This window comes from Antechinus flavipes, chromosome 1 (assembly GCF_016432865.1).
Source record: "Antechinus flavipes isolate AdamAnt ecotype Samford, QLD, Australia chromosome 1, AdamAnt_v2, whole genome shotgun sequence".
Taxonomy (NCBI): Eukaryota; Metazoa; Chordata; class Mammalia; order Dasyuromorphia; family Dasyuridae; genus Antechinus; species Antechinus flavipes.
The window spans coordinates 673,120,479-673,184,118 of NC_067398.1; the positions used below are offsets into that span (position 1 = coordinate 673,120,479).

Sequence of the window (63,640 nt, forward strand, 5' to 3'; positions counted from 1 at the left end):
CTTAATCTTGCCTAGGGCAATACAATCCTGCAGTCAATGTTTTGGGGGGTGTGGAAACAATATATCTGCTGTATCTGTGAACTCCAGATAATGTAATTTACCTTATATTATAAATGAAGGGCAAATTTGATGTCCTTATATATGCTCATAGTTAATTATTCTTGCAACATAAGAAAATTGATAATATTTTAGCTCTAAACTGTGATCAGATTATTTTCTATTTGAAGCAAATTCTCATTGGATTGTAATTTGATGTCATTTTGAGTTTGTTTTCAGGTGTGATTGTCTAAATTGCTCTTAAACCACTATACTATACATGTTCCCTGTGCTGCCCAATGGGAGCACAGCCTGAAAACTGATTGCTACAGGTGGATATCTGTCTCTCAAAAAAAGTTCAGGGGATAATCTTGTGTAGGCAAAGGTAAGCTCCTTTTGATCCAGTTTCCCATTGTGCATTTAGGGTTAACAGGAAATTTTCCCACCTGGTTAATTCTGAGCCTGGCTATGATACCTTGTGAATAATGTAGTATTGGGCTGCACAATCAGCTGTTATATATGAGTCATGCTGAATCACACAGAGCTAAGAGAGTTGTCCCCCTGTTTTAGCTTATGTCAGATAAGTCTGTGTGCTTGAAAGGACAGTCTTCATACCATCATAAGCATATCATTCTCTTTTTCTTTCATAACAAATTTGTATTATCTGGGGAAGTAAACAGCAGAAGTCTGTCATTATAATAGTAAGCCTATTAATTTATTGATACTAAAATATCTTTTTTATTATAATAAGATATAAATATGAAAAATCTTACAACTTTTTATCCAAACTTATGGTCAACTCCATATCCTAAGCATCAAAGTTCTAAGCTTGCTCTATCCTTGATGATTGTTAGGTATATCTTCATGTAATAGAATTAGAGTCTTGAAATATTTCATCCTTTTAGAATGATATGAAGAGAATGTATATTCTCAAAGAAAGAAAAAAGGCAAAGATTCAAGTGTTTTAAGAAAACAAAATAAAAATATTTATTTGGGTAGTAACTTTTAAGAAAGCAATGAGATTAAAGTGTCAGAAACCGAAAGGTGTGTGTGTGTGTGTGTGTGTGTGTGTGTGTGTGTGTGTGTGATTGGCTTCTTAGTGTATAATATGGGAAAATACAAACTTTGAGGATGTTTTACTAAAAAATTCTAAAAATTGGATTAAGGATTTTATACACAGAACTGCATTAATACTTGTAAAGACATTTTAAGTCATCATTTCTGCATTTTGAAGTCTCCATCTGATAACATTGACAAAAAGGTTCACTTTCCAAGTTAGGTTCTTGTGGATCCTTCTTCAGTCTGTTGGTGCCATATCAGAGACAAGATTTGGGTAAAGGTAGAAGGTGCAATTGCTTTGTAAATATTGAATATATTGAAAATATTCTTCTTATAGTCCTTTGGTTATTAGGACTAGTTCCATAAGATCTGAATGGATTTTTTTCCCCAAATGAACTAGGTCAATCTGATTAGAGTTTGTCAGAGTTTACTAAATGACACTGACTCTTATCACTGGATTTTAGCAACATTAGCTAGAAGATCTCCAGGAATGAGTGAGACGAGACCTGAAGAAAGTTGAGGAAATACCTCCAAAGGTCTGCCCTGAACCATAAGCAGCTGGCTGGGAGATACCCAGGAAGAGCTTGTTAGACCCTTGAGCATCATAGATGTTGCCAAAAGACTTGACACTCCTCAGTCTACTGCTATTTTAGGTTCCTTTATTCAGCTATTACATAACTTTTTTATATTAGTCTCATGAATATGATGGACCTGTTCTCTCTTCTGTAAGCTGCTTTTCACTTTTGCTGGGACTGATACCAGTGCAGACTCCAAGGCCCTTTGCCCATAGTGGTTTGCCCTCAGTGTTTAGGCAGAGTTCCATTGTGTGGTCTCCAGCTGCCTTTCTTGTCAAGAATCTGACTCATAATGAAAGAAACTGTGAGAAAGGGTAGGAGGTGGGGAATGGGCTCGCTACCATTTGAATACCCATAGAGGGACTCTACTGCACTGCCCCAGTCTAAGGGCTCCAGATATGTTTTGGGGTACAGAATTTTCATTGATTAAAGTATCTGTTTGTAGGTTTTCTCTCACATGTTCTCATGGGATTATATTGCTGTTTATGTCTACAGTGCTGATCCCCAAGCCAACTTCCACATTTATAGTCTTGGATAAAGCAACGAAAGAGAGAGAATTCATATGGACTCGGTGGCGGTGCTGCCCCATGGGTGGGGAATCACTGAATTTGTGCCGAGTCAGTGCAAGTCACCCCAATGTTTTCATTCCTGCTTGTCTTCCAGAATCTGTGCCAATCTATAAGAAAATGCAACACTTCTCCTTTGTAGCACCTGCTAGCTGGCCCCCTGCCACCTGGCTTCCATCCCATCTTCTCATCTCGGCTCATTTTCCTATGCTGTGGCAATAAGGGAGGAACTGTGATGTTAGAATGTCCCCTTTTAGAAATATGCACATCTCAGGATTGTCTTTCCCTTATTACAAATCTAAAAGCAGCACTGGGTTGAATTCATCACAGGCCATCAACCAGCTTTTCCCTTGGGGGCTACAATAAACTCCTTTAAATCTTTTCTTCCTGGGTTTGCTTCATTATTGAAGGCAAGACCCAAAGAATTTCTTTTCTTTTCTTTTTTTTTTTTTTTTTTTTTGCGGGGGGGAGATGACTAAATAAATTGTGGGATATTACCAGACTACAAGAAGCTACAAATAATATGAATGCAGAGAATCATGGAGTATTATATGAACTAATACAAAGTGAAGTAAACAGACCCAGAAAAACAATGGCTACCCCAATGTAAAAAGAAAGAACAAGCAGAAAACAATTGACACTCAATATAGTGAAATTACAAATAGTTTCATCCCAAAGAAGAGTGGGCAACTCTTTCTCCAAACTCCTTTGCATTAGTCAGAATCTCCAGGTACAGAATTGTCCGTATAATATCTGACTTTTTCAATGTGTTAATTAATATTGTTAAAAAAAATTTTTTTTTCTCTTCTTCCTCTTTTTTTTTTTCCTTTCCTTTTGAAAATTCTTTGTTAGAAAGGATGGTTCTCTGGGAGAGAAAGAAAGAAATCTAGGTGATATTAAAACAAAAGGCACCAATAAAAATCTTTTTAAAAAAATTATTAAAAGGATTATCAGTTTAGCAGCTGGGTGAAGGATAAATTGGATGAAGGAGAGATTAGAAGCAAGATGACTTTAAGAGGCTAGTACAAGAGTCAAGGTGAGAAATAATAATGAACTAGAAAATATCACTGGTTTGAGAACTGTTTTGGGGAAACTGTGGATGGACAGTATGGGAATAATTTAGGCTATACACCTCAATAAGTATATATATATATATATATGTTTTATATATATGTTTTGTTTGGTGCCCCAATTAAAAATAGGAGCTTTTTGAGGAAGAATGGGCTTTAGGGAAAAGAAAATGAGTTCTAGTTGGGATAGGCTGAGTCTGAGAATCTGTTAGGATGAGATATCCAGCTGGCAAAGGAAAATATAGGCCTGAAGCTACAGAGAAAGTTTAGGGCTGGCTGAATAAATAAAACTGAAGAGATTACCTAAAAAGAGACTAGAGAGAAAATGGTTTGGAAAGATAGGAAACCAACCGAGGGGTGGGGATGGGGAGGGAGAATCAGAACTAAGGAGTAAGGTCAAGCAGAGCCCAAGAGGACTAGCACTCAGTAAACTTAAGAAATTAATTGTTCATCTATCAGTTCAAAGTAGGGTATCTACCAATTAACCAATCCACTAGTATTTATTAGCAAATACTTGGGACTTTCAGCTGGGAGTCTAAATGCAGGAAATACAAATCCCAAAGGGACACACTCCCTGCCCTCAAGGAAATGGCATTCCAATGAGAAGGGGCGGTAGTTTAAAGGGGAGTGGGCTGAGCAAGTGTTTTGGTCTGAGAGGTCTATAGTCTGGGAAATCAGAGATTCTACTGATGGAATAGTAGTAGTAGTCTATTTAATTATTGCTTTTTCAACAAGAGCAGAAATAGAAGATAATTTGGGCCTTAACTAGGACTTAAGAGGAAGTAGAGGTGAAGGAGTACTTGGCAGGTTTTGAAGAACAGTCAGTGCAAAGGTACTGAAGACAGTTTGGCTACCTGTCATAGTAGTGTGTATAATAAATCTGGAAAGTTATGAAAGATTTTAAACTCCAAACTGAGGATTTTATATATTTATCCTACAACAGCTAGGCAGTGCAGTTGGTAGAATATAGGGGATAGAATTAGAAAGACCTAAATTCAAATCAAGCTTCAAACACTTACTGGCTGTGTGACTCTGGGTAATTCACTTTGCCTTTGCTTCAGTTTCCTCATTTGTAAAAATGAGCTGGGAAAAGAAATGGAAAATCACTCCAGTATTTTTGGGCCAAGAAAAGCCCAAATGAAGTCACAAAGAGCTGAACAATCACAAGTAATAGGGAATCAGGATGGTTTAAATTTTGACACCCCCCCCTTTTTTTTTTTTTTTTGCTGAGGCAATTGGGGTTAAGTGACTTGCCCAGGGTCACACAGCTAGGAAGTGTTAAGCTTCTGAGACCAGATCTGAACTCAGGGCTGGTGCTCTATCCATTACACCAACTAGCTGCCCCGTGACTTCCCCATCTATACAAAATTGTGTGCCAACCATTTGTCCTTGGGTTAGGAGAGTCTATGACTTCCAACTTCCTGCAATAGTGTGGGTACCTCCCACTTAACCCCAGCAAAAGGATCCCTTTCGTCTCTTTCTCATTCTGCAGAGAAAGTAGCAGTGATGAAAAAGGAAGCAGAGGGTGCAAAAATAATCATGCAATTTAATTATAGACCATCTAGAATAATTAGCTTAGCTGCAGGAGCTCCACTACACAGGACATCCTCCTCCAGTGACCTGCTGGACAGAATGAGCAGATGTTCACTAGAAAAACTCAGTTGTGTCAGTCTTAATGTTCTCATCTTAAGTGAAACCAGGAGATCGAAGAGGCTTGCAGTTAAATAAATGGAAGAGAGGCTCCAGTTCTATTTTAAGAGCCAAGTGGAGGAGCTGGAGGAGTTGATTTTTATCATTTGTCCCAAGGCAATACGATGCATCATTACAGTGCTAATAATAAGTATTTGCAAAAGGACCACGATGAAAATGGTTTATACTCCAACAACTGTTGCAAAGGATGAAGAGAAAGAGAAACTCTGCAAAGATCTCAAGTGATATGGTGACATCTATGGGGAGGGGTGAGGTGAGGAGGGCAATTATGTGACCCAATAGGAGAAAACTCAGTTCAAATTCAGGCTCAAGACACTTAGTAGCTGTGTGACTCTTTTTAAAGGCAGGGATGGCTAAGGTTGGAAAATATTAACCAGGACAGGGGTTTGCTTCTTCATGCCTATTTAGTAGAAACCAGGAACACCTGGTGGGCCAGTGAATAGAGTGCTGGGCCTAAAGTTAGGAAGACTGAGTTTAAATCCAACCTCAGACAATATGTAGAAGTGTGACTCTGGGCAAGTCATTTAACCTTGTGTACCTCAGTTTACTCATTTGTAGAATGAGCTGGAGAAAGAAATGTCAATTTCTGCTCCAGTTTCTCTGTCAAGAAAACTGTGCATGGGATCAGGTAGGGTCAGCCATGACTGAATTGGTAGTGTGATACATTAAAAAGAGCATGAGACATGATTAAGCATCAAATAACATCACAAAAACAACAAAAAAAGGAAACTGATTATAGCTTAACATATAGGAAATAAGGCATTACTTAAAGGAGTCAATCCTGAACAATCAGAATAGGGTAAATATAAAAATCAATGTAAAGATAAAATAAAATTTAAAAAAAGATATATTATGTAGAAACAAGACAATTCCAACTAACTTAAAATCTTGATGACAAGAATTGGGAAATTGAAGTTGGAAAGGGAAATGACGTTAATTATGTGTACTGTCACTTAACTCCTAGCAAAGAAGGAATGGATTTAAATACAGAATAAAAAAAATTTTTTTGGACATGGCCAGTGTGGGACTGTTTTGATGAACTATGCATACTTGTTATGTTTTATTTTTTATTTTTTGATTATTTAATGGAAGAAGGAAGGTAGTGGAAGAGAAAGCATAACAAATAGTGTGTCAAAATAAGTATATACTTTTAAAAAGATATAGAGCACATAGTATCCTTCTGTATTTGTTGACTATAAAAATACATTTGATTTTATAGAACAAAATGCAATCTTAAGGATTCCCCAACAACAAAATATCTCCTTTGCATATGTCAAAATTCTACAAGAGAAAAGAACCATTATTAATAGCAAGCAATTATATGGAGACTTAAACTTGCCACAGATATTTATCACTATCTTAGAGGAAATCCAGCACAAAGTCCAAAATAAGAAGGGATTTCCTATAAATCAGGGACTCTTAACCTTATATGTCCTGGGCTGTTGTGGAGAGTCTGTCTTATGGATTTCTTTTCATAATAAGGCTGCTCTTTATATTCATAATTGAAGGATATGCTAAATTTCAGTTAGTGAAAATGAAGATATCACTATGACATATTTAACATGTAAAGGACTGCTTGCCATCTGGGAAAGGGGGTGGAGGAAGGGAGGGGAAAAATCGGAACAGAAGTGAGTGCAAGGGATAATGTTGTAAAAAATTACCCTGGTATGGGTTCTGTCATTAAAAAGTTATTTAAAAAAAAAAAAAAGAAAATGAAGATATCATTCTCCCCAACCAAGTTCATGGACTCCCTGAAATCTATCTGGACTCAAGAACCAGAATCAGATCAAACAATGTGTGGTTCACAATACTACCCAGGGCAACTCAAAATGTAATTGGGAAACATTTAAACACCCAGATTCATATAGCTAGTAAGTATCTGAGATCATATTTGAACTCAGTTCTTCCTGACTCCAGGCCTAGTGTTCTAGCCACTGAGCCATCTACCTCCTAATAATCCTGGGAGGTAGGTACTATTATTATTCCCAGTTTACAGATGGGGAAACTGAGGAAGACAGCACTTAAATAACTTGTCCAGGTTCATACAGCTGGTATCTGAGGTCATATTTGAACTTCAGGCCTAGGGCTCTATCTGCTGAGCTGCCTCCTCGCCTCTCCATTTAGTTATATATACAATAGAGGTCCCTATTTCTATTTGAGTTTGATACTACTGTTTGTACTGATGATAAGACGGAAGACATTCTGGCCTAGTGCAGAGCTTCCTGGAGAAGATCCAAAAGCCTGACAGCTTGATCTGTCTACATGGAGAAAACAAATGGATGGAGAACGCCCCTGCCAGAGATTATGGTGGGCAGAGCAGCTTAAAACTTCACACAGTACGTATATAGCTTATCACACTAAGACTTTTGGGACATCCTGTTACCTTGGACAGACACTGGGAACGGACCTTGAACTGGGCTCAGGAATAAACACAGAAGAAAGCCTGGATAACCTTGGGGAAAGTTATTCTCTTGGAAATAGAGGTCCACCAAAGACCTGCCACATCTCCCCTTGGCTTTCCTTTTTAACATCACTGCCTTTTTGGTGCGGTGTGGAACCCGCTGGTCTCCAAAGAACTGAAAGTGAGCCTCTCGGGACCATTACCAGGCTGCGGCACATTACAGGGAATTAAGAGGAATAGATGTGTATGCCGGTGTCATCAACAAAAATGCACAAATGAAAAAGGTGGGTTGGTCACGAAGGGGATAAAGCCCGTGTGCCTCACTAGTGTCCCAGGGAGGTCAGGAGGAGAGGAGGCCCCAGCATACCGGGTGGTCCCCTGGTGCCAGTTAGGAGGCCCAGCTAAATGGCCCAGTGGTAAAGGAGTGGGTCTGCAGCCCCCAAGATCCCAGTTCGGCCTAGCACGTTTACCTGTGTTCATCTAGCTAAGTCCCTCCCCCGTGTGCGTTGTTGGGGCATTAAACGAGACCTTTGTAGGGCTTAGCACAGAGCTCGGCTCCCAGGAGGTGCTCGATAATTGTTTATTCTCTCTCCCCTCCCGGCTGGGTCCGGATCTGCTCTGGGACAACGACGACCCCGACCCCACGAGTGAAGGGTCTGATTCCTTACGTTTCTGCAGCCACGAGGGACCCCGCCCCCATGCCCAGATTTCTCTCCCAAGTAAGGCAGGACGAAGCAATTCCTAATCCCCCCTGCTGTGAGGCGGCATCTGCATTTCCTAGTTAATTTCCTTGCCTAAAGGGTGTCTGTTTCCACTTCCCACTTTCCCCGTAGGGGGAGGGAATCTGGGTCTCCCCATCCTCCTGGATGCTCTTCACAACCTTTCCAGCGTGGGCGCGGAGATTTTCGTCCATCGTCATCCTTGCTGCTCCTCCTGGTCTCTAGGCTGCATTCGAGGGGCGCTCTGTCCTCCTCCCCACCCCCCACAGCTCCCCGGTTTCCCGACTTCCTCCAAGCTCGTGTTCAAGCTTCCCCTTGGGCAGGGGATAACAGTAATGATGAGAATAGCTAACATTCATATAAGCGGCTGCGGGGTGGGAGTGCTTCACAACTGTGCCCAATGCTCGGGACAGCGGACCACCTGGCTGTCCCATAACACCTGCGGGTCTCCCCCGTTTTAGAACGGAGGCTTCTTGAAGACAGGGAGGAAGGAAGAGAAGGGGGAGATGAAGAATGGAAAAGAAAGAGGATAGGAGAGAGGAAAATGGGGAAGGGGACAGGAGACGGAGGGAAGAAGGAAATGGGGGAGAAGGAAGGAAGGCGGGAGGGAAAGAGGGAGGGGGAGGGGAGCCAAGAAGAAAGAACAGGAGGAGGAAAAAAGGAGAGGACAGAGGAGGAGAGAGATAGGAAGGGAAGGAGAACAGGAGGAGGGGGGAGATAGGAAGGGGAAAGGGAGCAAAGGAGGAAAGAAAAGAAGAAGGGAGAGGGGAGATAGGGAGGAGAGGAAAGGAGGTCTGGAGGGCCTAGGGTAAGGAGGGCAGGAGGAGGAGGGAAGCAGGGAGGAGAGAGAAGGGAGGGGGAAGGGAAGGAGGGCAGGAAGGCAGGGAGAGGAGGGAAGTAAGGAAGAGAGAGACAGGAGTGGGAGGGGGATGGGAAGGAGGGCAGGAGGGCTGGGGGGGAGAGGGAAGAAGAAGGCAGGAAGGCCGGAGAAAGGAAGCGAGGAGAGAGAAAGGAGGGGGAGGGGCAGGAGGGCAGGAGGGCCGGGGCGGAGGGGGGGGAGGGGGGAGGAGAGAAGCGAGTTGGAAGGAGGGAGGGGGAGGGGAAGCGGAGGGTTCGGGCGGCGCTCGGCGGCCATGTTGGGCACCCGCCGCGGGGCCGGGCCGCCTGGGCGCGTGTGAGTGGCCGACAAGCGGCCCCGCCAGCCCTCCGCCCCGGCCGGCTGGCCTCCCTCCCCGGGCCGCCCCGCTCTGCCGCCTCCCTCGGGCGGGAGGCCCCGAGCCCGCCCTCGCCACTGCCGGGCCGGGTCCGGGCGGCCTCCTGGGGCCGCGACAGGTGAGTGAGCATGGCGGGGCCGCTCGAGGGGGCGCCCGCCCGCGCCCCGTGCCAAGGCCGCGACCATCCATTTACTCGTCCGCCCAAGCTCAGGTCGGGCCACGCCGCCGAACCGGGGCGCGCCGCGGACGGGCGAAACTTGGGCTAGGCCGCGCATCCCCGGCCTCGCCTTACCCCGCAGGCCGCGCCGCTGGGCTCGGAGCTGCCCGTGACCAAATCCCGCCCCTCCGCCGAAGAACGCACTTCCCATTGGTCTGCGGGTTGGCGAGGGGAGGGCGGGATTGGTGGCTGGGCCTTGGAGGCGGGCGGGATGGACGGAGAGGCAAACCCAAAGTTTCTGGCGAGCTGAGCTTTGGATGCAATCATTTAGGCCAGCCGGGGAAACTGAGGCTCAGAAAAAAAAGGGGCTTGGCCAAGGTAAACGAGAGAACCACCATTCGAATGCAGGCCTTCTGACCGACAGTGTAGTGCTCTATCTGCTCCTGCCTGGTGCTGCACCCCCATGCATTCCTTCTTAGGGCATTTATTAAGCACCTTCTGTAGACAGAGCTTTGTGCTAGCTTGCTTGACGAAGTTTGTGTAACACCGGACTGCTATCCCCATAAATCTCACAGCCTGATAGTAAAATAAGACCAATTACAGGGTAATTACAGGGTACAGTGCTGGGGGGGAGGGGGAAGAGAGGACAGCAGCCTGGTGGCCAGCAGATAAGAATGCCAGGCCTGATGTCAAGCCTGGCCCCAGACATTTATGGGCTGTATGATCCTGGGCAAGTCACTTCACCCTGTCTGCCTCAGTTTCCTCCTCTGTAAAATGAGCTGGAGAAGGAATTGCTCACCAGGATCTCTGCTAAGAAAACCCCAAATAGGGTCAAGAAGACCTGAGCAACGATATGATCTTTTAAAATAATTTTATTATTTTTAAATGTTTTTAATAACATAAGAAAATTGGAGATAGGTGACATGATTTCCCAGACCCTAGGAGGCCCTGCTGCTCTTCCAAAGAGCTTGCACTGAGGAATGAGCCTCCCAGGCCTCCCACCAGGAAGTGTTAGTGATTCTCTGGAGTTTGTTGTCAAGTGTTCAAGGCTGACAAATCATTTGTTTTCTGGAGCTTGCTTTTGTGATCCATCAAATCAGGATTGGTCTAGCTAATCCTTGAGGGCTCCTCTAGCCCCGAGCTAGAAATGGAAGTTGCTTTGGGACCATCCCATCCAGCCTGGAGGGGCAGAGCCAGGGGTGGTCTGCCTCAGACCTAGGGCTTTCCTTATGCAGGGGTGGTCCTGCTGTTTTTTCCACTTTCTACCCCTTTTTGCACCTGTTACAGAGAGGCCGCATTGAGTAGTGGAGTTAAGGTCTCCAAGCCTGAAAGATCCGGCCTCGTGTCTCACTTCCGAGGGAGACGGCCCCCAAGCAAGTTCCATCCCGTTCTCCTCAGTCACCAAGCACTTTCCAGTCTGCTGTGATGGAGTTTGTGTATCTGGAAAGTGACACTACAGGAGGATACCAGAACTATTTGTTGCACCGGACCATTCTTACACTTTAGTCAGTCTGTCACTAAACTCACTGAGCCGCTACCAGGGGCCCAACCATGTGCTAGGCCCTGGGAGGGGAGTCAGGTCCCTATTTGCCTTTGTTTTCAGTGGGAAAGGGAAGGAAGGAAGCATTTATTGAGTGCCTACTATGTGCTGGGCACTGCTTTGATCCTCACCCCAACTCGGTGAGGTAAATACATTATGATCTCCATTTTACAGCTGAGGAAACTTAGGTGAGCTCTTAGGTGGTCAGACAGCTGATAAATATAGAAGGCAAGATTTGAATCCAGGTTTCTTCAGATTCCCCAGTGCAGACACATTGTACTCTTCAAGCTCTAGCGGAGGTCAGCCCAGCAGGCGCCCTTTGCCAAGGGTCAGACAAGGGAAGAGCTTTGGAACCTCAGCGGAGAGGGTCAGACAGTGCCCGGAGAAGTTGGGGGGGAGCTGGAGCTTTCAGTCAGGGTGGATTTGGGTGGCTGGGGAGGAAGGATGGCATCCCCTCAGGAACCCTGGGGCAAAGGTGGTGAGAGGGGCCCGTTGTGAGGGAGGCCGGGGGGACACGCAGCCTGGCTGGAGCACTGACTTGACCAAGAGTAGAGGGAGATTGAGAAGAGAAAGGGGAGCTCAACAGGCCCATGATGGTGGAGACAGCCCTAGGGTTGGAGGCAGAAGCCCTTGGCTCAGATCCTGGATCTTCCATTTAGGGTCTTGGGTGAATATTTGCCCTTCTGCGTCTCATTGTGACCAGATGAGCTTGTTCTTGTAACTATACATTAGATTGTGTCTACAGTGACTCTGGATAGCCTTCGATCTTAATCTGAAACATTGAGACTTGAGGTCGTGGCCACAGCGATCATAACCCTTCAGAGCTGGTCGTTTCCTTCATTTTACAGGCAGGGAAACTGAGAAACATGCACAGAGAGTGAGCCGGACACCTCGGCCCGTCCCAGGCCTTCCAGTTGCCAATCTCGTGGCTTTCCATCTCTTATGCTGGGCAGGGCAGGGGACCATCAAGCCTGGGTTTACTGCAACTGGGGAGAGGGAGTGAGAATGGGTCAGAAGGCTCTTGTAAAGTTTGAGGTGCCAGGAAGCGTAAACTCTTGGGGGTCGATCCCCTGGGAAGCACTCAGCCTGAGCCATCCCGTGAGGCTCAGGCGTGCCTCGGGGATGTTGAGGGCCCCTCGGTGGCAGGCCTGGTGTTTGTGAGCCAGACTCTTGCAGAGCTCGGGAGTGAAGAGCGAGCGAGGGGGGCAGGTTGGGGGTGCTGGGCTACAGCAGCCAGAGGGGCACGGGCTAGCCATTGCAGAACCGAGAGCACATAAGATCCGGCGGCGGCCGGAGAGCTCGGCGGCTTCCCTGTAAGGCGTCCGGCTTGGGAACAGGCTTCCTCTCTTGGCAAGCTTGGTTAGGTCCTGAGGAAAACCACCACCAAACGAGACTTAAACATTGCATCAAAAAGCAACGTTACCAGGCAGTATGGGTCAAGTTTCAGCGAAGGCAACTGAACTGTCAGCTCCGGAGAAGCTTTAAAAAGACTGCAGAGAGCCCTGGTTTGGAGTCGGAATCCCAGCTCTGCTGCCCACGTGGCCCCAGTTACATTTACTGTACAATGAGGGGACTGGGAGCGGGTGGGAGCTGATGCTGATCCAAGGCCTCGTTGACCACGTAGACGCAGAGTGAGTGCAGGGGCCATTCTTGACCCGGGAGAACTGATGGTGAAGCACCCTCCCTCTGCTGCTCCCTGCAGGGTTTTCTCTGCAGGTCGCACTCTGGAAAGGTCTGGATTTTTAGTCTCAGGGCTAACACTAAGCTCCCAACACTAAGCATTGGGAATCACCCTTCTGTCCTCCCTTTTCCTCATCTACAAAATGGGGGCTTGTCTACCTCTCAGGACCGCTGTGAGAGAAATGCTCTGTAAATGTAATGATAAACCTAAAAAATATGTAATAGAAATTCAGCATCACATATAGCCTTCCCTTTTTATTCTTTGTATATTAAATTGTTCATGTTTGTTGATTAAGTTCTTAATAAAAAGAAATTGTAAAAAATGTTTTTTAAACTATAAAGAGTTTTCAAAATGCAAGCTATTCTCCTTCTGCACTCATTCCTCATCTCGGTGAAAGGACTCAACCTGCCTTGTTGTCTGATGTCAGGAGCTGAGCTCAGCGCAGCCATGGCCCAGGAGACCAACCAGACGCAGGTGCCCCTCCTATGCACCACAGGCTGTGGCTTCTATGGAAACCCTCGAACCAACGGCATGTGCTCTGTCTGCTATAAGGATTTCCTCCAGCGGCAACAGAATAGTGGGCGACTAAGTCCCCCAGGTAAGGAGTCCTAGGGAGGGAAGGTGGACAGGGCACTTGCTCATCCCCAACAAGAGGCGATAAGTGAGCTGCGGGGACCACCCGGGTTGGGAGGGTCAGGGAGATGTGCCTAAATGTCTGAGGGAAAAAGATCAGGGGGTCCTAGTGGAGGGCCTCTCAATAGGAGCCAGTGTGACAGGGCAGCCCCGCCATCCCCGGGCACAAAACTCGTTTGCTTCCCTGGTGAAAATGACTGGGCGTCACGGGATGGTACCGCAGACTGAAGACGTGCAGGTGCTCTAGCAGCAGCAGAGAGGCAGGAGATGAGGAAGCAGACTGCAGCTGGTCCCCAACAGGGACCTGTGTGAGAGGGCGGGAAAAGCACAGGAGCCGAGGCCGGGAGAGGGAGCAGCTGGAAAGGGGCCCTGCCCAGGTGTCCAGGGCCGGATCCTGGGGGAGCCCGTGCTGGGAAGGCCAGGCTTCGGGGAGACCAGGGCCCAGGTGTCGTAGAGTAGGGGCGGTGATGCTGCCCGCGCCCCCCACCTTTGGGGTGAAGGATGTGGCTGCGAGGGCTGGAGGGCCGGGAGCAGAACCGTGGAAGGAACTGGGCCTCCTTAGCTAGGGGACGAGAGTGAATGGGGCAGGGGGACGTAAGGAGGAGGGTGCTGCAGGAATCTTCAAGTATTTGAATGGCCTTTCGGCTCTAACCAGAGTAGCTGGCGTTTACATCACGTGCACGCTGGCAACTTCACAGCCATTCTTTTGGGGCCCACAACCGCTTTGGAGATGTGACAAGCATTATTCCCATTTTACAGATGAAGAAACCGAGACCTAAAACAATCCAAGCTCTTGCTCACAGTTACACAGCTTTTAAGGTTCAGAGGGATTTGAGATCAGGTCCCCCCGACCATCCTGTCCACTGCGCTAAGCTGCTTCACAAAAGAAAGATGACATTCATTGTGTTTAGCCCTAGAAGACAGAGGAGTAAGAGGCAGATTTTGGCTCAATGTAAGGAAAACTTACTTAATAATGAGAACCATCCTGCGGGACATGGGCTGAATGGGGGACAGTGTGGACAGTGGATGTTGTCCGCGGGTTGTGTGCTTCTGGGGTATCTCCTGTCCCCAGGCACTTTTCTTTCCCCACGTTAGGAGTCATTTCTCCAGCACTTCAAGCTTTACAAAGTACAATCCTCTCAGTACAACAGCCCGTTCTACATATGAGAAAACTGAGACTTGGGAAGAGGAAGCGAGCTGCCCAGATGAGGAGACAAACGGGCAGCCTTTCCATGGAAGGGCCTGGTCCTGAGAGGGGTCCCATCCAATTGCCTTCTCCCTGCCTTTTGCCCCACCTGCTGCAGAGTACTTTCATTGCCACAACAACTCCCCAGACAGGGGCTCTGGCCCAGTAAGAAAGACCCTGGCTTTGGGGCTCAGAGGCCCAGAAGTCTCAGCTTCCACCCAACTAGGAGGCGCTGCAAAGGCCCCTCAGGCCCTCATTTGTGAGACGGGGATGATTGTCGGACTCTGGGGATCCTGCTTGGAAGGCGAGAGGTGTTAGCAGCTGCCTCTGGTTCTCGGGTAATTACTCCCTGGACTCTGAGGCGCATCAGGAGAATCGGCGCGATCTGGGCCCTCCGTGCGGGACATGGACAGACTAGCGATTGGAGCGGGCAGAGCTTGGTGTGGAGACTCGCTCTGCGCTGGGCGGGTCCGGAGAGGGGAGCACTGTTAGCGGCTCCCAATGTAACACGGGGCGATTGTCGGCCGGCTGGCGACCGCTGGGGCTGGTGGAGACTGGCACGCCCTGCCCCGCGGCTCTGGGTCCTGCCGCCTTCCTCTGCAGCAGTTTGGGCTGGGGGGTGGGGGGCAGAGAAGAGAAAAAGGGATCCATCTGTCAGAGCCGCACAGGCCTGTAATGTCCATTTAACAGAAGAGAGCTGGGAGGGGAGCGAGGAGAGGGATTGGAGTCGGGGTCAGGGACGCCACAATGGCCATACTCGGCCTTCTTAACTTCTTGGGACAGAAAAGGTGCTTTGTACAACCAGGAGGACACAGAAATGTGAGTTAGGGCCACTCATCTTTGTAGGCGAGCGGTAAAAAGCCGGGCTGGCCATGTGGGCCAGTTGGAGGAGCCTGGGATTGGAGCGTCTGGTGCTAATCCCAGCTAAGACAATGTTTCTGAGTCACCAACCTGCCCCAGAGAGACCTCGGACGTGCCATCTGAGCGCCTAATTTCCTTAACTGGAAAATGGGAATGTTTTCTTTCTGCCCTCAGAAGGTTGTGAAGCAACTGCTTTGTAACCCCCTGAGCTCCCTGGTCTTCCAGAGTAGCAGGGACGGTGCTGTGGGCGGCGGCAGGAGGGGCTTCCTTTCTGGGCACTACGGGGTCAGCGGGAATTCTCTTGGACCAAAAAGCGCCCTTTTCTCAGTGACCGAGAAAACCTCGGTATGGGACAGGGTGGCAGGCAGTAGGGAGGTCCTGCAGCTGGCCCAGAAGTCTCACCCTCGCCGCCACAGAGGAAAGAGTTTCCCATTGTTTCTGTGGAGAACTGTGTACCAGGCTCCAGCTGGTCATCTGAAGCTCGGGCAGCCGCCAGGGACTGGAATCAGCAACCTTGGGGATTCGTGCGCAAAACAAGGCGGCTAGACTAGGTGAGGGCTCCAAACCAGAGGGCCTTGGGCCTGTGTGCCACGGGACAGGAAGCTCAGCAGGAGGCAGACTCTTCTCTGCAGACCCCACTTTGTCCCCCCATAAGATGAGGGCCTGTCTCTAAATTGTATGATCTGACCCGGGCTCTTCTTGGGCAACAGCCCCCTGCCAGCCTCCTGGTGTGGAGCCTGTGTTTCTGTTCCCAGATCTCCATCCTGGAAGATGTTTAAGACTCACTTTGTTCCCTTACTCTCCCCCTGCTCCGGCTCCATCACTGTCCCATCGGGACACGGGGCCACCGGCCCCTCGGGGCGTCTGCAGTGAGAAGCAGAACTGGATTGCCTCGGACCTCTCCACTGGCCTGGGAGGGGGTGGGGAGCTCAGGCCATACAAGGACGCGGCCCCAATGGCTGGGCCGCTCGCGAGACCCTCCGGACCGGAGTCATCGAGTTCTGTCCTGGGCCTCTCACGGAAACCATCAAGCAGTAGGAGCCGAGTAAGGTCCTACTGTGTGCCAGGCCTGTGCTGTGGGAGGAAGGAGCAGCTCCCAAAGGCAGGAGGCGTGAGGAAGGGTACGGAGCTGGACTGTCACAGGTGAAGGCCGCGGGTGCTTCGGCTCCCATCCAGCCTCTTCCCCAACTACCTTGATGGCCACCGTTCACCCCTCCTGGCCTTGTCACTGCCACCTCCTCCCTCCCTGCTGCCGGGCAGCTGTGGAAGGACTCTGGCCTGGCGAGAGATCTCAGTGAGCTTCCTGGCTGCCCCGAGGCTCCAGGGTCCGAGGACTGGGAGATCCCGTGGTGGTCCAGGGGGAAGGGACTTGCTTAAAAAGCTTGTTGAATGAGTTTTTCATGGCTTCTCTCCTGACCATTCCAGCAGAGCCCCTGTGGTCTGCTCGCAGGTCCACACTTGATTCTTCTCTGATTGTTGCAGTTTTCCAACTTGACTGGAAGCTCCTAGAAGGCAGGGACCAAGTCTGATATTCTCTCAGCTTCCAATTCGGTGCTAGATCCTAGAAGGGTTGGAGGGGCCTTTGATTCCCAGGGCTGAAAAGTAGTGGAACTGGGTCAAACCTGGAAGCTGAGCCGACCCTCTGGGACCCTGTTTTGTCCACAGTAGCCAGCAGCCCCAGTCCTGCTGTCCTGGAGACTTTCCCTGCAGCCTGTGCGGAGGAGGCGGACCCTACCCCTGATGATGGCCTAGTCAGGTGAGCAGTCTCCCTGGGGCTCCCCTCCCCGGGTGTCCCTTGGCCCCAGGCCCCCAGCACCTGCCTTTCCCCCGCCACCACCTCCAGGAGGCTACAAGGTGAACTTGCTCCTTGTCTCTCCTATCTGCTCTGTGATGTGCGCGCTCCTGGCGGGTCTCCAGACCGAGCTCTCAGACTCCTGTGACCCACCAGATGACGGCCATGAGCATATCGAAGGAGGACGCCCACAGCCAGGCAGACGAGGCCATCTCCACGGCTCCCTCCTCAGGTAAGGGGAGAGGGCTGGGGGCCATCCGTCTGGCGGGCTTGCTCTGCCGCTGGGAAAATGACCCTGCTTTGTCCCATTACTAGCACGCTGCCCGGGCCGGTGTAAGTCCCACAGAGCCTCATTTGACTGATGAGATGATGGGGAATCTGTGACCAAAGGCTTACGCGGAGGGGTCACGGCAAATGGCAGGGCCTTCAGCCTCCCGGTCATCTCTCTTCTGTACCTGACACATAGGAAGGGACTTGGGATGAATGGCCATGACTTGGCGGGGGCCTTCAGAGAGTTGGAGGGCTATTGTTCAGAAGAGGGATTAGGCTTTTGGTGTCTGACCCCAGAGAGGGTCAGAGGTGCAAAGAAGGGCAGTTCAGGCTTGATGTCAGAGTAAACCATCAGCACTGCCCCAGAGTGGGATGGACTTCTCTTGCCTGGGGCTCTCCGGGCAGAAGCTGGGTCGGACCAGATGACCACCAGGGCAGGGTCCCTTCTCATTGACACATCCCGTGATGGATCTGTGGGGCTTGTTGAGTTTGACCAAAGGCCCTTGCAAAACTTCCAGGACAAAATAAAGTACTCTGTGGTCTTCACCCTCTGCTTTACAGCCTGAGATAGGAGAAAGTTTACCTGGCCTGCCTTAAGAAGTATGAATTAGCCATCATTAGAAGTCACTGAGTGTCTCAGCCCCTCAGGCTGCCCCACCCAGAGCAGCCGCTTCAGGACTGGAGGTGCAGGGGCCTGAGGGCTCACGTGGGGGTATTATCAGGGCACCACTTCTTCCCCTTTCTGGGGGCCCTGAGACTGAAAGACATAGCACTTGCTGAGTCGCTTCCATAGGAGCCTCTGGGGTCTAGATGGTTCAGGGACCTTGTGTATGGAAATGTGTCCCATTCTAAAGTGAATGCCCCAAATCATCAAAGACTCTCAGGGGTGACTAGGTGTGGATTCTGGAATAACTTTTGATGCAGCCAGCAAGAACAGGCCTCTGTGTACAATGGCTGGCAGGTATTCCAAAATGCAAATTTGTATTTGCAAGAGCTGAACCCAGTTAGCAAATGATCCATTCCAGGGCCTGATTGCCCAGCTTTAAGGTCATTGGGTAGCAATTAATTTTCTTCTGGTGAAACACAAGGCAGTGTAGAATTGTGGGAAGGATTGTGGACTTGGAGTCCAGAGACATAGCAGAGGGGGCAGCAGGAGCTCCCCGGGCCTCGGACAGTGCGGCCCTACCAGTGTGCCCCTCACTGCTCCTACCCAGTGTGAAACTCCAGCCCTTATTGGATAACCAAAGTGGACGTTGTCTCCAGAAGGTCCCGTGCACAAATGAGGGAAGTCAGATCTTAGGTTTAGTACTTTAAGGATCCATGATTTCATCGGTTGAAGGTCTCCTTTGACCAAGGCAGGGTGGCCATGTGACTGAATGGGAAGAATGCCAGATGTAATTAGGGGACAAAGGTTCAAATTCTGGATCTGTGCTTTATTGCTTGTAATCTGTGGGCAGGTCATTTGCCTCTTTGGGTCTTAGTTTCTTTATAGGTAAAGTGAAAAGGTTGAGTTAAATCACCTCAGCGGTCCCTTCCCGCTCAGAATCTACCCTCCAATAGTCCCTCTAACACCTTAACAGGTGGTCTTCATTAGTTCTGTGCACGCCTACCCCGGACCCCCAGATTGAGCCCTTGGTGCCTGAGCTTCTGGAGACGAGCCAGTCTCCCCAGCCTTACTTGTTTGTAACCTTGTACTCCCGCCGTGGTCTGCGAGCTCCTTCAGAGCAGGTGCTCTTGGGGATCTGCCACAGTAAGCACTTAATAGATGCTTGTTAGATTGACTTGATTGGAACAACGTCCTGCCAGGCCCGTGCCCAGAGCACTGAGAGTCGGTAGAGCCCGACTGTACTTAGCTGCCCTGCCATGGAGAGCCCAAAGGCATTTCCTTAATGCAGTGAAGTGGTGAAGAAGCCTCAGAGGACGGGCAGTAAGACCCTGTGCTCTCCCCTGGTCGCGCCGTCACGGAGGCTCCTCGCTACGGACGCCATTTCTCCCCTTCTTCCGTGGTAACTCAGCCTGTGGGCTCTCCCATCTCCTCCTGGGTGACGCTCCCTGATGCAGCTCTTCTCTTTGCTGTCCCCAGCCTGAGAGGGAGGAATCCCTTGCTGGGACGCTCATTCACAGCACCGTTGTGAGGATCAGGACAGAGATTTCAGCGGTCATTATGATGACTTTAGCATGCTGCAGTTAGCACGTGGTATTTTCCAGCTTGATTCCCTTACCATTTTCACCAGGCTTTATTCTAAATTAAGGTTCTTAACCTAGGGTCCTTGAACTTGAATAGAAAAAAGTTATACTTCTAGTTGAAATACAGAATTTCTTTCAAGTATGAATATGGGCAACAAGCCACAGCCATATTAGAATCTACTACGGGTCCGTGCCATGTAGACATTAAGAGCCCCCTCCTCTCCAGGAATTCAGTTCTTTCTGAAATCAGATTTCCCCCAAAGCAGGAAGACTGTCCCCCGTCCCCCGAGCACATTCCCGAGCACGGGCCTCAGGGACAGAGGCTGGTTCAGGCAGGAATCCAGACATGCCATGACCCGCGGCCCACGCCCACCTAGAAGGACAGCTGGAGGAGCCGGGGCCGGCCCGGCCTTGGGCTCAGAGTCACTCGGGGCATGTCTTTTCTCCTCCAGGTTCTCTTCTTGAGACATCTCAGAGCTCCTCTGAGGAAGAGAAGTCATCCGAGAAACCCAAACCGAGAAAGAACCGCTGCTTTGCTTGTCGGAAGAAAGTGGGTCTGACAGGTAGGAGGCCCCGGGCAGGCCCAGAGTGGTGGGAGAGGAGGCCCCTCAGAGGTCAGAGCCCCTGCTTAGGAATGAGGGGCCTAGAGAGGGCAAGGGCAGGTCTGAGGTCTCCTGGCCAGTGAGAGGCCGCATTCGGACCCGCCAGTGCTCCATGCTTCCCAGTGCAGTGAAATGTCTCTGGAGGCCGAGCTGGCCCAGGGGGAGCCGCCCCAGCTTTTCCTGCTTGGGGCTGAAAGAGCCATTCTGCTTCTAGGGGGGCTTCGGCCCGCGTTTGAAGGGACTGAGCTGAAAGAAGGGCCTTTGGCCTGGAATGATGACTTAGCCTGGGTTCTTGAACCCTTCAAAGGAATTGTAGAATCTCTACAGGAAATCACCATCTAGCCTTAAACTTCAGGAGTTTCGAGGACTGAGGGATTCCTCTCAGTGTTTGGGAGCCTTTGTGGGAACTGAGAAAAGATGTCCAGAGTCAGGGAGGGGCGAGCGGGTGCTCCGGAACCCCACGACCAACCATCCCAAGAGCCCCAGGAACATCCTCCACCCTGAACTTCAGAAATGGGTGTTTTGGACCTCAATTTAGGACTGAATTCCTATTCTTTCATGTTTTCTGTCCCTTTCTAGCTTTGTATCATCTCTATCCTTTTATCCAAAATATTGATAAGTAGTTAAGGGCACAGTAAAGTACAGATTTCCAAGGTACTTTGAGCAGGCTTCCAGCAAAGACACAGAACTCTTAATGGCTCCCAGTTCTAATCCTCCCAACTATAATTTAGTCCAGGCTGTCTCTCTAAACTTGGTGAAATGTTAAATAGAGGTTGGTTTGTAGTCTAGTAACCTTTTCAGAAAAGGAAAATAAATTTGCTGGGCAGGATCTGTTTCTCATAAAACTCAGTTTCTGCTGGGTTTTTTTTGGTTTGTTTGTTTGGGGTTGTTGGTTTTTTTTTTTTTTTTTCCATATTCACTTTAGCATATTCTAGATTTTTCAAGGATTTAGATTCATTTACATTTATTGATGTAGAGTGTATAGACTCCCCTATTCCCTTTTTTTGAAACTTGGGTACAAAATTTGTCTTTTTCCCAGTCTCCAAGATCATTAATAGGGAATCAATCACGTCTTGAAGGTCTTTGAGCTCCAATTCTTTATGGGCCAGTTTTAGTTTGTCCTTCCCAGGCCAAAGACCGCTCTCCTTGGCCTGTTCCGCCTTTCCTCTTTAGTTCCTTTCTATTGTTTCTTCTACCCTGAGCACTGACCCAACCCCTTCTTTGTTCCCTCTTTCCCCATAGAGTAAAAAAAAAAAAAACCTTTTTGTTTTCTTTAGCTCTCCTCCCCAGCCTCCTTTTCTCTTGGGCCTTGTCACCTCTGACCCCGTGCAGGACCAGCACTTCTGTACCCTCCCTCCTTCCCCGCTCTTGTTTCCTTCCTCCTCCTCACTGAGCCTCAGTGGCCCTCGTTCCCCTCTAGGCTTTAGAGGGCCCTCTTCTCTCCGCCTCTCTGGAGCCGTGGCTCATTGTGCCGGGCTCGGGCTTCTCGGCCCTCCGTTTCAGAGCCCGCCGAAGGTCCCGGGTCCACAGTCGAGGGCACAATTCTGAATGATTCCCATCTTTGCTCTGCTTTTGGAGGGGGAATTTTCCACCAGGATCCCTGCCGTGAAATTATGAGTAAGGTGGATCAGGAACTGGCCAGCTGCTGTGCTTTTAGCCAAGAGGGAGCTCCAGGAGAAGGCTTCAGAGGGCAGACAGGAGCATGCCAAGGAAAGATGGGCACGAAGGGCTTTCTTTGCCCAGAGAGGAGAGTAATGAGAGACGACTGCATCGGGTTAAGGAGAGCCTTGAATGCCGGGCAGAGTGAGAGGTGTCCTTGCAAAGCAGCGGGGAGCTTCTAGACCCTTTGCTGAGCAGAGATCGTGACCAGACGCGTGCTGCAGAAGGCGGGTTGTAGCCTCCCGGGGGGCCTGGAGGTGACCTGCTAACTGCGGCCGAGGAGCAGGGCCGAGGGCTTTCCCGGGCCGCTGGGCCAGGGGCCTCCCCGAGCCGAGGGCCATGGACGGCAGAAGAGGGGACCTGTTGGAGAGAGGTGGTAGAAAAGGGTCAGACTCCCTGCTGAAGGGGAAGAGCGGAGGCCATGGTGAGGCTTTATATGTAGCCACCTGTCACTCGGGCCAGCCACCATGACATACATTGGCACAAAGAAGGCAGCCCACATGGAAGGGGGAGACCGCGGGCAGCCCACCTCGGCACTGGAGCTGAGGGGTAGAGGCGGCCTTGGCCCTTTTGGCCCTGGAAGGGGGGCCTCAGGAAGCCAGGCCAGGGAAGGGACAGAGATGAGGAGGCAAGAATTCCAAAGATGGAGCTCCAGGCGGGGCAGATAGCGGCCCTGCTGGCCGAGCCTGAAGTCACAGCAGCCGTGCGCCGCGCCCAGCCCCTGCCCCTTGTGCTTGATGGGAGCCCCAGAGCCTGCAGCGTCCATTGTCTGGGCCCCGGCAGCCTCCTGCTCTCCTCAGCCCCAGGAAGACAGGGGGCTCATCGGCGCTCCCAGGAGACTGAGGGGCAGCTCTATTCTGGGACCCCCCGTGCCCCACCAGTGCTTCCCCACCCATCGCCAAGCACCTCAGTAACCCACTTCTGGCCTGGGATTCTCTCTGGTTTTCTGCAGGTACAAGTGGCGTTGACTTCCCCTCTGCTCTGTGCTGAGCGGCTGAAATGCAGGGTAGACCCTACTCAGCCCCCCCCCCCCCCCCCCCCCGCCCAGGTCCATGTCCCAGCTTCCCTGAATGCCCTCTGGTGGCCGAGGCCAGCCTCTCTGCAAGCCCCCAACGATGCCTGTGTTCTCTTCCTCACGAGGCTGCCTCAAGAACTTTAAATCAGGCTACTTGGGTCAGTAAGAGGAAGAAGCCAAAGGGAGAGCGCTTGGTGCTGTAGAAAAAAGGCCTGGGCTTGAGTCACCCAGCCGGCCTGAATTTCACCTCCTTCGCAAACACGTGCTCCGGGAGGTCACGTGCCAGCTCTGTGCCTCAGTTTACTCCTCTGTCCCAGCAGTGCCGTACCTTGTCTGCCTCGCAGCCTGGCCGGGAAGAGAGTCTCTTGTAAAATCCAGACCCCGACAGATGTGAGCATCGGGGAGGGCAGAGGAGCCGGCCGGAAGGCCCCCGAGCAGGAAGCCAGGCCACAGCTCTCCGTTGTTTGCTTGGAAGCCCCCCTCCCCTCCATGTGAAATCTTAAGTAAATCATTTCACCTTCTGGGGTCCCTGTTTATCTGTAACCTGAAAGCCTTGGCCTAGACAGCCTCCCGTGCTGTTTGCCCTGAGAGGCAGCGCAATGCAGGGCAGCGCTTCAGTCAGGAGCCCCGGGCTCCAGCTCTGGTGCTAGTGCTCTCATCCCCTTCCCTCGGGTTCCAGACCATCACCTCATTAAATGTGGCAGCCCCCCCCCCACAAGGTAGCTGGGAAGCCCGGTCCTTTCCTGCTCTGAATCCTTCCTGGGCTACCCTGTGACAGAGCTGAGAGTCTACAGTGCTGGACTTCTGTGGTGACCTTGTCTGTGGGCCTGGGAGGAGGTTTGAGGGGATGAGCTTGGGGGCATCTGGCAATATGGCAACGTACCCTGCTCTTCCCTTAGTTGGGGAAATAGGGTTCCCCCGGAGTGGGGCAGGGGGCCCTCCAGCCCAGCCAGATGAGGTTCCTCAAAGGGAGGAGTCAGGTCCTCTCCCACAGGCCCAAAGGAGGCACCAAATCTCGAATGGACATTGTCAGTTTGTCATTAGGAATTGTCCAGGATGTTCCCATTCTTGAAACTTAGGAGAGTTTTCAGCAGACACAGCTTGAGAATGTGGAAAAGAAGAATCCAGTAACTGCTAGAGAACCTCTTTCATTGGGCTTGGTCAGGGACATCTTCTTTATGGCATGAATCAGCTGCCCTCTCTTGGCCCTGTTTATGGGATGTCAGGTGCCCTCCATCCCCCCATAAAGGGATTTAGGGTGCTGCAGCCTTAAGCCCAACTTCATTGGTAACTGTGGGTCCAGCTCGTGTCCAGACAAGAGAGCGTATCTCCCTGTTATTGGCCATTCGAATAGTGCTTTAAGGTTTGCATAGTACTTTACAATGATCTCAACCCCACAGCAGTCCTGGGAGGTAGATGCTATTATTATCCCCATTTTACAGCTGAGGAAATTGAGGTTAAGTGACTTAACTAGTCAGGCTCTGAGGATGGATTTGAACTCGCCTGTCCTCTGGGCCTAGGGGGGTCTGGCCGGCCTATTTATTCCAGGACAATGTAGTTCAGACGCTCCTGGTGCCTCTCCTATGACGGCGCTGGGTTTCACGGGGTCTCGGTGCCTCCCCTCTGAACCCTCGGGTGATGCTTTGGGTCTGAATCGGGCCGGTCTGGCAGCTTGTCCCTCTCTCCCCCGCCCAGGCTTCGACTGCCGCTGTGGAAATCTCTTTTGTGCCATGCACCGGTACTCAGAAAAGCACAGCTGTCCCTTCGACTACAAGGCCGAGGCCGCCGAGAAGATCCGCAAGGAGAACCCCATCATCGTGGCTGAGAAGATTCGGAAGTTGTGAAGTGAGGAACGGGCCCGGCCCCTCCCCCTCCCCGGGCCAGCCCCAGCCCCTCCTGGTCCTCTGGGTAATGAGCCTTCGGGCCGCGGGGGCAGCTTCGCCCTCTCTTGTCAGCCGTGGAGCATCCTCTGGCCTGGCTGTGCTGGGAGAGGGCCCAGTCGGGGGGAGACGAGCTGCCACTCCTCCCTTCCCCCGGGCCCTCCTCTTGGAAGCCCAGAAGGATCCAGGGACTCGAGGAGAGTGGGAGCCGCGGCCTTCCCTGCCTGGCACTGAGGCCCCTTTCCTCTCCGTACAGGCATGGCATCCCTGAGGGGCACGGTCCTCCGTGCCATTTAAGAGGTCCCTGACTCCTCCCCCCGAGGCCGGGGGATCTGGCTGAATCTGCTCCGAAGCCACCTCTGGGGTTTGGGTGTTTCCCCAGATAAAGAACTCTGCAGCTCGAAAGCCCTTAGACTTGTTTGTGTCCTCTCCCTCCCTGGCTCCAGGGGAGATAGGGGACCAGCTCCCCCCTGTCTCAGCAGGAAGCCTTGCCTTCATTTCTCTGTCTCCTCCCTTTCCTTGCCCTTTCCCAGGAGGTCCCGGCACCCCCAGCTCTTCCTGCCGACCCCCGGAGCCCTTTGTGGCCCAGCCGTCAGAGGGCCCTCTTGCTTCCCCCGCTCCCGCCCCCCCATCCTTCTTCCCTCCACACGCCCTCACCTTGCTCCCCCCGTTCTGCCTTACTGTGCACTCCTGGCTCTCAGGCTTGCATCCCCGGCTCAACCAGCCCCTTTCTCCCCTCACAGGGGACAATCTCAGAGGAACCTTAGCTCTGTGTGAAGGTTGCCCATAGTTAGCAGGCCAGCCTGGGGGAAGGGCAGAAGCAGAGTGGGCTGCGACCCCGTCCCTCCCTCCACCTTGCTCTTGTGGGCACCTTCTCCTTCAAGCCTGGGGCCTCGGCCCTGCCGGGAAAGCTGCCTCTGCTTTTTCTGTGGGAAGCGAGCCGGCCGGGCCTTGGCTCCCTGATCCGCCGGGCCCCTGGCCACCTGTCCTCAGGTCTGGCATCTGGAGCGGCTCTTTCGGGGGCGGACTACCGCGTGAGTCTCCTTTGTGGGGCCTGGGGGTCGAGGCAAGGAGAGCCGCCCTGCAGAGCTGTGAAGGAGAAGGCCCTGCTGCGGCCAGGGGAGTGACTGTCCGGCTCCGTTGGAGTCCAGGACACCCAGCACCTTAAAAGGGCCTGAACCTCTCCGAGGGCCAGCAGGAGGGTCTGGCAGCCCCGCTGGATTCTGAATCTATCTCTGCCCCTTCCCCTCCCCAGGGAGTGGAGCCTTGGCTCAGGCTGGCCCCGGGGCCCTTCCCAGAGGCCAGTGGGCAGTACCAAGCTGCCATCTTCTCAGGACTCCCACAGCTGCTCTGGATTCTTAGTGAGTGCTGCTGACTTCCTTGCCACACTTCCTGCCTTCTCAAGCACAGGCTCCCCTTTGCCTTGAGCCCATCAACATCTCCTCCCAGTTTTCTGTTTTAACTTTTACAGACAGATCTTAAGTGCTGGGCAAGAGCACCAGCGAGGGCCCACTCACCCCCGGGGACTGGACTTGGTCCCGCCCCCATGTCTGCTGCCCCTCCACCTCTTGACCTTGCAGACCCTCTGGAGCCCGGGGGCTAATGGGTGGTTTGTGCCTTCTAGCCTGCTGCCCCCTCCCTCCTGCTGAACCAGTTTGATCTTATTTTTCTTTTCCCTGTCCCCCAGCATCGTGCCCCGCCTATGTAAATATTAATATATTCCGTTTGTCTCCATGGTGTGCTGTGTCTCACATCCAGCTTGGGCCCAGAGGGCAGAACCCGGTGCACTGGGGGGAGGGGGAGAGGCTGCGAAGGCAGATTTAGTCTCTGTGTATGGAAGAACTTCCATAATAATTAGAGCTGTCCAAAAGTAGAACAAGAGCCTGGGGAAGTTACGAGTTTCCCATCACTAGAAACCATCAAGCAGCATTTGGATGATCGCCTGTCAGGGATGCTTTAGAGAGGAATCCAGCTCAGATACAGATTGGACTCGATAGCCTGGGGAGCCCTTTGCCAGCCTGCAGTTCAATGCCCTTGGTCTTCCCACTGAGCTCTCTCTCTGAGGCTGGCAGGATGGCAGCAGGCCTAGGAAGGGAATCAGCCACTCCCATCCATCAGAGCTAATGGCCCCCCAGGCCCAGGAAGTCCGTAGAGGCTGCCAGCCCATCACAGATCTCAACAGACCCATTCTACAGTTCTGTGCCTTACGATTGGGTAGCCCCACTGGCTTTGAGCCCTCCCTCAGTCTTGTGTCATGACCCCTTGTTAATGAGGCATTTGAACTTATTGCTTTCCAGCTCTGAATCCTCTGATCTAGCATTGGCCCAAAGATGATTAAGCAGGGGTTATCTAGAAGAAGTAGGATTCAGTGCCCTATACAAGACCATTTTCTTTTTCTCTCTTCCGCCTTCTCCCCTACCCTCGCCAAGCCAAAACAGCCCATTTGGAGCTAAAATTCTAGTTCTGGATTCCAATTCTTCCAGGGACTAGGAAACCCCGTGGGGGAGAGGCAGTGGGAACTCAAAAGAATCTCATGTCCTTCCCTCATCTATAAAATGAGAGTTGGTCTCTAGAGGGCTTTCTAACTCTGACCATTTATGCGCTAAGCTCCCTCTCAGCTCTGAGAGCAAGCTGTGTTCACTAGCATTTGGGAACTCAGAAGGGACCTTAGAGATCATCTCATCCAGATCCTTCATTTTAAGATGAGGAGACAGGCTAGGAAGGTAAAATAACTAAGGATCTTTCCAATGTACCATTATGTTTTAAGGTTCCTTCTGGCTCAGTTTCTTTGAGAGTTTCTGAATGACCATAGGACCAGACCCTAGACTTGTAGGAGCCGGGAGAGGAAGAAGGATTATTAGACATTCTCAACAATCCACCCCCTTGCTTTTCTTACTCTGCTCTCATCCTTAAGATCTGCTTCTCTGGATCATTTCCCCAGTCCGCCAGGTACATACAAGCTATCTTGTACCACACCAAGAGACAGTTCACTTTTATTTCCTCTTTTAATAAAAAGTTTCTCAAGCTTGCATATACAACCAAATGGTGTTAGTTCTGCTTGGTGAAGTATTGAGTGGTGTTTGGTATAAATGTAGATACAGTTTGGATTTGGTGGAAAAGAAAATGAGGTGAGCAAAAAGGCGGGAGGGAGTGTGGGGCCACCTTCCCTCCCTTGAGTCAGCTTGGAAGCCCCAGGTCGTTGGGGTAGAAAACAAAGATGAGGAAATACTCTTCCTTCAAGACTCCAGTACCCACAAAAAGATATCGGTACCAGGCAGGTGTGTTCAGTGCAGCCTCCCCTCCCAGCCCTCCAAAAATGGTTTGACGTTTCCATCAAAGGCAAGAGTATTACAGAAAATAAATGCTGTCAGTTGAATTTGAAAGACATGAAGACCTACTGCGTGGAACACACTCTCCTCTGGGGGTAATGGGGGAAGAGCATGAGTGCTTGTCCTCCTGGGAAGCCCACCCTTCTAAGAGGCAGGAAGCAAGACGCAGTATTCCAAGAGATGCAGTCCTGTGAGAGATCCTGGGGCAAGCGAGCAAGGGACCCATCATTCGGCTGTGCAAAGTACTGAAGGACAAAAAGAAGGCTCTCCCTCGTGAAGCTCCCGTCTACTTTGGCAGGCAGGGCAGGTGAGTTGATGCAAAGTACTGAAGACAGGCTCCCCCCCCCCAGCTCCCCCAAAAGAATAAAAGAAAGCAGCATGGAGATGACCCTTGAATCTATCCTTAACAAATAGGATTCTGAAAGGGGGCAGGTAAATAAGGGATATGTTCCGTGTAGACAGCATGACTTTTGCAAAAATACCTGGCAATTCAGAGAATAACTTGGGAAGAGCCACTTGGAGAAAGTGGTATTTGAATTGAGTTTTGAAAGACATGTATACTCTGTCAGATTGCTTGACATCTTGGGGGGGTAGGGAAGGGAAGAAGGAAAAAAAATTGGAACTCAAAATCTTACTAAAAAATGAACATTGAAAACTATCTTTACATGTAATGAGAAGAGAAGAGATGGTATTCCCAGAGTAAGAAGGAGCCCCAGCAAAGATTTAGAAGTAGGAAGGTATAAGAACATATTAAAATGGGCAAAGTGTCTCCTTTGTTTGGAAAGTGGAGGGAAATAAAAGGGATAACAGGTACTAGAGTCCTATTTTATTAGCTTATGGGTCATTGCATATGATTTTTCCCCCCATGTGTGGGATTAGATTTTGGGCTTGTGATTTCATTGATATAGAAAATCCCTGGATGAGGAAATACTGCTGTCAACGTAAGGTTGCTTTTACTTGCCTAAAAGCTAAATGATTGCCCATGGACATACAGCCAGGCTGTGTGTGTCAGAGATGGGATTGAATTCACTACTTCTGGCTTAAAACGTTCCATTCACTCCACTGTGCTTTTCCTTGTCCTTGGTTTTGTTGAGCTGGTTGCTTTTTTTTTTTTTTTTTTTTCTTAAGTAAAGCAAGGTCTAAAAGGATGAGAGGAGAATACATAAATGCTGAATTTTTTTAAAGTTAGGGGTATGACTCTATTGTAAAGGACCTCAGGTATTACATATATACATATAACTTGAATTTGGAATATAATAGGGAATCACAAAAAAGTTTTGAACAAAGAAATAACAAGCTTTCTCATACCACTGTACCATGTTTACCTAAGAAGTCATCTGTAGGCTTAAACAACCCTAAAGTTCTGTATACCATGATCTCTAGTTCTCTCCCAACTTGGTTGGTCTTCAATTTGTCCTTCCTAAAACATAGCACCCATGCACAAACAAAACCAATGTAAGCCAAATTAGAGGGCAAGCAGGAAGCTGGGAAACAATTTTTACAGCAAGTGTCTCTGATAAAGGCCTTATTTCTTCAATATAGAGGAAACTGATTGAAATTTATAAGAATATAAATATAAATCACCCTCCTCCAATTGAAAAATGGTCAAAGGATATGAGCAGGCAGTTTTCAAATGAAATCAAAGCTATAGTCATTAGAAAAAAAATGTTCTAAATCACTATTGATTAGAGAAATGCAAATTAAAACAACTAAGATACCATCTCACCTTCCAGGTTGCCACTGTGACAAAAAAATGTTGGATGGGAAATTTAGGCACTAAGGGACACTTGGAGTTGTGAACTGATCCAACCATTCAGTTTTGCCACTATGCCCAAAATTAAATTTGTACATACCCTTTGATCCAACAATACCACTAACTAGGTCTATACACCAAAAAGATACAAAAAAAGGGGAAGGGTGTGAAGGACCTATTATACAAAAATATAATAGCTCTCTATAGTGACAAAATATTAGAAATTGAAGGGAAGCCCGTTAATTGGGGAATGGCTGAACAAATTGGGAGTATAGGATTGTGATGGAATGCTATGATGCTAAATAGAAAATTATGAATAGATTGATTTCAGAAAAAACCTGGTTGAGACATGAACTGATACAAAGTACAATGTATATAGTAAAACAATATGATCAACTTAACTGTTCTCAGCAATGTAGTGATCTAAGATGATTCCAAAGGACTCATTAAAAAAATCTTTTCCACCTGCAGAGAAGGAACTGATGAAGCCTAAATTCTGATCAAAGCAGACTATTTTTTCATTTTCTCTTTTTTTGTCCCCCCCTTTTGAATCTGTTTATTTCACATGGCAAATATGGTAATATGTTTTGCACGATTAGACATGTATAATCTATATCAAACTGCTTACCATCTTAGGGAGAGGAGTAGGAAAGGAGAGAAAATTTGGGATTAAAGTTTTAAAAAATGAAATGTTAAAAATTGTTTTTATGTGTAACTGGGAAAAAATAAAATACTTTAAAAAAAAGAGTGGTACCCAGGATTGAGCAGATATAGTCAGACCAAGACAGAAATCAGAAGGACTCTCACCACCTTTGTACTGAACATTTTCTTTTAATGGGGGCTTATATCATATTAGCTGTTGGAACTGCTAAGCCTCACATTTGACATATTGAACTTGCAGTCCATTAGAACCTCTTCCAAGGCCTTTTTCCCCCCCATACAAATTGTTTAGCCCTACCTCCCTCATTCTAAATTTGTGGAGTTGATTTTGAAAACCCAAGTGTAGAACTTTACACTTATTTTGATATTTCTTTTTAAGTTTGGCCCATTGTTTTAGCCTATTAAGAATCTCCCTTTCAAGATGATATGGGGTCAGGAATGATTATTCTTTTGGTCATTTCTGAACCTACCTAACTATAATATCCTCTAAATTATATTCTCTTTCCCCCTCTCCTCCAAAAAAAATTGAAGCTCTTCACTGAAATCTAAGTATATGTAATGTAGATGTGTGTCTGTGTCTGTGTATTTTTTTAAATTCTTCTGATTTACCAATCTAATAACCTTGTTTAAAAAGAAAATTAGGTCAGGCTGGATTGACTTTCTTAAAACTAATGGCAACCACTTCCTTTCCTAGCTGTTTACTACCAAACAGCCAGAAATCAAAGCAAAATCCACTAGTCTGTAGTTTACATAACAACGGGTCAGGAAGACTCATCTTCCTAGGTCCAAATCTAGCCTCAGACATTTACTAGCTGGGTAGTCACTTAGTCCTGTTTGCCTCATTTGTGAAATGAGTTGGAGAAGGAAATGGCAAATTACTCCAGTTTCTTTGCCAAGAAAACCTTAAATGGAGTCATGAAAAGTTGGACGCAACTGAATGACACGACTTAACCACAATACAGCACACTGGTGACAAATTTCAAAAGGCTCAGCAGTGGAGAGAGCACCAGCCCCGAGTCACACAGCTCATGAGTATCTGATGCTTGATTCCAATTTAGGTCCTGACTCCAGAGCTGGTGCTCTGTCCACTACTGACAATTCCAATAATACATATGTTTTAAGTCCCCACCAATTAGTCAACAAGCAATTATTAAACAACTGCTATGTGCCAGGCTCGGTGCTCAGCTCAGGATACAAACAAAAAGTCCCTGTTCTTCAGGAGCTCACCTTCCAATGGGGGAGACTACAAGCAAACAATTATGCAAATAAGATATAGACTGGATAAATTGGAGGTGACCAATTAAGGGAGATCAGGAAAGGCTTCTGGCAAAAGATGGGACTTTAACCAAGGCTTCAAGGAGACCAAGACTCGAAGATCAGGGAGAGAGTTCCAGACATGGTGGATGCCCAATGGAGAAACTTGTCCAAAGTCAGGAGATAGGAGTATCTTATGTGAACAACAGCAAGGAGGCCAGAATTATTGTATTACAGAATATATGGTGAGGAGTAAGATTTAAGAAGATGGAAAAGGTAGGAGGAAGTCAAGTTATAATGGGCTTCTTAAAAATGAGATTTTATTAATATGTTGCTTTTATATGTCTAAAATGTGTATCCTTTCCTCTCAAAAAGCCTTCCTTCCCTCCCTCCAAAAAAATCAGCAAAAACTAAACAATGCATCAAAAAATGTTTGAAAATATATGCCATGCATAATACCTACATACATCCTATGTTGGCAAAGGGGTGGTGCGGTAATGTATCTCTTCTTTGGGGGTCTTGCTTCAATACACATTTATCAAGTGCCGGTCACATACCAAGCCCTGTGAGATACAAAGACAAAACAATCTTAGCCCCTAAGGAACCTATTTCCTATCAAGAAAAAATGTACATGTCAGTATTTACAAAACGTGGACAAAACAAATTTGCGGGAAAAGGCCATTGAGGAGAATCAGAAAAGCTCTCATGGGTTTCACTTCACATACAGCAAAATAAGAGGAAAAAAGATGGAAATCGCCAATGTTGGAAGGGCTGTGGAAAAATAGGCACACTAATAAACTATGGGTGGAAATGTGAATTGACTTTTCTGGAAAGCAATTTGAGATCGTGCTTTGAAAGATGGTTTAAAAATCTATACTTTTTGACTCAGATCACATTATTAGGTAAGAGGGTCAAAGACACGGGAAAAAAGGACACATACCAAAATAATCATAGAAGCACTTTTTGTGAAAATAAAGTACAGGAAGCAAAGCAAGATGTTCATTAATTAAGGACTAGACAAATTGTGATCTATGGATATAAAGGAATACTACTGAATGCTTCACTAAAAGCAAAATGAATTCCAAGTAGCATGGGAAAACCTACAAGGAAATGATGCAAAATGAATTAAGCAGAATCAAGAAAACAACATACACAATGAGTATAACAATGTACATTGAAAAAACTACAAGAAAACTGAATTCTGTCTATCCCTGCCAGAAAAAAATGTACCTCTTTCTCTTCTTTGCTGAGGTGGGAGCTTATAGGTATGGAATAATGCATATTCTGTGACACTTGGTGGTTGTGTGGTTCTTTCGCTGAAGTGCTCTTTTCCTCTCTTTTTGAATTTTTTTATTTTTTTGCACAAGTGACAGCCCTCTGGGAAGACTAATATATATATAAAAGATCTTAATAAAAAGTTTTTAAAAGACATGTAGGATGTGGTGCTTCCACTGACTTTTGAAGGAAACTTGTTAGGATTGTAAGGAGGCAACCATGAAAGACTGTATTCAAGATATGAGAGACATCTTGTGCAAAAACTTGAAGACAGGAGATGGACTGTTATGTATGAAGGATGTGAAGCAATCCACTGTACTTTGGTGAAACCATAGAGTACATGAAGAGGGAGATGCACAATAAGCTTGGAAAGGGTGGTGGTGAAGGATTTTAAAAGCTAAATAGAAGAATGTATTTGAGCCTAGAGGTAATAGGGAACTTTTGGAGTCTGAGTGACAGTCAACTGTCTGACTAATATATCATACCTAGGCTCCTATTTCTCTAATTGCTCTTGTCCAGTTGATCTGAAGTACGATTTCATGTCAACATTGCTCCTAAATCTCCTTCCAGTGATCTCCACCCAAAAGGTCTTTATCATGATGCTTTCCAATGCAGCTTCCCTCATATGAGTTTGTTTTCTTACTTATACACACCATTTATTTCTGCTGTATCTTTTGAAATTCAAGAAATCTGTCCCACCTAATCCTAGAATTTTGGTTAGGAGTTGATATAAGTTCCCATTAACCATTGTGGTTCAGAAATTCCTTCACATATCTAACTTAAGTACCTCTTGCTGCAGCTTTAGCCTATTTTCCATTGTCCCAGCTAAAATGACAAACAGCCAGTCATCTATGGCTTTCTAATTGCTAGAGGATTTCAGCTCCTTTTCTCAAGAAAAAGTAACATCAACAACCAAAAAACAAACAGTAATCATGAGCTGCAAGCTTTATAGATTTGAGACAAGAACTGGAAGGGACTTTAGAACATAGACTGTGAGAGCCAGAACCACCACTGGATCATAGAATATGAGGCAGAGAAGTGAGATGGTGACTAGTGTAATGGATAAAGCACTCGCCTTGGAGTCAGGAAGCTCTGAGTTCAAATCTTACCTTTTATAATGACTAGTTATATGACCTTAAAGACAAGGTCCCCACTTGTGGGCCCCAGGTTCCTCATTTATGAAATGAGAGCAAGTGGATCTGATGGCTTCTAAGATTCCTTCTAGCCCTAGACCTTTTATCAGAGCTGGGAAGTCTCCGAGAACACAGAGTGTCAGGGCTGGGAGGGTCCTTGACTAAAGCAGGCCCTTGGAAAGTAGAACCTAGACTCAATTTGAAGATTACTTCATCCAACACCTCCCCCACATTTTACAGATAGAAAATTTTGGAGAAAAGAAGGACTTGTCCAAGGTGCTACAGCAAAGTTACCAAATGGGCCAAAATCAGAACTCAGTTCTGCTGACTCCCAGTCCCATGTGCTTCCCACCACAAAGAGGTGAAGGACTTAGATGAGAGTAGATACTGGGGCAGGATTTCCTGGTGTAGCATCCCCAGTGGCTGCAGAACATCCTGTCCTTCTTCCCCACACCGGTGCCTCTTCCTTTATCCGTTCTCCTCCTCTCTCTGTCAAGCCCTGAACAGCTGCTTGATTCGGGGGACACCTGTTTGGTGCTGTGGCCTTCCTTCAGCTGGTTTGTGTGCAAAGGTGAGGCTGCCCCAGCAGTGGTGGGTCTGAGAAGCTGCCTCACGGCTGGCTCAATCTCTATGTGGTAGGCTGGGGAGAGGATGCTTAGATTTGGGCTGGATGAAATGTTCTCCAAATCCCTTCTAAATGTCAAGTTCTGTGACTTGGGAGAATGATTCATTGAGAGGTGGTTAAAAAAAAATAAGCACTGGGTTCGAATCTAGATTTTGCCCCTGACGACCTGTGTGGCCTTGGGCAAGACAATTTCTTTTGGGCCTTAAGTTTCCCTACCTTAAAATTGAGGTGTTGGGCTCAATGGCCTCCAGGATCACTCTGACTTCTCTCTCCGGGATCCTATGACTGCCCTTTAGACCTTTTGGGCTGGGGGAGGGTAGTCACTCCCACACTGGGGAGCCTAGAAACGCCAGTGCTGGCAAATCCTGTAGGAAACAGGCAAATAAAAGACGGAAATACAGCATAAGCCATCTCTGCTCTCTTCCTCCTCCTCCAAGCCTGAGAAGAGCCACAGATGGAGATGGGGGTGGGGATTCAGGGGGAGGAATAGTGGGGAAAGAGCCGCATTGTACAGTTCAAAGATGTCATCTCAAATTCGAGTTCTCCTATTTATTATCTATGGGATTCTGGGCAAGTCATGTTCCCTCTGCACTGATTTTTTGCCTGGAAAAGTCAGGGGTGGAGAATGGACTAAATCAGCAGGCCTCAAATTTTTTGCTTTCAAGAATGCTTTAGGGAGTGACTAGGTGGCCTAGTGGATACAGCAGCGGCCCTAAAGTCAGGAGGACCTGAGTTCAAATCTGGCCTCAGACACAACACTTCCTGGCTGTGTGACCCTGGGCAAGTCACTTAACCCCAATTGCCTTGGGGAAAAAAAGCTTTACACTTTTAAAAATTAAGGATCAAAGAACTTTGGTGTATATGGGTCATATTGATTGATATTAGGTGTTAATACGTCCACTGTGGATTGAAACATGGCATTTTCATCTTTTTTGTTTTCTTTCTCATGGTTTTTTCCCTTTTGGCCTGATTTTTCTTATACAACATGATAAATAAAAATATATGCTTAAAGGATTGCATATGTTTAACCATTTGATGTCTTGGGGAGGGTCGAGGTAAAGGAGGGAGAGAGAAAAATTTGGTGTCTTAAACGTGTCTTAAACAGTGTCTTAACAAATGTGGAAATTATCAATACATGTATTTGGAAAAATAAAATACCATTGAGAAAAAAAGAAACATAAATGTCTTAGTATTATCATAAAAATAGTTTTGATCTTGTAGATCCCACGTTAAAGTGTTTGGGAAATCCTCAGGAGTCCTTGAACTGCAAGACCTGAAATAATGATTTCTAAAGACATTCTTGATGAGGAAGATAGGAAACCAGTCCAATTTTCAAAGAAGAATAGGAGGAAGACATTGGAAAAGATGAGATCACAGGATTCTGTCACTGATTGGATGAAACCTGACCAGGAAAATGACTGGGTCTTTGACAGAGAGGAGGACCCCCCTCCCCGTGTCATCCATTAACAGAGATGCTGGGAAGCCTTGTCTGCCAGGGCACCGAATGGGAAGGCTGCAAGAAAACAAGAGTATTATCAGGCATTTGGATTTTTGCCCATAGTTGTTCAGTGTGCAGCACAGGGCAGGGCCTGAACCCCATATTCTCTTTCCTTCACTGTTACTTCCCAGTGACAACTCTCATACTTGACTGATGTAAAGTGAGGATCTTCAGGCACTGTACTCAGGGTTAGGATCTACTAAAGACCCTCCTCCTCTTTAGAGCCTGAGGAGAGCCTCCTCCAAATTTTAGATGCCTGTCTGCTCTGTGGGGAAGGGGCTGCTAAGCTCAGTGTGTGCTCAGAGCCAAGATCTCTTTCTTAGTTTGCGTCTCATGATGCTCTTACATAGAACTTGGACCGTTCCCAAACTGCTGTATTTTGCAGGATCCCAGGCTAGGGGTTAGCGGGGGTTACCCTGCTATTACTAAGGACTCTTGAGTGTTCAGGCCCCTGAGAATTTCAGAACACTCAAATCAAGAAACAGCTATCTCCAGTGGACCTGAGGACAGGGAGTGTTTTGTATTGTCCCTTGTGCCTCAGTCCCTTGAACATTGTTAAAAAAAAAAAAAAAAAAACAATTCTTCTTGGGATTGCCAATCAGTAAATGAGAGCTCAGTAAGTGCCAGACACTTTTCTAAGTGCTGGGGGCATAAAGAAAGGGGGAAAAAAAATCAAGTTTAGCCTCAAAGATTGCAATAAAGTACCTTTGCCTTCAATGAATATTTTAATATGGTTCCATTAGGAAAAAGTATCACTTGCTTCCTATGACATACACTTTTTGAAGAATACAAGAGATGACCCAGATCCCATCCCAGAGGAGACCGTGATCTACTTGAGAAGGCAAGTCCTTCAAGATTCAGCCCAAGTATCATCATCTCTGCAAAACCGGTGGCAATCTAGATACCAAAGGCTTGCTTTGAATCTCTATGACATGAGCATAGCCAAGGAAACCAGCCTGCAGAAGAGAAGACCCTCAAAGGAGAAAGGACAGGTCTCCAAGAATCCCATGGGCTGTCATGTGGCCCTCCCTCCTTGGTCTCAGAGGGCTGGCCCAGTGGCTTAGTGATAGGACCTTAGGAGGACTATTACAATGGACTTTGCAAGAAGGAATCCACTCCTGGCCATCATACTGGCTCTTCAATAACGAGCTGGAAGGGTCCTTAGTCTAATCCACGCCTGTTGTGTTATGTGAGAGATACAGCGTGGTATAACAGAAGGAACCTGGAACCAGAACACAGGTGTCCTACTCCCAGTCCCACTCCCTTACTGGGATTCAAATACAGTCCCACACTTACTAGCTGTGTAATCTTGGGTATTCTTCATTTTTCAGACAATCTGTGACCTAGAACTCATCAGGGTGAGTACTCTGGAATATGGCTGGGATCCCCTGCTATGCTGTAGGGCCTGGTGCATTTCTCTGCGGACACATGCCTTCCCCTTTTTGCATTGAGGGTCTTCTTTCCAAGGTGTCAATAATCCCATTTGGGATGGAGCAGGTCTGGCTAAGCTGGGTTGGTTCCAGCTGGCACCTTGTTTGGGGAATGGAGATGATGCTGTGAATTAGGGGGTGGGGTGCCCAAGCTGGACCCATCAGCCATTAACTGCTTGACTGCCAGCTGAAGGAGAATCTCTTGGGGAGGGGAATCTTTCCATCCTCTTTGCCATGGCCAGCTGGTACTGTTTGATGGCTTCATCCTGTCTGGGGGTATAGAATGGTAGCCCAATAGATAAGATTGCCAAAGGTTCACAGAAGTCACTGACCTAATCCCCTTCATTTGACAAATGGAGACACTGAGGAGGCTCTTGAAAGCTCTGCCAGCCGAGAGCCACCTCTGGAAGGTACAGGAGGATTCTGACAGATCTGGAAGCTCACATTCCAAGTGAAGAGAGGAAAGCCTTCTAGCCAGGTGGTGAGAGAATGCAGCAAAAATCTCCATCAACAAAACATCCCTGAAAAGGGCAGGGATTACAATTACTCCCATCTGTATAAGGCTTTACAATTTATCCACTGCCAGCCCGTTATCCAGACAGGGAAACTGAGACTCGGAAGGAGGGCCAGCACAACCAACCCAACCAATGCCTCAGAGACTAGTTGACAGAGGGAGAAACTGAGGCTGAGAGCAGGACTTGCCCACAGTCAAGCAGCAGCTTTAGGATCAAGATGGAAGGACTCTTTCCTCCCCCCTGGGCCGCCGCTGGGCCTCAGATGCCGCTCTGCTGTACCAGGCACTGAAGGAAGTAACAAGTGAGCCAACCCGTGCTCCCAAGGGAGGGGCCGGTTGCCAGGTGAATGCTGGGGCTGAGCTGTTCAGAGGCTTGCATCACTTCTGCTTGGCACTGGAAGCAGTCAGGCCCAGGCCCGCACTGCCCACAAACTCTTGAGTCAAGCCCTCCAACTTCCCTTGGCAGGCTAATCTGCTCAGGCTCCCCAGCATCCTCCTTCCCAGCGTGCCCAAGGTCTCAGGGTTCCTCTCCCCTCTCGGCTCCCAGGGGACTCCCTGGCCTTTAATGTCGCTTCCAGCCTTCGAGCTCTTCCCTTTAAGGACTGACATTGAGTCATGGCCAAAAGAATCCCTCCCTGGTGTCATCCCCCGCCTCAGCAGCCCCTCTGGCTGGCCCTTTCTTTATGCACTTACTATACCCTCAAATAGAGGGGTTGGGTCTGGGGTTTCATTGGTAATGAAGAAACTTCCCTGTTTCTTCAAAACAGAGCCGGGAGTCAAACCTGGTACAAGAGACCCTTCTGAATTCTGATAGGGAATCATTAAATTGTAACTGGGAAATTTTTAGCAACCCCCCAAAAAAAAATGCAGTAAGAGATGTTAATATATAGTTTTCTAAGTCAATATGGAGCCATAAAGATCCTACATATACTTTTTTAGTGGATACAGGATATATGCTCTTTCTACGTGAGTTAATGCCATTGGTCTAAATTAAATGACTTGTCCAGGGTCTCACACTGTGTAAAAGACGGGGTGAACCCAGGTCTTCGGGCTGCGAGACCAGTTTCTTTATCCTTGACTACACTGCACTCCCACCTACTACTACCACTACCCTTCTCCCATTGTTAGAGCTCCCTTCCTCTTAAAGTGATTTTGTATCACTTGTTCATGCTGTGGAATTACTTATCAGTGTTCATATTATATTATCCCCCAAGAGAACTGAAGCTCCTTGAGGGCAGGGACTTTGGTTTAGTTCTAGCTCGAGCCTGTATATCCACAGCTAGTCTCGTGACCTCACCATTGGGAGCATTCTCTCCAAAAATAGACATCTCAGCCTATCTCATGTGATTCCTGTTCAGATCTTGCCACCTCATTCAGGGGTTCCTTCAGCTTAGGGTAGTGGGGGGTCTGCCCATGAAGCGGGCATTTTCTGTTGGGGTGTCAGATCTGGCTTCTCTAACTTCAGGCTAATGCCCATTATGGGGGCCTCAGTTTCCTCCTCTGAAAATTGAGGAGAGTTGAACTGAATAATTTCTAAGATCTTTTTCAGCTTCTCTAAACTTGTATGATTCTAAATCTGGGTTGGGTCCCTGGAGAATTGAGGAGAGGAGTCAGTGGAGGAAGGGCTCAGTGGAGACTGAGAGGAGAAGGTGGGGGAGGGGAATCAATTTGGAAGGGAAGAGTCATTTGTGGGGACTGTTGAAAGGGTTTAATTGGGAGTGGAGGATGGGGTGGGAGCCTATTTCTGATTTGTCTGATTCCTAACCATATCTAGGGTCTAATATTGTGTTTCAGGCTCTTTTATGGTGTAGACTCTGTAACTTGTGAGCTCTTAGAGGCTCCGGACCAGGCCTAGGCTTAGGGATATGTCTCTGCCAAGATGATGAAATATAATAAAGAAAAGTGAATGGAAGGCTGGTTTTCCAGAGCTAAAGGGACCCTCTGGAGCCACCAAAATTGCCTTCTGCCTGACCCTTCTTTCTCTCTGACCCTTTCCCTCTCCATTGACCCCCCTCAGATCCTCTTTCTCCTCCCCTCCTTTGTTTTCTAAACCTTTCCCTATAATCTCCATTCAAAGCCCCCTCTCAAATACTCTAACCTTCTGTCTTCTTACTTGTCCCCTTACTCAGATATCCACTTCCTTCCTCCCTCTTATCCTTTTGCCCTCTCTCAGGGACCCTCCTCTCTCCCCTTTTTCTCTCCATCAGTTTCCTTCCTCTTTCCTATTGGATCCTTTGACCCTCTTCTCCTTTCCTCTTTCTCCAGTGCCCTTCTCCCTTGACCTCTCCTTTCTGATCTCTCTTCCTTTTCCCTCCTTCCCATCCTCCTCCCCACTGACTCTATCCCTCCTTCTCCATCCCCTCTGATCCCCCCTTTCTTCTTTAGTGACTCTTTCCCTCTCCTTCCTAATCTTCTCTCCTAACCTCTTCCCCTTCTTTTTCATCTCTCCCTCCTGACCTCTGACCCTTCTCTCCCTCTTCTCCTACCTGGCCCCTCCCCCTCTTTCCTCCTCTCTGCCCTCTTCTCTTACCTGACTCCTTCGCCCCCGCCCTGATACCCCCCTTTTCCCTCCTCTCCTACTCGTCCCTTTCCCCCCCTTTTCCATCTCTCCCTCCTGACCCCTCCCACCCCCTCTTTCCTACTCACCCTCCAAATCTTTCCTCTTCCCCCCTGATTCTCTTCCCTTTTTCCCTCCGGACTTTCCCCCCTCCTCTCCGACTCTCTCTTTCCCTTCTGACCTCCTCCCCTCTGAGCGCCTTCTTTTTTTCTTTCTCCTAGTGTCTCCCTCCTTCCTCCTCAGTCCTTTCCCATCGGACCTCCTCCTCCCCGACACCTCCTCTCGGTTTCCTCCCCAGCCCACCTTCCTTCTGGCTCCTCCCCGCCCCGCCCTTCTGTTCTTCCCAGGCCACGCCCTTCCATAGCGTCACTTCCTGGGGGGAGGGTGGCGGGGGGGACGGGCGGGGGAGCGGCGGCTCCTCCTCACCTCCACATCCGCCGGAGTGGTGAGGACGAGGCGAGAGCGGCTGGATCCCGGAGCTGAGTGGAGGGGGCCGGGGGCGGGATCGGGGCCAGGCCGGGCATGGAGCGCGGGGCCGGGGGTCGCGGCGGGGGCGGCGGCAGCGGCCCGGAGCGGTGAGTACGGCGGAGGCCCCCTTCTCTTCCCCCTCCCCACAACGGTCCGGCAGGGGGGAGGTCGGGTGGGGGAGGACAAGGCCAAGGCCCCGGGACGGGGGCTGGGCCGGACCTGACCGTTTCCTGGGCTGGGGGCGCGAGGCCAGACCTCCGGACACTGCCCCGGGACGGCTCTAGGGCCCCGGGGACGTACACAGAGTGAGAGTCAGTGTGACACGGGCAGACGGAGGGGGTCGGGGAGAGGGGGGTCAAGGATGGGACAGCTCCCCTCCCGCTGTGTCCCGGCGATAGGGTGAGGACACACAAAGCCCCGGAGTGAGGGAGATTCCCGTGGCATAGGGAGACTCCGATGGCCAGCGGGCAGCCCGGGGGCCGGGTCGGCCTGGAGTGTTTGCAGCCCAGGGTGACAGGCCGGACCCTGAGGCCTTCGCCCGCCTTAATCAGGACTGTGCTGAGCACACACTAGGCACATAATAAATGCTTATTCCCTAGCTGGCCAGGGAGGGGGTGGTGCGGAGGGAGGCAAATGGGAGCCGCGTGGATTAGGGTGTGTGAGCCCGGGGGCCGGACGCTGCGTATGATGGGGCACTCCTGGTGTGACTTTGTGGGAGAGACAGAGAGACGCTGCCCTGGGAGGGGGCGCCCCAACCGTGACAGATGTGGCGATTCTGGCCGAGCCCCCCAGACGCGGCCCCTCCCCTCGGCCCTGCTCCCCGGGCTGCCTCAGGAGCTTGCTTGCCCAGACTCTTACCTTTCCCAGGTGCCTTCCTGGTTCCGGGACTTCCCCGTTAGACCGCCCGCTCCCTGAGGGCAGGGGCTGTTTTGTGCCTTTCTTGCTGTCTCCGGCCTCGGTCCGCTGGGCGCTTCCCGGTCCTGCCCGGGAGATGCCGGGAGTGACACCGGACGGGTGATGCAGCTTGATGTGGGACACTATTGTGTAACAATACGCTGCTGGGGGGCCGGGCCGCTGTGCGCCTGGGGAGGAGACCCCGCGTGGGGCCGGCTCTGCGGGACCCAACATGGGGGACACACGGAGTGGGGGCAGCCCCGGGCGCGCCACCAACAGCCTGGTGAGACATGTGTCAGGGGCCGGGTGTCTGGGACTGTCTGGGACTGGGAGACCCGGAAGTTGTGTGTGGTCGTGAGACTGGGAGACAGGCAAAGGAGAGGGGGCTTGTGGGAGAGACTTCAGGGACCGCAGGTAAGGGCCGTAGGACACCAAAAAGGCGGAGACATCTTGTGGGTCAGGGGGGGAACGAGTCCATGAGAGGCAGGTGTGTCCAAGGTGTGTGTGAGAGAGATTTGTGCTTAGTGTGTCTCTGAGAGGTCCAACTCAGGCTCTGTGCGGCCTGTGAGGTTTGTGTGCGTGGTCTGAGATGTTCCAGAGTGCGGGGAGGGGACTCTGCGGGAGAGCCGGGGGAGCTCGGGCAGCCCAGGTAGGAGACTGCGTGAGAAGGAGCCATGGGCCACGGACATGGCAGGTTGCATGAGGAAAAGGGGCTGGCGGCCTTTCCGGGTGTGCGCCCGAGGTGCCTGGAGGCGAATGTTGGCGCAGTGCCTTCATGGAAGAAAGCTACATGTGGAAGGTAAATGTGTCCGGGCTGCGTGTGTCCCTGGGAAAGTGCGACTCCGTTAGTGTACAGCTGCCAGCGGATGTCAGTGAGGAGCGCCAGCGTGTGTGAGTGTCTACATTGTGAGGGGCCACGGATCAGCTGGCTGGGGCAGCTATAACCTGGGTCTGCAAGCCCCAGGCACAGCCGCTAATTTCCCTTTGGGAAGTCTTCCCCGTTTTGTGCTGGTGCTTCTGTGGACACTTCGGGGAGAGTATCTCAACCACAGACATGGCTTGATTTGGGAAAGTGAGGCAGAAGGGTATAATGGTGTTCCCCTTGCTCAGAGCCACCCTCCCAGGACTTCCCGTACTACCAGGGGGAAAGGTGGGTCTGGAGTCACAGGACCTGAGTTCTAATTCTGTCTCTGCCCCTTAATTGTCTTTGTGATCTCTAGCAAGTCATTTCCCTTTGGAATTCAACTTTTATCTTGGATCAGAAAGACTTCTAGGTCTAAAGCCTCTGTTCTTAGGCTCCTAGCCAGTCAAAGGCAACGTAGGAGTCATTCTTACCATTTCATCTGTCTAACGGGTCCCGCTTTCCTGCTTTCCTTTCCCCAAATATCCCACAGTCTCCTTGGGTAGATGGTGAAATGCTTCCAAATTTATTGCCGATGGGCAAGAGGCAGGAGCCCAAGAGCTTTTGCTTTGTCTGGGTTGCTCTGGAACAGTCCAGATGTAGTGGGTCCTTTTGGACACTGTTCTCATGGCCTCCTCTCTTTCTCCTTTACCCCACAGGCCTTCCCTAGCTGGAGCTTGGAGGAGAGCGGCCCGAGGGCCCCTTATGGCTGGGCTCGGACCACAATGGTTCCCTGTCCAGCTCTCCTAACAGGTACTTTGTACAGGGTGGAGGCTGAGGGCAAGCACAGCACAGTCTTTCCCTCTTGTGTTTTGGAAAACAAAAAATAAAAAGCAAATTCTGCTTTGAAGACATTGTGTCCCCAGAGCTTTGGGCACCACAGCCTTGGATCTGGGGGTCCTCCCTCACATAAGCGTGACTCCCTCTCCGCCATGAACGGCCTATCCATCAGCGAACTCTGCTGCCTCTTCTGCTGCCCACCCTGTCCTGGCCGAATCGCCGCCAAATTGGCCTTCCTGCCTCCAGAGCCTACCTATTCCCTTGTGGCCGAACCTGAGCCGGGTTCCAGTGGAGGGGGCTCCACCCCGGGACGTGGCTCTGGGGGGGCCCTGGGCCGCTGGAAATTGCACCTGACCGAGCGAGCGGATTTCCAGTATACACAACGTGATCTAGACACGACTGAAGTGTTCTTTACCAAGAGCAGTCGGGGGAACCGCATTTCCTGTATGTACGTCCGCTGTGTACCAGGGGCCAGGTAAGTGTCCTCAAGGAAGCCTAGTAGCCTCTCTGTGGCAAGATTGGCTTTGGGGCCTTTTTCTTCTTGCCTTTTGCAGTTTTCATGGAGCTTCTGGCTTCTACTGCTGTAAACCCTTATTGAAGGATGTGTGTGTATGTGTGTGTGTGTGTGTGTGTGTTTTTTAAAACATTCAGTTTGAAAATGTGTGTTAAAGTAACTTACATTTCTCTCAAAATCTTTTCCTAACAGCCACCCTGTGAAATGTGGGTAGTGCAGGTAGAGTTATCCTGTTCTACAAATGAAGAAATGTCTTAGCTGGTGATTATCAGAGTCAGGATGAGGATGCCCAGAAAGGCCTGGGCACCCGCTTTTCTGGTTAGAAGCCTGTGAGGTTTGAGGGGGGCTTGATAAGTGGCATCTGGCCGGACACTGTGATGGGCCCAATTGAGCATAGCATTAGTCAGTGTTTCTATTAATAAAGGGTGTGTGCGCTTCATCCAAGGCATTGTTTCTTCTGTATTGGGACTTGGGTGGCTTCTTTCTGTTCTCCCTCTCTCTCTTCCCTGTGCCCTTTCAGGCATTGTTCCCCACTTTGGTACCAGGTGGATGTGGCCAGTGCTGGGGGGATTCTGCTCTGTGGACTTTTTCTAGGTGGAGAGGACCCCCAGGGGCCTGTAGTTTGTCTGCATTGTGTACATGAACCAGATATGGATGTCCTGGAAGCCTTGTTTTGGTATTGGGCAAATCATTTAACCTTTTCATAGCTCAGATGAAGAGGAGGGGAATCTTGTTAGCTAGTGGGGCTCATAACATAATCTAGCTAGGGCATGGTGATCAAGTTCAAGGCCGGGAAGTTCTCAGTGACATCTTTAAAGCACTTTCTGTTTTGCCAAAGCCTTCCAAAGTCAGTAAATTGAAGACTTTTGTTTAGGGCCTTTTTATGTAGGAGACTATGCTTGACCCTGGACTACAAAGAAGAAGATGGCATTGTTTCTGATGACATTAAGGAACTCACACTCTAATAGGATGAAAAATAGGTGTAATACAAGGAGAAGCAATGTAGAGGCTTAAAAACCAACCAGCAAAGCCTGAGGTTGAGTCCTCCAACTAGAATATTCTGGCTGGTTGATCCTAGACCAGTCATTTGATAAGCCTCAGGGCTGCAGGCCACACTCTGAAACACTCAGGTATAGAAGTGGTTATACCAGTGATGTCAGAGGGTCAGTCCCATCTCTATAAGAGAGACTGTGATGGGGGAAGAGGAGAAATGTGAACAAAATGATTCCAAGAAAATTTGAAGAGAAAGCTTTTTCCTGGAGTGGTAGAGAAGGTTTTATGGAGGAATCAACTCCTAAGCTGAGCCTTCAAAGAACAGAGAGGTTTTAGTAGGCAACAGTAGGTCTGAGACCTTTGGGAATGCATGAAGGTAGGAAAAGAAAGGGTTATGATCAGGGGCCAGCAAGTAAACAGCACTTTGTTTGGCTGGTAAAGAGAAGATATCCTGAAATAAGGCTGGAAAGGTAGATTGGACCCAAATTGTAGAGATCCTTACATTCCCAGCAAAGGGGTTTAAATTTTATCTTACAGGCATAGGGAGTCTTCTTGAGCAAAGGAGTGACAGAGGTAGTGCCTTAGAAAGATCATTTTGGCAACTGTATTGGGACATGGAAGCTGGAAGCTTGGCAAGAATAGGACACATTTATGCAGTGCTTTATATCTCTTGTCTCATTTGAATCTCACAATAAACTTGTAAAGTCACATACCAGTAATAGTGCAAATATTCCCATTTTAATAGTGGAGCAAACTGAGACTTAGAGAGGTGAGCCAAGTTCTCCAGGATCAGTGGCCAAACTGTGGCTAAAGATCAGTTTCCTTACTTCTGATCTAATGCTCTTGCCACCACATATTTTCTCTTGGTGGGGTGTTAGGGGTGTTAGGGATGGGAAAATGGAGACCAGGATTGCTTTAAGCACTCACCAAGCAGATGGCAGAGGCTCCACTGACAGAGGGCAATGGCGCCGGAGGCTTTTTGGTCTTTCTATCCTCTCAGAACTGCCCTGGGATTGGGCCTAGCCAGTTGGCTTCAACCCCAGGAGCCAGAGAAAAAGTCCAGCCTGATTGGGAACAGAAGAAACAAGACAGACACAAGGAAGAACACTGGGTCCCAGATAGAGACCTGGCACCTTCTGGGGTGTCCCAGACTCCCTGGGCTTCTTCCTTCCCTTCCTTATAGTTGGTGCTGAATCAGTGCTGGTGGAACCGAATTGACAATTTGGAGCGGGGAGCTGGCTGGCAGCCTGGGCTGTGATTCTCAGGGTGGTGATGGGTGAGAGCAGGCAGTGGACAGGTTTGGGCCAGTGGTGTGTCACTCAGGCATACGTGTGTGTGTGTGTGTGTGTGTGTGTGTGTGTGTGTGTGCGCGTGCACGTGTGTGGGGGAGGGAATCCTTGCCCAAGTAGCTAGCTGGTGGGACCTGGAGACTAATGTCACTGGCTCCCGTTGGCTTTGGGAGTTTGGGCAAGTCATGTTACAGCCTCCCTAAGCTTGTAGTGATGCTGGTACTGTCTCACGGGAAAGCTGACATTTGTACACCTTGGACTGAGTCGTGGTTGTCCTGGATGCTGATTCGCAGCAGGCGTCTGCATGTGGGGAGAGAGTTTGTCTGGCCACCTGCCAGCCCTTCTCCTCAGGGGCCGGCTTAGGGATGGTTCCTGCTCCGCTGCCCACCCTTTAAGCAAGAAATGGCTGATTTCTCTTTAGGAGCTCTTAAAGAGCTAAAAAGCTGAGGGGGAGAACAGGCCCAAGTTGAGGTCCTTGGGGCACTGAGGTGAGGTGGTCTGCTCCCCTGAAGGGGAGGAGCCTGCAGTGACCAGGAATGTCTTCCCTTCTTCTCACCCCTACCAGATTCACAGTTCTATTCTCTCATGGCAATGCAGTGGACCTGGGCCAGATGAGCAGCTTCTATATTGGCCTGGGCACCCGCATCAACTGCAACATCTTCTCTTATGACTACTCAGGCTACGGGGTGAGCTCAGGAAAACCCTCTGAGAAGAATCTCTATGCCGACATTGACGCTGCTTGGCAGGCCCTTCGGACCAGGTGAGTGCCTGCAGGCTGGGAGCACTGCTTGGCTACCTCCTGGGAGGGAGGATTCCCCTCCGGCGGTCAGGAAAAAGAGAGCATCCCCAGTCTCCAGATTGTCGAGTGGGGCTAGGGTAAGGCTACATTGCCAGGAACACCATTTCCCCGTGTTCCGACTCTCAGCTTGTGGAGTCAGTCAGAGGAGGAGTTTTCAAGATGCTGAGGAGCAAACTCAGTGATTTGCCCAAAGTCAAACAGCTAAGAGCTCCTGACTCCACGTTTGAAGTCAGGGCTTGTGATTCAAAATCTAGCTCTTTTTTCTACTCTTCCATGCTGCTTCTTATCCTAGCCCTCCCCACTCTTAAGACCTCTTTAAGATTTAGTCTGTTATACCACTCTTGCTAGTTGGCTTCTCTTCCAGCCCCAAATCGATGAGTACTGCTTTCCACCAGCCTTGCTCTACCTTAACCATGGTTGGTCTCACTCTGTCTCACTCCCTTTCTCATTTTCCCTTGCCCGGAAATACTCTTGTCTCCTGTCTTCTTCTAAAAACCCTACCTGACTTCAGGTTGGTCCCAGGTCCTCTCTCCTCCATGGAGTTGTCCCTGAATAGCCCAGTCTATATTGGATCCTCCTTCCTCTGAACTACAACATATATTACATCTGTGTTGTATATATGCTACTTTATGTTGTAGAGAAAGGAAAGATACCTTGGGGTGGAGAAGGGCAAATATTGTTTCCATTTTCAAAAAGGAGACTAGAATTTGCAAAGGATACATCAGAAAGCTTGACTTCCTGATTGTCTTTGATTTCTGGGAAGTTTCTATAATATATTATTAAAGGCATGGTTAGTGGACATCTAGGGGGGGAAATCTATTATCACAGAGAATCAGAATAGTTTCATCAACCAATCACAAGCAGTTATTATTCCAGGAAAACAAAAATTCAGAAATGAGACAATCCTTACCTTCAAGATGCTTACATTTTACTAGAAGGATATACAGAAGAATTCACAGAAAAGGAAATGAAGGATATATCTCTTTATATCTATACATACACATACACATACACATAAACAAATACATGTTGATGGGATAGAAGGCATAATCTCAACTGGAAGAAACAGGAAAGGTCTCTTGAAGAAAGTAAGCCCTTGAGCCAAAGATTCTGAAGGGACCCAGGAGTGAGGGAGAGAACATTCTGGGCGTCATGGACATCCCTAGGAGAAGCTGGGCATGGGATATTCCTTGGAATAAACAGCACATGGGCCTGTTTGGCCAATAGAGCAGGTAAGGACAGGAGAAAGGGGTAAAATACAATCATCTTAGGTTAACCTAGAGTAGCCCCTGGAGGCTCAGATCTGATGGGACTAGGTATGAAAAAACAAAGACAGGCCAGAGCAGGCAGTTTTGATCTTGGCCATTTTGTGACCCAGACTCAGAAAAATTAGATAAACAGCTATAGGGAAAAAGTGGTTTAGCGTGCTCTTCCCAGTAGCAGTGGTAATATTTAGTCTTCTTCCAATAAATAGTAGAAAATGGTGGCTGGCGGATGTGTGGGCTGGTAGGACCGTTGTGGGGATGCTGGCCCATTTGTGCTGTGAGATGTGGAGCTGGGAAAGCTCTTGGTTTGGGGCTGGCTAAAAGTCTTGAAGAAAGGCTGCACTCGGCCTCCACTCAGAGCCAGGGCAGCTCACCTGGCTCCCAGACTTGGATTGGGGCAGGATCTCTGGGTGTCCTGGTGGTGAGGGGCTGGGAACAGGCAGGCAGTGGGTACAGTACCAGACTGTTCCTTTTGGACTAGTTTCCATGTTCTCTTGGAAAAGATGGAGAGAATGTACCCAGGTGACAAAACAGTTAGATGGGTTAAGAATCGAGTCAGTGACCTGAGGCCTAAAGGAGGTTTGAAGTTAGCCTGAAAGGCAGCTCAGGTGGAGCTTCTTATCTCTTGTTGGCCCTGTGATATCCTTAGATAAGAGCCCGGATGCATACACTTCAAATCTGTGGGTGACCCAGAGCTGGGAGGGGCACCCTAGATCCTCCTGGGTCAGCTGATCCTGACAGCTGGGGCAGTGGGTGGAATTACTGAGATGACGTAATCTTAGAAGGATAAAGAATTTTATGTGGGTTCAAAAAGTCATCTTTTCATTGTATAGGAGGAAGGAGGGGCCTGGCTAGATTGCAGTTCATCTGAAGACAATCTGGGGATTTTAGTGGACTCTGAGCTCGATACGAGCAACCAGTAGGATATGGCAGTCAGCAGCACTAGTGCAGTCTGGGACTTACTTGGGAGAGACAGGTGTCTGGGAGCTCATGGTCCCCTTGGGCTTGGCCCCTGTTAAGCCGCATCCTGAGTCCTGGCTTTACTTCTGGGCTCCACGTTTAAGGAATAGTATCTGTATGCTCCAGGAAGGTGAATGGCCTTGAGTGCAGATCTGTTGAAGGAACAGGGACTGTTTAGGCTTACACATGATACCATGGCTGCCTCCAAGGATTTGGAGCATCCATTGTTGAAAGGGGAGGGAACAAGCCCTTAGAAGCTGAAAAGAAACTAGCTTAGGCTTGCTCCCTCTCCCCCCACCCCCTCCTCTGGCGGCTCCCCTCACTGAGGAAGGGGTACCATTGAAATCCCTTCCAGGCTTCAACCAGAAAATGGGCCCCCTCAGGGCAAGGATTCTTTCTTCCTTAAGCCGGAAAGCTGAGTCTTAAGAGTTTTAGAGCTGGAAGATACCAATAGGCAGTGTGGTCTAGCAGTAGTGGTCTTGGAGTTCAGAAGGCCTGGGGTCATATCTTCCCTCTCACCATGAGACTGACCAACCCCACTGACCATGGGCAAATCATTTTGCCTTGCTGAGTCTCACTCACCTTACCAGTAAAATGGGATTAATGGATAATACCTGAGGTTCCCACCTCACAGGGCTTTTGGGAGGCTCAGATGAGATAGTGCATGTCATGAGATAATACACTTTGCAAACCTCAAAAATCAATGTATCTCTCAAGTGGTTACTCTTGTTATTTTTATTCATATCACAAAGATTTACATATATAGCACAACTCCCTCTTTTTTTTTTTAAAGCAGGAAACTGAGGCTCTCAGAGAAGTAACTTGTTCTAAATTACATAGGTAATTAGTAAAGCTAGGATTTGAACTTTGGTTTTCCCTTCTACTTCTCTCTCTGTGTGTGTCTCTCTCTCTGTTTCATGATATCTGCAGGAAAACCTGATTTCCAACTACATAATCAAGGGCCAGTGGAGAGGAGAAATCAGTTTAGACCCTTCTATGAAGAGGCTGCCACAAAATGGCCACTAGGTTCCCCCTTTTCCTCCCTCTAGGAAGTGTCTCCAGGTTGTTCATTCACAGTCTAAATTAAGCTGTAGATGAACTCATATTTGGCATTGGAAGGATTTTTGAAGCCATCTAATTTAGCCTCTTCGTGCAGATTGGAAATGAGAGAACTGGAATTTGAACCCAGGACCTCAGCTCTTAAACTTTGTTCTTTCCATCAAGCTCTCCAGTCTCTCTTGTAGGCAAAGCCCAAGCCACGAGGTCCCAGCTCCCTGTGCAGGTTTGACCAAGGAGACAAGGAGGCTGCTTAGGGAGGCTATTTGAGGCAGCCCAGGGAAAGACTGCTACACTTGAGTTTAGGGGGTCTGGTTTCAAACCCTGCTCTGTGACTTAACAAGCTGAGGGATTTTGGCAAGTTACACCAGATCTCATTTTCTGGCTCTGGATTCTGGATTAGGCGATCTCTGGATCTAGTTCTCAGTCATCAGGATCCAGTTCGGAAACTGAACCCCCTGACCTGGGGTAGGTGAGAGGTGGGGAGGGAAGAAGTCTCAGAACCAGGAAGCTTCCTGCTTTTCCCAAATCACTCCCTCCCTCTCTTCTTCTCCCTTCCAGTCTCCCCTCCTTGGGTCCAGCCTCCAGCAGGAACATACCCATTGCCCTGCCCTTCCTCAGCACCTAACTTGAATCCTGGAAGTACCCCTGCCCCAACCAGTTCCACTTGCTCCCAGGACCAAGGGGGCAGAGGGGTGGGAGGCATCAGCTGGTAGTGGTGCCTGAGGGCGGGCTTGGGTGGGGGAGGCTGGCAAGTCCACTGTTGCCAAGGAAACCTGCTGGGCACTGTTCCTAGGCACCAGCTCACCACCGCCACCGTCAGCAGAAGTTCCCCCTAAGGCTGTTGTAGTTATGGGGGTGTAGATGAAGGGAGAGTGGTGCCAGAGCCAGGCCCCACCTCCAGCTGGGAGTCATCTCAGTGCATCCATGGCGGGTGGGCTGCAGGGGGTCCCAGCCTGGAGGCTCATCCTCCAAAGGGACCGTTAATCCTCTCTTCCCTTCCTGCTTCTTCCTTTCGTTTTGCCCAGCCTCAGACTTCCTCTTTGGGGAATTGGGGAGTGGGGTCCTGGGAGAAGCTCATGTCATCTCTGACAGGGTCTCTTGGGCCCCTTGGAGGAGAGTGACCCCAGAAATGTGGGGTGATTGTAGCACTTGCCCTCCCACAGCTGACTCGAGACAGGCAACGCAGGTTTTATTCTCTGCCCTTTATAAAGGAAGCCTCAAGAGGTGGAGACCCTTCAGCTCAGAGTCGCTGAACGCCGGCCATCTCTTCCACGGGCCATCCCTTCCCTCTGTGCTTCCCACTGTGCCATCGCTGCCTTCCATGTGATACGGCCCTCCTCACTGTCCCAGAAGTCTTCAGGGTCATTGTTGGGTTTGCTCCCTGGGGCATTTTTCCAGGGGGGCCGTCAGCCTCATTTTGCAGTTGAGAAAACCAATACCCACATAGGGAACACACTTACCCAGGGTCTCGCAGTGAAGTCTGGGGCAGAGCCAGGATTGGGCTTTGACGCGTACCTACCGTGTGACTGACGACTCCCCACTCCGTTCAGGGGATCAGAAGTGGGTCTCTTGGGACCCAGCCGCCTTTTCCCCAGCTTCCTTAAGGGCTTTGAGATCCTGGGAGGAGAAGGCCAAGTTCTCCTGCCCAGCTGAGGTGACAATATCGCCGCCTACTGGTGGCCCTGGGGGAGGAGCTCATCACACAGGCAGTCCCGGAGCCATTGACTTCTCACCCCTGTCCTACAAGTGAGACAGGCCCTGCTTTGGAGAACTCGGGCTGGCATCATGACGCCCAAGCAAAGACAGCAGCTGGAGGGTGTCCTGGTGCTCCTGCCCGGCCTTCCCTACGCCCAGCTGTCTAACCTGCTGTGAAACACCGCCACTGTCGGGCAGTGACAAGCTCGGGAGGAAGTCACTTCCATTTTGGGGGGTGTTTGTTGAAGTTTTTCTTTGGGTGGAGGTGAAATTACCTTCCCTATAATTTCTGCGCAGATATATACACAAGTAATGTCAGTGTTCAAGGCTCTGTGTGTCTGGGGCCTGAGAACTTTGGCTGGACCCAAGAGCTGGAGGTAAAGACAAGTTAGATGGTTGTGGGCTGGAGCGGTCAGGGAAGGCTTCCCAGAGAAGATTTGGACAGGATTAGAAAGACCCTGCCCCGGCCTCAGCCTGAGCCCCCAAACAAGGATCTGGATGGAGCGTTCCCCACTTCCCTTTTGCCTCGCCCACTGTCCTTCACAGGGCAGGAAGGAACGAAAGGCAGCTTTCAGGCTTATAGTGCCAGGCAGTTCAGAAATGCTCCCTGAGCCTTGGTTTTTTCATCTATAAAATGGGGACGACAAAAGATGTATGATCTATCTCATAGGGTTGTTGAGGAAAGGTTTATTCGTAAAACTGAAGTTTTATAAAATAGGAGGAATTCATAATCATTATTAATAGAAAAAAACTGGTCTTGGGAGTCCGGAGAACTGGGATTTCTCACCTCTCTGAAACTAGCTGTGGTTCTTAAGCAGCTGGTCAGCTCCCCTCATCCTGTGGCGGGATGTACCCGAGTGGCAGGAGGAACATTCAGTTGGTGCTTGCTGGGTCAGCCGGTCACTGAACCTCAATATCCACACACATAAAATGGGGTTACCAACACTTGTCATCAGGGTAGTTGTGTGGTTCTTTATGCCCTCAAATAAGTATGAAATATGTGAGATTCAAAACACTCTGCAGGTTAAAGGGTTAGTATTATCTTCATCCTTCCACCAGAATCCCCTTCTGATGCTTCCTAGCACAGAAGGTGGCCCTGGGCTCTCCAGGGTGATGTCAGCTCTGGCAAGTCTTGCTAAGCTGGAAAGCTTCAAGCACAACCCAGCTGGCCACGCCAAGTGTGTGAGTCTGCGTCGGCACGCGTGTACGCCCATGTAGTCTTGGGGTTCATCAGCAGAGTAGCCATGGCAACCTCAACAATCCTGTGCTAATCGCAGAGGCTCCGATCTGTGGTGACGGACTAGTGGATGCACCCTAGAGAAATGCCAGATCCTTAAAATGGGGAGAAGCTGGCGGGATGTAGGGGGAAGAGGGCTAGATTTGGAGTCAGAGTCCAGAGGGCCCGGGGATCCCCGTTTTGCTGCTTCCTCCTTGGGTGACCTCCCTTTCTCGGCCTTACCTGGAGCTTGGGAGCGTTAGACTCAGTGAGCCCTCTGAGGTTCCTCCTAGCTCCCAATCTGCTCTTTGGTTCTATTGGGGGGAGGGCAGATCTGGGCCCACCAAGTGACTCAGCCGCCCCTCTCCACCAGGTACGGCATCAGCCCAGAGAACATCATCTTGTACGGGCAGAGCATCGGGACGGTGCCCACTGTGGACCTGGCCTCGCGCTACGAGTGTGCTGCTGTGGTGCTGCATTCCCCCCTCACCTCGGGCATGAGGGTCGCCTTCCCTGATACCAAGAAGACCTATTGCTTTGACGCCTTCCCCAAGTGAGGGAATTCCCCCCGCGGAGGGCACTTGGGCTGGGGTGGGCTGCTGCTGCCCCAGAGGGAAGGTCTTGGATTCAGATCCCAACTCCCAACACCTTGAGAAAATGCTTTGTAACCTTAATGGGCACTAGCAGTGTGCGCAGTGCAGAGGATGTCAGCCAGGTTGGCATCCCCATGGTCCTAAAAAGTAGGGAGACGCTCTGCTGGCATCCCCCAGGCGCCTGGGAATAGCTACATCAGGGCTGCCCCAGGCCCTGGCCTGATTTCCCCTTGGAAAGGGGGCGGCGGTATCTTTGCCTAGTGACTAGAGCAGATCCCCCCCTCGGCTCCCCTCCCGCCCTAATGAACTAATGAAACTACCTTAGCATAGCAGAAACCTAGATTGTGGTTTGGGTCCCAGTTTTGTGTCTCAGCTCCGTGTGACCTGAGCTAGATGCTTCTCTCAGGCTGTAGTGTCCAGGTGGAAAATCCCACTGACACAGCCACATATAGAGCACATTGACTTAGTCCAGTGAGTGCTTGGCAGTGCGAGTACGGTCCTCGGTTCATAGATGAGAAAACTGGATATCAAGACATGAATTATGCAGGGTCACAAGCTCTAGAAGGAGCCCCTCCCATCCAGCACTGCTCCCCGTTATTTTGTGCCGTCTCCCACAAACTGCAGGCTATGGCTGGGGCAAATGAGGGCAGCCAGTGTAGACCCAAGGGAAGACCTCTTTCCTCACCTAGAAATCGAGAACACTGAATTTGAGGTCTCTTCCAGCTCTAGAAGCCTCTCCTTCCTGCCAGCACAGCATTTCTGCTACCGAAAGGGAAGCAGAGTAAGAAGGGAGAGCTCGCCCCGAATCTGTCCCTCCCACAGAGTTCTAGCTTCCTAGCCTGAGGACAAAAATGGTCTGTGGGGGATCTGGAGATGCCCCGAATGGAGCCTGACCCTTCTCTCCCCCTCCCCACAGCATTGAGAAGGTCTCCAAGATCACGTCGCCTGTGCTGATAATCCATGGCACTGAGGACGAGGTGATTGACTTCTCTCATGGACTAGCCCTGTATGAGCGATGCCCGAAAGCCGTGGAGCCGCTTTGGGTGGAGGGCGCTGGGCACAACGACATCGAGCTCTATAGCCAGTACTTGGAGCGCCTTCGAAAGTTCATCTCCCAGGAGCTGACAAACCAGCGCAACTGAGGCCCCCAGTGAGCCCCTCGGGGCAAGATGGGCACCAGCAGGCAGACAGGCCCGGGGAGCCCCCTGGGAGCTTGGAACCACTGCTGAGGAGTGAGAACTCCACAGGGTCAGCCCGCTGGAGGATTAGGAAGCGGGGAGCAGTCCCCATCCTGGGCTTGCCCCTCCAGATCTGGTGCCCATGGCTTCTTCTGACATCCACTCCCCTTCCAGGAGAGGGGAGGGACAGAATGACCCCCATCTTTCTTCCCACAAAGTCCGCAGTGATGACCCCAAACCGCTGCTAACACTGGGGCTGCCCCCTCCACCGGGAGGGGCAGGGCAATCCAAACCCCTTCCTCTCCTGCTTCCCTCCCCTCTACCAGGACAATAGCAATAATACATCTGCCAGGTGTGGTAGGGAGGACCTCAGTGGGCCTCATTCTTCCCCACATCTCTCCCCCCAATCCCCCAATCCTGGGAAGGTAGTGACTGCATGAGAACCACCTGCCCTCCCTCCCCCCACAGCTCTCTCTGCCAATCAGGGAGGGGTGTTCCTACCACACAGGCCCCACCGTGGCTCCCTCCCAGAAGGCCCTTCATGATTTCAGACACACTCCTCTTCCCTACTCTCCCGAACATGTACAGATATACAGATAGATGAAATATATCTGCATTCATTTTGGAAGCAAAAACAAAGAAATTAAAGATTTAAAATTTTACAGTTCCCCTCCCCACTTCCATTTCTTTCTGTTGAGCCTTTTTCTTATAGATAATTTTTCAAAAGTTTTTCCCATTTGATACATAAGGAAACTGAGGCAAAGAGCGAAGGCCACGTGCTGGCCCAAGTGTAGGAAAAGTTGCTCTGTTCTTTGTGCCTTTTTGTCCCCCTTTCCCGGTCCTGTTTTGACAGGCCATCCAAAAAATTGTAGCTTATGGGTAGTCTCAGAATGCCCCCGGTGGGGCCGGAGAACTTTCTTGGCCCCCTTGGACTGAGCTTCTTGTACCCTTGGGGACACTTGGTCCAAGTAGCAAGACAAGTTTAAGGAACCATGGGTGCTTAATACAAGGGGGATCCCGAGATAATGGGAATCAGAGGCTAGCCTGGCCACTTCTTCCTGGGCTGACCAGGCTTCTCACTTCTGCTCCCCTGTCTTTGATTTTGGGAAAGACTCCATGTCTGGTTCCTTCTCTGCAAATATAGAGGGACAAGGCATGGCCATATTTCTATGGTTCTTTGGGGTCTGAACCAGGAAATAAGAACTACAGAAACTAAAAGAGAGTTAGTGACTTCCGAGGTCATGTCACCCACCTAGTGATGGTCAGATAGATGTCTTCCCGCCTCCCTGCACCCCAAACTACCCAGCATGCTGGTGGATGATGCTGGGCAACTTTGCTGCCGTTCCTAGGCCGAGGCCATCTGTCAGATCAGAATTTTATGTCAGGTGGACCTGTCAATGATAGTTGGTGTGGAAATATTTTTAAAATTGAAGATGTAAAAAATTGTTTACAGGACAAATGGAAACTCGAGGTTCCAGTGTCCCCTTCCCTTCACCATGTGATACTGATAGTTTTTATTCTACATTTAAGCATTTACTTAACCCCTGCTGTGCACAGTGAATTGTGTACGTATAGAGTTTACAGAAGATATGGGCCTTGTCTTCTTGGAGCTCATAGTTCATGCCATATTACTTGATAAATGGATGACAGAAGGGCAAAGTGCTCTGCAGTTCCCCTTGGTGAGAACGGTCTTGGGAATCTGGGATTGGAGAAAGCTTCCAGAAAAGTGGAATTTGAGATAGGGGACTTGGGCACAAAGCAGGAGAGAGGGACCAAGCTTAGGAAGCCTGGGTAATAGACTGAGGAGGGCCTCGAATGTCGGATTTGGAAATCTGACCCACATGAAGACAAACTGGGCTATGGCCAGATTTGTTAGAGATGGTTCTGGCAGCAGCACAGATGGATCGGAGCTGGGGAGATCCTAGGGCTTGAAATTCTCACTTCCCACTGACTCAAAAGGCCTTCTCGGGAAAATGGTGGATTGAAGTCTGAAGAAACCGCTTAACTGCTGCAGCACCAATGTGAAGTGCCTACTGTGTGCAGTGATTTTGGGCCTACAAATCCCTTGAGATTTCACTTTACTGTGGGGTTATAATATGTACCCAAATAGATACATGGAAGTCATCCAACTTGGAGGTGGAGGAAGGTTCGGGAAAAACCTTTGTGTAGCTGAGCCCTGGGCCTGTGCTTGGAAGGAAATGATGCATTTGGAGGGGTGAGAGGATTGGTTCTGGATGGGGGACGTCCTGGGAATCGCTAATGTTCCCGTTTGTAACCAGAGTACAATGGAATGACAAAAGGCAGGTGGGAGCCATTTTGTGGAGGGCTTTAAAAGCCAGACTGAGGAGTTTTTTTTTAATCCAGAGACAATGAGGAGTCATTGAAAATGTGTAAGTAAAGAGTAAGTAAGTAAGAGTATATTTTAAGAATTTCATTTTGGCAGCTGTGTAGATGGTGGTTAAAAGAGAAGAACCTGAAACAAGGGGTGATGGGGGTGGAGACAAAGGGTATGGGGAATATTGTTTTGTACATTTTATTTCATAGAAAACAAATTTTTTCCCCCAAAGTTGCTTTCATTTATTGTGGTCATCACATAAACCATTCTCTTGATTCTGTTCATTTTGCCCAGTAGCTGTTTGGCTATCCCACCCCTCTCAGCATCTGTACTAAGCCATCTCTCTTCCATAAACTGTTCACAACCCCCTCCCACTTTCCCCAGTGAAGGACTCAGAAAATATGGAAAAGATCGGGACCACAGCTCTGAGCTATCTTTTCCTCAGTTCTACACAACACAGCCTCTCAGTATCATTTCCCACTTTATCTTCCTTTGTTTCAGCCTTGAAGAAAGAGATGACCCTTTTCCTTTCAGGCAGATTCTGCTATCATCCACATTCATCAGTACGAAATGGAGCAGTAGCACTATGGATCCCATTCCCTCCACCTCCAACACAGAATGCCCCTTGCATTAACCCCTCTCTTTAATTCGATCTCCTAATCCAGACTCTCCCTGCTTACAAACGTGGCAGCATCTTAATTCGATACTACTGCCCCTTAAGCTACCATCATCCCCTTCCAGCTTCTTCCTCTCAAAAGCTGGACTCGTAGGCAGAGCCAGGCTCCCCGGTTTCTCATATCACTTTCACTTCTCAGCCCCTTCAGTCTGGCGTCCCACTTCATCACTCTCCTGCACTCCTATTCATTCCAGAAGCCGATGGCCTCAGTCCCTAGCCTTGCTCTCCCACGGTGATCTCCTGGACACTTCTCCCTCCTGGGTTCTCATGAAACTGCTTCCTCATTAGCATCCTTGTTTGTGGATGCTCTCGTCATTGGAGAGGACAGCTTTTTTTTGTGACGGGATGAGATTATGAGAACCTGACTGAAGCTAAAAGCCATGTGAGCAGGGAAAAGGGATCAAGAGATCTCAGAAGTAAAACTGATGAAATTTGTCAACTGCTGGGAGATGAAGGGAGGAAAAAAGGAAGGCGAGAGTCCAAGAAAAATCTAAGGTCGCACACTTGGGTTAATGGAAAGAAGGCCGTGCTCCGGGCCCCTTGGAGGTGCCTTCTGCCCAGCCTGCACACACACATGTACACGCAGACATGTATGTGCACGTGTGCACAGACAGCACAATACATGTGTACACACTTGTGCAATATGCAGTCCCAAGGCACAGTGCCCACATGCACACACACACATACACACACACACACAAGCCTTAGCCGGGTACAAGGCTCCATCTTGGAGTCCAGTCTGTGGGATTTGGAGTCCTAGCTCTGAGCAGCTGGTCTCATGAGTATTCATACCTGAGCTTAAGTCTGAAGCAGCCAAGCCTTATGAATATTGAATATTGAGCATCCTTTGTGGGTAGAACACGGCTAGAAGTGGAAGGAGACACAAAGTTAAGAGAAGACAGGTTCTCTTCAGGGAGTCCACAATTTAGTCGAGAATTTATACATTAGGTGATAAATGTACAAAATGCTTTGTGAATAATGAGAGGCAAAATTATTCCAAGCCAAAGGCATCAGATTGGAGAAGGTGCTGTTTCAATCGGGCTTAAAGTAAGGGGATGGAGACCATTCTAGGTGCAGAGTCAACACCAAACAAAAGAAACAGATGGGAAAGCGCAGGCTACAAGGGCTATGAGGAGCCATGATGGCTACCTTACATGGTGTGTCCCTGGAGCTAAGTTTTTATCTGCTTCACTCCCACCCCCAAAGACTAACTTCTCCCTCACTAGAAAATTAACTAGGGAGGAGTGACTTGAACTTTGTCACAGGGTACCAAATTTAGAGGGTGCTGCTAAGTGGTACAGTAGACAGAGCACCAAATCTGGAAGTCATGAACATCTGAATTCAGATATGATCTCACTTAAACCAGCTGTGTGACCCTAGCCAAGTCACTTAATTCCATTTGCCTCAGTTTCCTCATGTATAAAAATGACCTGGAGAAGGAAATAGCAAATTACTCCAATATATTTGCCAAAGAAAAACTCAAATGGAGTCATGAAGAGTTGGACATGACTGAAATAACTGAACTGTACCACCACCAAATTTAGAGAGGACTAGGCTGTAATGTCCGGGCTAGCTTTCTGGAGCATCTCGGGACCAGCCTGAGGCCTTGGTCTTAGTGGAGGAGGCTTTTTTTTTTTTTCTGCTTGTCCAGGATTTTAAACTTTTAAAAAAGATTTTGCTTTCATTTTTGTTGATTCTTACCACATTCTTCTGAGAAAATGAAGGTCCAAAGGAGCTGCAGGTCATAGAGTTACTTCCAGGGAGTTACTAGCTCAAGGCTTCTCCTTGTCCTGAGTCCCATGGGCAATGAGCCAGTTAAAAAAGAGATTTGACCCCAAATCTGCTGCTCTTTTTGGCAATGTTAACTCTTCCCCAGATTGAGTTTTTGGAAGGTCTCTGGTTTGGAGGACAAGTGGGTGTTGTTATGGAAGGTGCTAGAAATTGGGTGAAAGCCTGGAGTTGTGAGTGAAGATTGAAAAGAGTCAAATTCTGTAAAATCTTTCTAATGATTAAATGGTCATCAGATTAGGAAGGGAGTGAGTCTTCAAAAGGAGACCAAATGATGGCTAGGGAATTCTGGCTAGGGACTCAGCTGTGGTAGATGGGTCTTGAGTGGCTTCTGAAAGGCTTCTGACCACCAGTGCCCCAGGGTACCCTGGGACACAAATCTAGGTCATTGTGACTCTAAGGCCGCCCAGGCTCCGTATCCATTACTATCCTCCGTGGCCTTTCTCTTAGTCCTATTCCCCCACCCCCACCCAGGGGTGTTTCAGGAGGCAGAAGAACTGGAGAGGAGGGGGAGAAAGCAAAGGAAATGCACCTCCCAGTGTGAGGGAATGTGGCCTGTTAGTCCAGTGCCTGCCTCCTTTCTGCTCCTTCAGTAAGGTTTCATGTATTGGACATCCTCACCTTGGCCTGGGAACTACCAGAAATAAGATCCCAGGGAATCAGAATGCTTAGATCGATTCCAGTAATACACAGAGAGAAGGTGATAAGCCATGTATCAGAGAACATCCTAGATTTAGAGTCAGAGGACCTGGATCCAAGTTCCTACTTCTTACTTCTATGATCTTGGATGGTTTAATTTCTCTGGCCTTGGTTCCCTCATCTGTAACATGGAGAGGTTGGACCAGATCAGGGCTTCTCTTGTGACCCCTTTTCACTCAAGAAATGCATAGGTAACCCCAAGTATACGGGTATATTAAATATGTATACAAATCAAACTTTTACAGATGATAAATCATAATTTTGTGACTCCCACATTCAATTAAGAGACCCCCATATGGGGTACTGACCCACGGTTTAAAAAGCTGAGGATTAGGTGGCCTCTAAGGTCATTTAAACTTTTTATCCTTGGTTTTCTTGTCTGTGAAGTAAACTTGGACTAGGTAACTTCTAAGGCCTCTTCTAGATCTAAGTCTGTGGTCTTCCCCCATCCTTATGGGGAAGGAGGGATGTGGGAGAAGGGGGAAAGGCACTCATGGTGCGGGCTGGCTGCTCTTTTTGGATGGAGCTCACCCCAGCCTTTCATCCATGCCCTGCCAGCTGTCTTTGGCCATCATGAGATGGCCCCCGCTGTTCCCTAGGGATGCGAGGACCAAGAGCCACCCTAAGCCCCCTCCTTCCTTTCTGGCTTTGGGCAAGAATAACCGAATTCTCTAATATTTCACAAAGCCATTTCCTTAGACCAGCACAAGTACTCATGGGACCAGAGATGAGACCTCCCAGGCCATCTGGTATGACAGGTGAGGGAACTGAGGCCCAGAAAGGAAGCCTACTGCTCCTTAGACCGGAGCTGAAGCCGCCTTAAGGGACTTACTCTGGGTCCCTGAGCTAACGGAGCTGGGAAGTATTTGATTTGAACTCCTGACTCCAAGTCCAGAATTCCTTCAGGAAAGACTTTGCTTCAAATCCTGCCTCTAAATCCAGTATTCTTTCCATTGACCACACAAGCTAGGCCACTTCTTCCTCCTTCCCCCACCCCACAAGGCTGAGAAGGTTGGGATAACTGCCGTAGGAAAGAAGATATGGGATCCCCCCAGGAAGAGAAGGTTGATCCAGAAGGTCTCCCAGATAAGTGCTTGGGTGACAAAACCCTCAAATGACCGTGCTCTCAAGGAGTTGACATTGTATGGAGGAGAAACAACATGGACACGTATAAGAAAATACAAAATATATAAAGAGTAAATCTATAGATCGGTGTGGAGGGTACTCTGTTAACAATAGGCAGGGGTTTCCAGAAGGCACAATGGGAAGGACTGGATAGGGCTCCTGGAGGTCTGGAGCTGCCATGGCTGGTATGAGGGCAGCAGAAGGTGGCACGGCGGCAAGGGCTCTGACCCTCAGAATCAAGATTTCCTTGTGGAGCCGTGGGACGGCAGACTGGCAGAAGCCACTGTGGCCACAGGACAGAGGGGTCCTCCGGGGCTTGCCCACTGTTAAGGCAGGATTCCTGTGGCCACTCAGTCACAGAGGGGCAATCATTTCAGATGTACTCACCTTCAGCCTGGGATTTTCATGTACTCTCCCCTCCCCCGTTCCCCTTCCTCCTTCCTCTCTGTCTCTCTCTTTCTCTCTCCCTCTTTCCCTCCTCCCTTTTTTCCTCTTTCCCTCTCCCCTTCCTTCTGTCTCTATTTCTCTCCCTCTCTTTTTCCCTCCCTTTTCTCCTTTCTTGCTCCTCCTTTCCCTTTCTCTCCTTTCTTCTCTCTGTCCCTCCCTTTTCTCCTCCCCCTTTCTCTTCCCTTTATCTCTTCTTTTCCTTTCTTTTCTTCCTTCTCTGTCTCTCCCTCTTTCCCTCCTTTCCCTTTTCTCCTTCTCTTTCTCCCTCCTCCCTCCCTTCCCCCTTTCCTCCCTCCCTCCTTCCTTTTCTTTCTCTCTCTCTCTCTCTCTCTCTCTCTCTCTCTCTCTCTCTCTCTCTCCCCTTATTTGCCTAAGAAAGGTAGGAGGAATGAGAGGCAGGGTGTTTTAGGAGAGAACACAGAATCCTGGGTCTCCTTGGGGATCAGGACTACTCACCGGGTGTGGGGGAGCCAAGTACAGCCCCAGCCCCCACCCCAGTGCCTCCTCTCAGTCTTCCTTCAGCATCCTAAATCCGGGTGGTGAGTGGGCAGGAGAGAACAGAGGATTCAATAGTGAAAGGGGCCTTAGCGTGAGATTACCTGGCCCGGCCCCCTGATTTTACAGAACAAACTGAGGCCCCCAAAGGGGAAGTCGTTTGCACAAGTTTGTACAGGTAGGAGGTGGCAAAGCTAAGGTTCCTCAAAGGCTCGGATCCAGCTTTCTCTCCTTTGCTGCCCCCCCACCCCCAAGCAGAGATCTCTAGGTCACAGCTGAACCCATGGGGAAAAGCAACAGGGACAACAGCTGGGCTGGCTGGAGACATCCCCAGGCTCTCTGACCCCAGGGATCGCGAGGGGGCAGGACCTCATCCTGACTAAGAAGGGGCGGAGTGATCAGCATGTGGGAGCACGTGTGTGTGCATGTGTGTCCGACACACGCGTGTGCATGTGCACGTATTGGGGGGGGGAGTGATCTGGGACGTGTGTGAGAGTGAAACGAGCCCAGCACTCGGCTGGCTCAGCCCCTGGGGAGGGAAGGAAAGCAGATGGCTCAGGTTGGAGGAGGGAGGAGAGGGAACAGCCTTCATCTGGGTCTGTGTCAGGGCTAGATCTGGCGGGGGTTGTC

The 63,640-nt window shown here is 49.4% G+C and overlaps 2 protein-coding genes and 1 long non-coding RNA gene across 4 annotated transcripts; 2 read left to right on the top strand and 1 right to left on the bottom strand.

Annotated features, from left to right (window-relative positions):
* The first annotated feature begins 9,279 nt into the window (after positions 1-9,279).
* On the top strand, positions 9,280-26,547 carry LOC127545163 (AN1-type zinc finger protein 5-like). 2 transcript variants are annotated; one of them, XM_051972260.1, is made up of 7 exons: positions 9,285-9,468; positions 13,156-13,326; positions 17,074-17,164; positions 17,326-17,432; positions 20,110-20,220; positions 24,629-24,778; positions 25,070-26,547. In XM_051972260.1, the coding sequence occupies exons 2-6, from the start codon at positions 13,176-13,178 to the stop codon at positions 24,775-24,777; spliced, it is 609 nt and encodes a 202-aa protein (XP_051828220.1). In that variant the 5' UTR covers positions 9,285-9,468; positions 13,156-13,175; the 3' UTR covers position 24,778; positions 25,070-26,547. The 2 variants fall into 2 exon arrangements, with proteins under 2 accessions (XP_051828221.1, XP_051828220.1); XM_051972261.1 differs by having other exon boundaries at positions 9,280-9,468; positions 17,077-17,164; positions 24,629-26,547.
* Positions 26,548-27,799: 1,252 nt separating this feature from the next.
* LOC127545164 (uncharacterized) lies at positions 27,800-37,624 on the bottom strand. Its single transcript, XR_007949604.1, has 2 exons — positions 35,059-37,624; positions 27,800-32,372 (listed from the first exon to the last, which is right to left on the bottom strand). It is a non-coding gene; the product is annotated as an uncharacterized LOC127545164 (long non-coding RNA).
* A 3,738-nt stretch (positions 37,625-41,362) lies between these two features.
* Positions 41,363-56,107, top strand: ABHD17A (abhydrolase domain containing 17A, depalmitoylase). Its single transcript, XM_051972259.1, has 5 exons — positions 41,363-41,416; positions 43,764-44,359; positions 47,246-47,440; positions 54,048-54,227; positions 55,184-56,107. Exons 2-5 carry the CDS (start codon positions 44,037-44,039, stop codon positions 55,407-55,409), a joined length of 924 nt encoding a protein of 307 aa, XP_051828219.1. The 5' UTR covers positions 41,363-41,416; positions 43,764-44,036; the 3' UTR covers positions 55,410-56,107.
* Positions 56,108-63,640: the final 7,533 nt, after the last annotated feature.

Coding starts and splice junctions, on each gene's coding strand:
- LOC127545163 (XM_051972260.1), top strand. CDS start 13,176: ATGGCCCAGGAGACCAACCAGACGCAGGTGCCCCTCCTATGCACCACA. Junction 13,327..17,073: donor TGGGCGACTAAGTCCCCCAG/GTAAGGAGTCCT, acceptor TTTTGTCCACAG/TAGCCAGCAGCCCCAGTCCT. Junction 20,221..24,628: donor GAAGAAAGTGGGTCTGACAG/GTAGGAGGCCCC, acceptor TCCCCCGCCCAG/GCTTCGACTGCCGCTGTGGA.
- ABHD17A (XM_051972259.1), top strand. CDS start 44,037: ATGAACGGCCTATCCATCAGCGAACTCTGCTGCCTCTTCTGCTGCCCA. Junction 44,360..47,245: donor CGCTGTGTACCAGGGGCCAG/GTAAGTGTCCTC, acceptor CACCCCTACCAG/ATTCACAGTTCTATTCTCTC. Junction 54,228..55,183: donor TGCTTTGACGCCTTCCCCAA/GTGAGGGAATTC, acceptor CCCTCCCCACAG/CATTGAGAAGGTCTCCAAGA.